The 72,089-nt window shown below is 31.9% G+C and overlaps 5 protein-coding genes across 6 annotated transcripts; 4 read left to right on the forward strand and 1 right to left on the reverse strand.

The window, feature by feature from the left end:
* The first annotated feature begins 9,381 nt into the window (after positions 1 to 9,381).
* LOC133820911 (acyl-acyl carrier protein thioesterase TE3, chloroplastic-like) lies at positions 9,382 to 10,614 on the forward strand. The gene is made up of 2 exons (XM_062253476.1): positions 9,382 to 9,849; positions 9,975 to 10,614. The coding sequence occupies exons 1-2, from the start codon at positions 9,645 to 9,647 to the stop codon at positions 10,121 to 10,123; spliced, it is 354 nt and encodes a 117-aa protein (XP_062109460.1). The 5' UTR covers positions 9,382 to 9,644; the 3' UTR covers positions 10,124 to 10,614.
* Positions 10,615 to 29,494: 18,880 nt separating this feature from the next.
* Positions 29,495 to 32,183, forward strand: LOC133821937 (acyl-acyl carrier protein thioesterase TE3, chloroplastic). Its single transcript, XM_062254119.1, has 5 exons — positions 29,495 to 29,848; positions 30,259 to 30,359; positions 31,293 to 31,402; positions 31,603 to 31,698; positions 31,793 to 32,183. The coding sequence occupies exons 1-5, from the start codon at positions 29,649 to 29,651 to the stop codon at positions 31,907 to 31,909; spliced, it is 624 nt and encodes a 207-aa protein (XP_062110103.1). The 5' UTR covers positions 29,495 to 29,648; the 3' UTR covers positions 31,910 to 32,183.
* A 1,234-nt stretch (positions 32,184 to 33,417) lies between these two features.
* LOC133821938 (universal stress protein A-like protein) lies at positions 33,418 to 35,437 on the forward strand. 2 transcript variants are annotated; one of them, XM_062254121.1, is made up of 5 exons: positions 33,418 to 33,670; positions 33,768 to 33,859; positions 34,584 to 34,702; positions 35,158 to 35,282; positions 35,324 to 35,437. In XM_062254121.1, exons 1-4 carry the CDS (start codon positions 33,484 to 33,486, stop codon positions 35,234 to 35,236), a joined length of 477 nt encoding a protein of 158 aa, XP_062110105.1. In that variant the 5' UTR covers positions 33,418 to 33,483; the 3' UTR covers positions 35,237 to 35,282; positions 35,324 to 35,437. The 2 variants fall into 2 exon arrangements, with proteins under 2 accessions (XP_062110105.1, XP_062110104.1); XM_062254120.1 differs by having other exon boundaries at positions 35,158 to 35,437.
* Positions 35,438 to 39,059: 3,622 nt separating this feature from the next.
* Positions 39,060 to 41,877, forward strand: LOC133821940 (universal stress protein A-like protein). The gene is made up of 4 exons (XM_062254123.1): positions 39,060 to 39,461; positions 39,570 to 39,661; positions 40,245 to 40,363; positions 41,148 to 41,877. Exons 1-4 carry the CDS (start codon positions 39,239 to 39,241, stop codon positions 41,224 to 41,226), a joined length of 513 nt encoding a protein of 170 aa, XP_062110107.1. The 5' UTR covers positions 39,060 to 39,238; the 3' UTR covers positions 41,227 to 41,877.
* Positions 41,878 to 41,945: 68 nt separating this feature from the next.
* On the reverse strand, positions 41,946 to 46,120 carry LOC133821939 (endonuclease 2). Its single transcript, XM_062254122.1, has 9 exons — positions 45,783 to 46,120; positions 45,532 to 45,706; positions 45,347 to 45,442; positions 45,190 to 45,245; positions 44,483 to 44,566; positions 44,298 to 44,390; positions 44,131 to 44,198; positions 43,901 to 43,974; positions 41,946 to 42,230 (listed from the first exon to the last, which is right to left on the reverse strand). The coding sequence occupies exons 1-9, from the start codon at positions 45,891 to 45,893 to the stop codon at positions 42,136 to 42,138; spliced, it is 852 nt and encodes a 283-aa protein (XP_062110106.1). The 5' UTR covers positions 45,894 to 46,120; the 3' UTR covers positions 41,946 to 42,135.
* Positions 46,121 to 72,089: the final 25,969 nt, after the last annotated feature.

Here is a 72,089-nt window from a genome sequence, read left to right on the forward strand (position 1 = left end):
AATGAGGGAAAGAAAGAAGAAAGAAAAAAAAAATAGAGAAATGATAAACTTTGGTTTCATGACTGCTCTAAATTTTTCAGCAAAATTGTTATTAAAAAAAGACTCTAGTTAAGAAATGTTTAAAAATCCGATCTTCCGTAGAACTTGCAATTTGGCATTATTTTGAGAATTTTCTTCAAATAGATCCTTTTAAATTATAAAATATGGGATTTTACATTCTTTCATTCTTAAAAAGAATTTAGTTCATTAAATTCATAACAATACAAGACTTTAGAGGATGAATATAACAAAAATCTGATATATTTTATATGGACCAACACAATCAATTATAAACTCACTCTAATGTCAAATTAGTGTATGTTTCTATAGTTGCATACTTATATATTTGATAATGCATGGTATTGCAATTAAATCATAATTAGATGGATGTAACAAAAGTTCATAAATACCAATTTATTATTAAGTTAATCACATAAGTAATTTAATTACATTCTTACCCAATTTTAAATGTACATTGATAAAACAATGCTCATTTATATTAATTAGGATACAATTTTCTTTCATTTTTTTTATAGGAATAAAATATTTGTCATGCTTAACATATTAATAACATATTTTGATGTTTTTAAAGATTTTATGCTTAAAAATTGGGTACTTGCAACTTAATTTGCACAACATACTAATTTGCCTGGGCCCATTGACAAGCTCTTTAAGTCTTTCACCTATTCCATTAGACAAAGACAAATTAGGTCTCAATTTTGGGGTATCAAGGCGCACTAGGCCCAATTTGGTTCTCGCAAAAGGCTTAAAAAACTCTAGAGTGGTAAGATTTTTGTAAGGGTGTTTCAAGAGAAAATGACGAGAGTAGTGTTCATAAACACCCTAGTAAATTTGTGTTTAATGTGTGTTTTGTAGGTTTAAGCTCAATAGATTTGCTAATGTCAATCTACAAAAAGTAGGAGGTAATTTTTTTTTACCTAATTTATTTTATATACTTCAACAATAAATAGGATAATGTAATGCTCCGAATTCTCCGATGTGGTTTAGCGGCTGGATTAGTAGGCCGGGAGGGCCATAACTGTTTAATTAAGCCATTAAATAAATATATGCTTGTTTATGTGAATTATATTATAATATGATGTTATATGCATGCATGTGGGTCCACGTTTGAATGATATGATGTTTTGATAATTTGGCCCGTTGAGGGTAAATTTGTGTTTTTGGGTGCATAATGTGATTTGTGAATGAGATTCCATTATTATGGAGATATATTCAAGCTATTCGACATGAGACGATCCTATTTAATGGATTAGCGGTTTTGTCATAACGGGGTCAATTATCGGATAGTAAGAATGTTTATTTGATGATAAATTGGAAGTTATTGAGATCAGGGTGAAATTCTGGAAGTTTTGACTATAATGTCCCCGGGGGTGTTTTTGGGACACCAAGCACTAGGTTTTATTTGAGGTTACTTAAGCTTGAAGTAGCTTGTTAGATAGAACGTACGTTAAAAAACCTCTCGTTCTTCCCCGTTAGCTCATTTTCACCGTTCGAAGCGTTTTTGAAGATATCTTGAGATCTAGGAGTCGGAATCAGGCGAGGATCGAGGAATAGCGATCATAGGAAAGATTAGAAGCTTCTTGACCAAAGGATTTGACGAGAAACAACCCAATCGAAGGTAATCTCAGTTTAAAGTTTTGAGTTTTTAGAGTTTCTAAGCTTGGAATTGGCTTTTGTGAATTATTGAGCTTTTGGTTTGATTGAACCTTGGGTTTTGATGGTTTTGGAGCATTGGGAAGCTTGGGAACTTTGGTTTGATGATTTTGTAATGTTTAGGAATGATTTTGGAGGCTTTGGGATGTTGGAGAACGAGTTTGGGCATGTTCTGGGTTGGGCACCGCGACCCTGTTCTTGGAGAGCCGTGGCCCTTGCTTGAAGAAGCAGGTGGGGAAGTTGTGACTGCTGGGTGCCGCGACCCTTGTTTCAGAGGTGGCTGGGGGCCGCGGCCCTTGATGCCAGGGTCGTAGCCCTTGAGCAGGGTTGAGCCCGTTTGAGTGTTTTGGCCTTGGGAACATGGTTTTAGGCCTCGGGATTGTTCCTACTACTTGGATTAATGGGGATTGATGTCTCGGAGGCTAGATATTGGTTTGGGAACCCTTGATTATCATTTTATTGATGGTATCCTATAATGTGTTATGATTAGGTCACCACTAAAGGACTAAAAGCTAGACCGTTCTTAAGGGTTGTTCTTCTATTCATTCTAGCTCGAATCTGAAGTAAGAAAACTGCATCCCGAATGTGACATGCATGATTATTCTTGAGGCATGTTGATTGTGTAAATGTGGACATGGATTGATTATTGAATGTGTAGCGAACCTTGCTCGCTTGTGCATATTCTAACTCATTAGTCAAGTTCGGCAGTGGTACTGGGCATTGGTCACACGGTGCTGACTCATAAGTCAGGACGGCCTTAGCGTGTTCAACGCAAGCCAATAAAGATTAGATCTAATCGATATCTGCAGTGGATGACTCAAAGAGCATTAATGCTGGATCGATGAATACTATAAGCGCTTGTGTGGCTTACCTAGTAGCCACTCTTCTGTTAAAGTTAGAGACTTACCTATCAGTCTCTTGTCTGTTTAAGGCTAGTGACTTACCTAGCAGCCACTCTTCTGTTTAAATTAGTGACTTGCTTGTCAGTCACCCAGTATGGTTTACTAGAACCTCAAGTGATATTCACTCATCTGTTTAAGGGCTATAAGCTCTGTGTGATTATAATGATAATCCTTTGATAATGTTTATATACAATACTGTGTTTTCTTGCTGGGCTTTGGCTCATGGGTGCTATGTGGTGTAGGTAAAGGGAAAGAAAAGCTCACCCAGCCTTGAGTGGAGAGCTTAGGTGGTGATGTGTACATATGTGGCCGCTTGACCACCACGACCAAGGAGTTCTCAGAGGAACTAGGGGGTTTACCCTATTTTTGCCGCTTAGGTCGGCAGGTTTGTAATTTTGAAATAGTAATGTCCTTTTTGGAGTTGTAAATAACTTGTAAATGTTCTTGTGGGCCCATGAACAGTTTTATTTTTTAAATAAAACACATCCTTTCCTTTTTATTGAATTTTTCACCTTAGCCTGTTAATAACACTTAGAACACATTTTTAACCAAAGGACTCGGGTAGCGGGTCAAATTTCCGGTTCACCGTAACGGTTCTGGGGTAACCAGGGCGTTACAGATAATTTTTCTTTAATGTATTTTATTTGAATAATGAGCTTGTACGTGATAAAAATATACTTGGTGGAGCTTTAGAACCTGTCGCTAGCCACCAAAGACTTGTCGCCAACAATCGAGGACCTATCTGTTGAAAGCCTTATTGCTAGCCATCGACGAGACCATTAAAAACCCTATTGCTAGCTATCAATGTAACGCCCTACTTCCTTAGACTCGTTACTAAGTGAGTTTAAAATGTGCTAATCACTCGCTAATCGAGGTTTTAGGTTAAAAGTGTAGCTAAGTTGAGATAAAACCCATTACCAGTCATTAAATATAAAACATTTGGATACTCATGGAAAATTTCATAAAGTTTTACAGTTAGGATCCCCAAAATATTGTTTAGAAAATATTTACAACTCAAAATACATTTAAGGTCGCCTAAGCGACAAAAATTCAGGTTAATACATTACATTTCCCAAAAATACCCATGGCCGTGGCAGCCAAGTAGGCCGAACATGTACACATCGCTTCACGTTCTCCGTACTCATGGTTGGTCGACTTTTCCCTTGCCCTTACCTGCACCATAGAGCACCCGTCAGCCGAAGCCCAGTAAGAAAACTCAATATAAACAATCAACATATGCATATCTATCAATTAGCATATAATTCAAAACAACCAACAAGCTAAACACAAAGCGGCCATGTTGTCCCAGGTGCTTTACTAGACCCTAGGTTCGCGGTCTTCACCGTGAGGATGACCTCAGCATCTTGAAAGGGTCTCACCCTAACGGCTTGCACTCCACGTGCTCAACGCCATTCCCGGCCCCTTGCCGTACTCGGCTTTGCACTCCGCGTGCTTAACGCCGTTCCCGTCCTCTTGCCGTACTCGGCTTCCTGCCATTCTCGACCTTCGCCATTCCCGGCCTTCGCCGTTCCCGGCCTTCATCGTTCATTCACAAATATGCAATGCATATCATATAATCAACAAATACTTAAACAAATACAAAACATCAACAATGGGGCTACGCCCTGCAATTCAATCACATAGGGCCATGCCCTGCAATAAAATCTATAGGGCCACGCCCTGCTCTACGGGTACAACAATTTTCTTACCTGTGTCCTAAGCTTTCAAAGCACCGAATCCCGAGCGCAGTCCTTTATCCCGAGCCTTGTTGAATACCTAGTCACAACGCATCAACAATTGCCATCCATCAAGCTCTAATGTTGGGTTTTATGCCCTTATAAAACCATGTAGCATGATTTCATATTATCAATAAAAGTAGTAAAAATCATTTAGTTTGACAATAGTGTTGCTTGCTTGTTTTATTACATGATTATTGAAATAATACAAACATTTATAAAATCCCGAACATATGGATAGTTACAATTCATCATGCTCTATACAAAATAAACAGGTATACAGGGCATTTAAACACATATTCAGACATACCAACCATTCTTACCAACCAACCCTGAGTTAAGCCTGTCACTGACTGCGTGTGTACATGTTCGGTCAATCTCCAGAACCAATAACCTTGGCTCGCTCTGATACCAAGTTGTAACGCCCTACTTCCTTAGAGCCGTTACTAAGTGCGTTTAAAATCGTGCTTTCAACTCGCTAATCAAGGTTTCAGTTCAAAACATGTAACTAGGTTACAATTAAAAAGAAAACATCAGAGAAAGTAGTTTTTCATAGCTAATCATAAAAGTTTACACTTGGGATCCCAAAACATAATTTAGAAAATATTTACAATACAAACCTGAGCAGAGTCGACTAAACGACAAAATCTAAGTTCATTTACAAACATCTCCCAAAAATCCCCTAGCTGTGTCAGCCAGGCTGGCCGGACATGTACACGCCGCTTCATGCCAGCTATGCTCATGGTTTGTTGATCTTCTCTTTACCCTTACCTGCACCACAGAGCATCTGTGAGCCGAAGCCCAGCAAGAAAACCCATAACAGACAACATATGCAATACATAAATCAAACATGTAAGCAGGCCACCAATAGCTATACACATACGGCCTAGCCGTCCCAGGCGTTTACCAAGCCCTGGGTTCGCGGACCACGCCGTAAGGATATCCCAGGTATCCTGTTAGGGACTCGCCCTGGCAACTCGCACCCCACGTGCTCAACGACGCTCCCGGCCCCTAGCCGTTCTCGGCCTACACCGTTCCCGGCTCTTGCCGATCACACAAATAATATCAAACATGATAAACCAACAAGTACAGAATTCAGGCATAAACAGATAAAGAGCCACGCTCTAAAATTCAATATATTGGGCTCAGCCCTGCACACAAGCTCTATGAAAACAGGGGTTTTCTTACCTGAGTTCCGAGCTTCCTGAGCACCGATGCCCCGAGCACAGTCCACTAACGTGAGCCTCACCGAAATCCTAGTCACAACACATAACAATATCCGTCCATCAAACTCTAACCCAACAAATAATCTCAAACCAAAACCCTAACCTCTGGGACCTTGAATTCTATCAATTCGAATGATAAAATCCATCCCGAGCCTTACCCTTTAAGTTTTCAAGTAAAAAATATCATTAAAATCCTCACTGACACTAAGGGCCGCGGCCCCTCCCACTAGAGTCGCGGATAGCCTCAAAATAGAGGCTAGCTCTCCACTGACCACCACGCGGGCCGCGGCGCGCCTGAATTCCCTCAGCCTCCCACGGTTGCGCGCGCATGCGGGCCGCGGCACTAACAGCGAACCCAGAATTTCTCATCAATTCTTCATCCTTTCTTCAAGCCAATTCCCATCAAAACCAAACTAAGACCCCTAGATATTCAACATAATTACTCCGGCACAGAAACAACATCAAAACCTCATCAAAGTGTGCTCCAAAGCTTAGCTAAAACACCCAAAGATTAAGCAAGTTTAGCTACACGCAATCCTCTAGAACCAGCTGAAAATTAAAGACTAGACTTTAGTGTTTAGAGCTTACCTTGCTGTGCTTAATCCCAGAATTTTGATCCTCAATCCCAAGGCTTTAAGCTCCTACAGCATCCCAGTTGAAATCCCCTTAGTTCTAGCCAATTATTTTGAGTTCCTTCTTGAATTTTGCCTTAGAGAGTGTAAGAGAAAGGAGAGCAAAGCTAACTTCAGTTCTTAGGAGAGTATGGGTCGGTTTCTCAAGGTTTCTAAACAGTTCCACTCATTTATTTGTTTTATATAACTTAAGTCTAATGGTTACCTCAAGGCTCGGGGTACCAAAACGTCCCCGAGGGCAAAAATGGTAAATTCCCAAATATTCCCGCCTAGACACTCTATCCTCAAATATATCTCCAAATATTTATTTCTATGTCCCGATAATCCCGTAATTCAACTAGTACCCGGATTACCCCTCGACTCGTCCCGAGTCCGAATCTCAACCCCGTTGTGACACTGCTCCTCAGGACTGTCTCGGATCGTGCTGTACAGACATATCACACATATACAACATATATTTCATTTACCACATTTATGCCCCCAATTTCCAGACGGGGCCCACATGCACATTTAACTCAAGTAAACATGCATCATAATCATATATACACATAAAATCACATATAAGCATATTAAACCACGTATTGCCCTCCAGGCACACTAATCAAGGCCCTAAGCTTGATTAACAAATTCGGGTCGTTACAACTAGCCTTAGGCTAGACAAGCGCTTTTAGTTTTCATCAAACTTGAGGTCGGTTCGGCATTAATGCTCATTTGAGTTATTCAATGCAGATGTCGATTAGATTTAATCTTTTTCGGCTTGCGTTAAACACGCTAAGACCGTTCTTGACTTATTAGTCAATACCAGGTGACCAATGCTCAATATTACTTGCAAACTTGACAAGTAGGTCACAACTTCACAGTTAATACTGACACCATTGCCAATTCTGACTAGTTAGTCAGTGCCACGCACAAGTAAGCAATGCTACCAGGCATATATCATATGTCAAATATCCAAATGTAGGGCATTCAACATGCTTACTTAATAGTTGCTAGCATAATTATCATTATGCACAAACAAAGATACTCAAACTCTTATCAATCTAATATTCAACATTCATGGCATGTCCTAACCACATGTTTCTCGTGCATCACATACTGGGTGCAGTTTTCTTACATTTGGTCCAAGTACAGGTTACCAATAAACGAGCCACAAGCACGATCCTGATTCCAAGTCCCTAGTGATAACCTATTCACAACCATAATATAAAACCTCATCAAAATGAGTAATAAAGGGTTCCCGGACCAAGACCTAGCCTCTGGGACGTCGAATCCCACTAAACTGGGTAGTAGCAACGATCCCGAGGCCTAAGGTTTGAGTTCCCATAATCAAAACACCATTTTGGCCACAAATTGCCTTAAGTGCTGAGGCCCTACCTCCCAAGCGTCACGGCCCGCCTCCAAACAGAGGTAGAACCCTTCTCTGCCCGAGCTTAGCACCGCAGCGCTCCACCTTGCGCCGTGGCCCTAATAGCCCACCAACAACCTTCATCGAGCCTGGGCCGCAGCACCCAAGAACAGGGTCGTGACCCAACCACGAACCAGTCATTTTCCTCATTTTCTCCATTTAAAAACCTTTCAAAAACATATCCAAACATCTCCAAATCCCAAAATCAAACTTCCCAAACATCCCCATGATCCAAAACCAACAAAACTCAAGCTTCAATTCAATCAAAAACTCATCAAAACACAAAATCCAATCCAAGCTTAAAATATTTAAAAACTTAGAACTTAAAACTTGAATTACCTCCGATTGAGTTGTTTCCCAACTAAATCCTCTAGCTAATAAGCTTCTAATCTTCCCTAGGATCGCTATGCCTCGATCCTCGCTTGAATCCGAGTCCTAGAACTCAAGTTTTCTTCGAAAATGTGATCGGGAGACGAAAATGGAACTTTGAGGGAGAGAGAATGTTCTGAACGTTCTTTTTATTTCTTCACAAGTTACTTCAAGCTTAAGTAGCCTCAAAAAAATCGTAACGCTCGGGGTCCCAAAAACGTCCATGGGGGCAAAATAGTCAAAACCCCCAGAATTTCCCCTTGATCTTATTAACTCCCAATTTATCATTAAATTTTTATTCTCATTACACAATAACCTGGTAATGCTAAATACCCCTTGACTCACTCCAAGTCAAGCATAAATCCCATTGTGACTTTCCCATTAGCTTATCTCCTAGGATCGTCTCGTGCTAAGTAACCCTAGCATAACCAAATAATATTGAAGCACCACACACACATCACATACATGCCAAATATGCCTGAAATTGCCAAAATATGAAAATCACTCAATTAATCAAAAATATGTTCACATGCATATTTAATACACCTAAACATGCATATTATCATTAAATAGCATAATAAATCAATTATGGCCCTCCTGGCCTCCTAATCAAGGTCCTAAACCTTATTAGGAAATTTGGGGCATTACACCAACTAGCGAGAATCCATTGCCACGATCAAGGGCCTAGTTGTTGAGGGTCCAACTAGCAAAATTTTGTCACCACTGAGGACCAAGAAAGAATGTGTTATCGAGCCTTTCGACTTTTGTTGCTGAGAACCTAGCTTCTTCGTGCCTCTTGTCGCTAAGATCTCACCTTCTCAGATGCCAAGAACCAGGACCGACCCTAGGCATAAGCGGGCCAGGCTTGTGCCTGGGGCCCTAAATAAAAAGGCCCAATTTTTAAAAATGCTATTTTTTCCTATACCAAAAGGCCTCATAATTTTACAAAAATACCATTTTATATATAAATATTGTAAAAATACTAAAATTTTCCATGGGCCCCCAATGCTCACCGGTTGGCCCTGCAAAGAACCATGATTCGATGCCCAATTTGTGGATCCCTCCCCCTATCTCTCTCCTTCTGGATCCAATTCTTTTTTTATGTTATGTTTTTTTTTCCTTTGATCAAGGTTTGGTGATGTTTGTTTAAAATTGAATTTATATTTTGTTGTAAATTTAATTTTATTCTTTAATTAGAGTTTTAACATTTTCTTTTGTTTTATTAAACTAATTCATAAAATTAAAAATATTTTGCTCATATTTAAAAATATTATAATAATTCAACTATTTGACAGTTTGGACATTTTTTTAATAGCCGTTTGGGCATTTTTTGTGGTCCTCATAATTTTTTTAATAATTTTAAATTTTAATAAAATTATACAATTTTATTATTTTTTTGGTATATTTATTTTAGAAATTAAGATTTCTTAATTAGGCTAAATGAGTCCTAAAAAAATAATTTTAAAAAATGGAGGATCTATATTGGAATTTAGTTTACCAAGCAAAATGGTATAATTTAATGACTCATTTAATTATGTCCCAATCATTACTAAATACTTAAACCACTATGATCTAACCTGCCAAACAGAACAGTAGAATTGTTTGGCGAAGCTGGAGAATTATAGAGTAAGGGCGACGCTACGTACCTACGCAGTAACACAATGATAAGTCACCCGAGACGACTCAGTTGGGGCAAACAATCAAACATGTTGCAGACCATTTCACCTCACCACAAGCCGCACGCGGCAACTGCGTGTCTCTATCTGCACCACCGTTCATCATCGTCGTCGTCGTCACCATTAGTAGCTTTCCCAGTTACTCGGATCCTCCTGATTCTGCACCATTTCACATCAGAGATGACAAAGGGTACACCTGATTAAATAATCTGCTTCTGTAATTTGGTGTACCCAATTTCGTTTATTTGTTCATTCACTTCAACTATATATATATATATATATATGTATATGGATCTTCTTTAATTGGTGTTGCAGAGAAATTGAGTTTTTTTGAAGTTGAACTCAAAGTTCGTGATTATGAGGTCGATAAGTTTGGTCTCGTAAATAATGCTGTTGTTGGGCCTACAATATTCGGCTCAAAGTTCTTTCCTCATTTGCAGTATATTCAAAACGGATCGTTTTGATATCCAGAAACTTCGAAGGCAGAAGCTACGGGTCAGAAGTGGGCGGTCTACGTCTCTGACCTCCGAATGTATAATTTGAAATCAACTTATTTTTAAGGGAAATTCGGTTATTTTTCCTCCACGAGTGAAGAGTTCGGTTGAACTAACTAACGACTTTATATTTTTGTTCTATAAATATGAGATTCTTATTCTAACAAAGGAATCAAATTTTTTTCTGATTTAGGCATCGGAGTATCTTTCTTACATGTATCCCGACGAATTAAAAATGATCTCCACTACCAGAGCAAGATCGGAGCATCATCTATTATTGGCTCGAACCTCCAATTATAGAAATGCTTACTTGTTGCATCAACAGTTGTTTACGCAAGTTATTGCCATTACGTATGACCTTTTACCATTTGTTCATTAGTGTGTTGTTGAATTTTATTAGTGCTTGTTTTACTCGAGTATTTCTTTTTTTAAATAGTCATATTATCATGTTCGGTACTCTTGTCGTCTTAGTTTTTTTATAATAGCAAATTTTAGTTGAATTAAGAATATTAAAATGAGAGCACGATCTTACTTATTACACCAACTTTCCAAAAATATATACATGTCTAAGATCTAATAACTGGGTAAATTTTCAAAAAATTAAAAGAAGTTATAGAAGTATTTAAAACAGAAAGTTTGTAAGAAAAAAGATTTGTATTCATCCAAAATAAAATAGTTTCAAAAATAAAAACTATAATATTTTTTGTTAAAATTTGTATAAGGAGAGATAGAGAAAGAAATTAAGTTTTTTTTTTTATGTAAATAGAAAGCATTAACACAAAATCAAACCAAGAGTATACTAATAAAACTAGCGGGCAATGCACGGTTTATTAATTTTATTTAGAAAATATATTAATTTATTTTTATTATATTTTTTAATTATTAATTAAATTTTAAATAAGTAAAATATTATATATTATAAAAGAATGACACAAACATAATAAAAAAATTTAAACCAAAACATTATCTATAATTTAAAAAAATAATATGATAATTTTTTTTTATATATTATTTAAAAAACCCATTAAACCAAGAATGCGTTAGATACACGTTTTTACATATAAAATATATGATGCATTATAGTTTTAAAGTAAATTATTTGATGTTAATTTAGTGTTCATAATTTAAATTTTGGTATTTTTTATGTTTTGTTTTATATATATTATATATGGTGATTCTATATTTAAAATTAAATACTGTTTTTCCTAATTTTCTTTTAGAAAAAATATTCAATGTAATAAAATTTTAAGAAATTCTAATTAAAAATTAGCAATTTAAAAAGTTTATTTGATCAAATTTTAATCATTTAATTTTAAAAAATTTTAAGTGAATAAAAAGTTATATATAAATATATATATTATCTAATTGATGGCTAGAACAATTAAAATAAGTAATTTTTCATTAAAAAAAAACTAAAAAATAATAAAAATGAATATATTTATGTCTTATGTCACTATTACATACATGTTTGGATAACAAAATACATTAAGTGACAAAATAAATAATTAATAAAAGAAAGAAAAGAATAAATTTAGACACATAATTTTTTTTTTGTTATAGTTTTGAAAACATAATTGATAGAGTAATTTAAATAATTTAATATGAAATTTTAAAATATGTGATGAAAATTATTATGACTTATTTATTACTTTTTATTTTCAATTTATTCACCTTATTTAGATGGTGTTAACCGAGGTTTTCGGTAACTATATTAATAAATATTATTTAAGGGTAATAGTAATAAGAGTAGAAGATTAACACGGAATATTTACATGGTTGGGGCGTTAATGAGCCTTAATCCACGAGTCTGTAGTATTAGAGCTTGGAAAACCTTTTACAATGGAGTTTATCTCTGTAATTTTACAGAGTAACTGTATCTTAGTTGAAGAGAGGTCCCCTTTACAGTGTTTTGTAGCTTGTATTTATAGGCTTATGGGAACACTGAGTTTGGGTCGGGTATGACCCGGGCCCATCAGAGATACGGGTATCCTTGACCTTTCTAGTGGAAGCCCAATATAAAAGATACAACATACATGAATTCCAGACCAGCTAAGGCCCAATAAGTTGACTCAAGAGCTATATCTCGCCCGAAAAAACGGTGCTTTTGGTCTGGACACTTCGAGTTACGAGGCAGATTCAGGAGACAAGACCAGTTAGAGTACTTGGCAGTGCAGACCTGAAACAACGGCGTGCAATCCCGAGGTGGCCTTTTCCGCAGGTGAAAAGTGGGGACAACGCCCACGTGGAGTGGGGCGGCTTTAGGGTCTTGGACGCCTGGCCCCTCCAACCGGGGACGATGTGATCCGAGTTCGTTTACCTTTGTCTCTCTTCATTCACCACAGGCCCGGACCGTACCAGGGTCCGAGACCAGGACGTGTATGTCGTGGTGGTTCGAACGGTCTGCACGTCTCCCGGATGACTGTCCCGGATGACCATGCCGGACCCCCCCCTAATGGGCCCAGAAAATGCACCCCGGGCCCGCACCCCTCCTCTTGGACACTCTCGTACCAAGAGGCCTTGGGCCGGGCCCGCATGCTTAACAACCCTGACCATGGCCCGGATGAATGTCCCGGGTCCATGCAGGAAATGGGAATAACATATGGCTTTATTATTTTTTATTTTTTAAAATTTATTTACTTTGTTTAGATGACTTTAAAAGTAACGGAATTAGAAAAAAAAAATCAAATGGAAACCAACAATTTCCGTTAAAATCACGTTTATAATATATAAAGATACTACATTTACTTAGTTTTATTTTAAAATTTTATTAAATATATTTATTAAGTTTTTATGATTGTTATATAAATTAAAAAAAAAACAATATTATATATATAAAAGAATGACATAAATATATTAAAAGAAAAATTAAACCTAAACATTGTTTGTGGTTTTTTCATAATGAAAAATATATAATAACATTTTAGATCGTAAACTACACTATTTAATGTATTGTAACGCCCTAATTTCTCATAGATTACCGAGAACACAGCGTTGGGTCATAAATGTACATAAAAATGAGCAACATTTAAATAAAACAAACTTTAAAATAAATAAATAAATAATTTGGCCCGCTTGATCTTATCGACTATATGGTCCCCAACGAATACATCACGAAGCTCTTAGGTCTCACTCGCCACCGGCCTTTCTATCCTTAATTTCCTGAAATATCAACATCATAAGGAGTGAGATTCTAAGCTCAGTAAGGAAAATACAAACAAGGGTTAGTCATATAATCAAACATAACATATATTCACCAAAGTCATACAAACACAACATCTAGATCATATCATATCTTAAGTCATAATTCTAAATCATAATCTAAGCCATAAATCATAAATCATACTCTAAGTCATAGTTCATAGGTCATAAGTCATAGATCATAAATCATAGGTCATAAATCATAGGATGAAAGTCCGTCATACACCGGACATAGGTCCGTCATAAAGTTTTGGCAACCGAGCCTACCGGACATAGTTCGTCATACATCATTGGACACCTTAGGTCCAGACACACTTACCCCTTTATTGTACCTGAAATGTTAGGTCATACAAACATAAACTATATCATACATTACATAAACTAGATCATAATACTAAACTATCTAATTTTCCTTACCAACATCGGGATAATTGAGAACAAATACAGAACTTGGAACACTCCTAAAACCAGCAATAAAAATAGTGAGTATTTCTAAAGGACAGAGATGAAAGGAATAGAACTAAACCACCAAGAGGAAACTTACCGAAAAGACACCTTAAGTTCAAAGAACTTAAAATCCTAACCACAAAACCATAACAAAAGTTAGAACCTGAATGAAAACTAAAGAAACTAAGGAATCAAACAGAATGAAACTTAAGGATAAGAGTACCTCAATTGACCTTATGGATTAGTCTAACTCCAATACCGAAACACTCTAACCTCACTTCCCAAAGTGTTTTATAAAGCTTAAGAATAGAAAAGCTTTTTCCCAATCCAAGTGTTTATCACTCTTATGGTCTCACTAGCACCTTGGAGTCTGATCACAGCTGAATAGTAAGTGAAATGGCTAGGTCCTAAGTCCTATTTATAGAGTTCTAGGAATAAAAATCTTCTTTTTGGCTTGAATAAAAATAATAAATTTTATTGAAGATATTTGAATATTCGTCAGTCAAAGGCTTATGACTTGGTCAAATTGTTCAGAGAGAGGTTTAAGGAGTCAAAGCTTGATTTTTAAAATTAAAAACAAAAATAATAAAAACAAATATAATCTTAACTTCTAACTCCCTAAATCTCGTAACTCTAAATTCACCTGCAGTAAAATCAACATAAGTGGAGCTGTAAGCTCCGATTTAGACCACCTTTATACCGTTAGAAAGATAATTCAATTATCTACAACTCTCTAAAATAATATTTTTCGATAACTGGATCAAAAATAGATCGGAAGTTACAGTACCCTAAAGTTACAGAAAATCTATTTAATTATCTAAATAACAACCTAATCCACAAATAAATAAAATTGTGACAAATGTCATGCTCCTAACAGATTCTGGTGAAGACTAAGTCTTATATTTCCCTTATTTTATCATTAAAATAATAATTCTTTAATAATCATGCATATGTCAAGTGTCATAATCCTATTGGTTCTATGTAAACCTTAGGAATAACCATGCTCATGACAAGTGTCATATTCTTATTGGCTCTATCTAAACCTTAGGTTATAATAATTATCATATTAATAACCAGCAATATTAATCAAACCATATGTTATAATTAAAATTCTTAAACTATATGTTAAACTTATAAAATTCATAATTATTGCTATGAGTTTCCAACTAAGTCCCGGTTTGAACCAAAATCCACGTAATCTAAAATACTACAACTACTACTATCTAGCTAACTAAGTAAAATTCCGGGACGCTACATATATAAAACATTCATGATATTATTCAAATCACACATTTATAATTAGAGAAGAAGCTTATTTATTCTTGATAGAAGATAAATGTTATTATAATTTCTTATGTAATTATACAATCATACTATTTTGTACACACACGATACCTATATATAATGTATTTATAATGCTTGTTGTTATTTAATATGAATACATATTTAGTTAAGTTATAATTAAGTAATAAAAAAATATATTTTCCTTATAAATATAAATAATAATTTTTTTAATAAAAATTAAGATTATGTATTATATATTATTATAATATTTAAATTTATATTAATATAATTATTAAATATCTAGTCTTGTATTAAATATTATTATAATAATAATATTTTATAATATTTGAATTTATATTAATATAATTAATAAATATCAATTTTTATAACTTTTAAAGGTACATTTCGTTAAATATTTGTAATATTCTGTTAAAGTTAACAAAAAAAAAATTAAAATCAAGAATTTCTGTTATGTACACATTTTTTATATAGAAGAGAGATAAATCTTAAAAAAAAAAAAAAAGTGACGTCCATTTGTAGAGGATAATACTTTATTAAATATTGGATTTCATGTTCAGAAATGAGATTAATATATTAACATTATTTCTTTTGACAAAAATGTATTATTACTATGTTAATTGGCTTTAATATTATAAATTTTGTAACTAATCAAAAAAAATATACTAAGACACCTGTTATAAGTTAAATAAACTTGAGGGTGATTCCTGATAACTTCTTAGTGCAATCCTAGACAACTTTACTTTTTAAATCGTTCATAACGAAAAGATAATAATGAGATTTTTTAAATGTGTACCAAACTCTGCAGCCATTCTCACACTGCGGCCGATAAGCGATTTGATCATGCCCTTTTCTTTATAAATTTAAAAAAAAAAATTCTTATTTCAATAATTAAACTTTATTATTCTCGAATGGTTAGATTTATATAATTTTGACTTAAAATCAATTGTGAATAAATAAAATAATTTATAATTCATAAATGTATTAATATTTTACACCTATTCAATGTGGGATATTATCATATTACATACGTATCAATTTTGTTTTCTTAAAATTTAGAACATTGAGATGGATGTGGCACTAAAAATCAGGTGATCTCCATGTAATAACTTTACATTATTCTCTAACCAAATTTATATCTTCAATAAAGTATTTCGCTCCTCTCCTTGTCCAATTTTTTTTAAAAATATGTAAAAATTTATAGGACAATTTTTTTTTACAGCGGCTTCACTTTAAACCTTACCAATAGGATTCTCGACCCGTGAACAGTTTTTGGCGCGATTTTTTTTTTATGATCATGTATATTGTAGCTATTTAGAGCATCCTGCAAATTTTCTTCAAACATGTTGTTGCACGTGTGACTAATTTTTTTTATACGTGTGGAAAACAACATGTTTGAACCACAGTTTGAAGCATTCGGTACTGTAAACTATTCGGAATTTTCTAAAAATTTGCAAGATGCTCTAAATAGATACAATATACATGATCATAAAAAAAATCGCGCCGAAAACTGTTCACAGGTCGAGAAGCACTGAAAGCCCCACCAATAGGGCTTAAAGTGAAGCCCCTGTAAAAAAAATTGTCTTGTGTGTTTCCTTTGTTCTTGAGTAATATGCAGTTAAGGAAGCTTATTAGCTTTTGGAAAGTTTAGGCATAAGTTGTGACAAAATTGCCCACACCGGTGATGCATTAGCAATCTCATAATTATCAATTAAATTCTTTTCACATTTAAGGGTACGTTTTTTTATGTATCTTTATTATGCCATCTATACACATATATACATATTATATAAATATATCAATAGTATGTTAAAAACATCATAAATTTAGATCTCTATTTCTGAAGCAGATTATCAGATCATACAATTATGATGAGACAATACGTATTTATAGAGTTAAGGAGGAAACCTAGCTACAAAACCCTAGTTGGATTGAACTTCTTTATCAAAGACTTCAGTTAACTAGAAAGTCCACACTTCTGCTTCAAATAAACTACTATTGATGCTAAGCCCATTAATCAAAGATCACTTAAAATTACATGGGCTAAATCGACAAAGAATTATTCATCAACACAAGTGCTAAGGATATTCTTTATTGTACTCTTTTTTATACTCTCATTGATTCATGCATTATATGTGGATATTATTCAATTTTTTTATATTTTAATATTTTTTCAAATCATTAGTAGAATCCCCGTATCATTCAATGATTTAAAAAAGTACAAAATAGAGTATAAATATTTAACATTTCTCATATTTTAATAAAATAATTTAAAACATTAATGTAAAGCGAGTACGCATAATAGTTATTAATTAATTTGACCATATTGGTGTGTTGGTGTGTTGTGCTTAGAGCAGAGACAAGTTTGTTGTGAAGGTAAGGATCTGTGGAACTACAACTGCGCGCTCATACATTGAACATTTCATCCTTAAGCTCCCAAAATCAAGAGGTATATAATATTATATATTTATATAAATATAGAGTAATAATATGTGGCCATACAAATTATACTTAAATATTACCCATATTTACGTGACAATTTATTTTAACTAATCATATTTACTTAAGATGAATCTTACTAAGTAAACTGAATTGCTGGATAAGTAGGTGTAACTCCTTCATTTAAAAAGGATTAGCTTTCATCATCGTGTTGTTTAACTCCTTTTATATATAATAATTATAATCAGCCTATTTTGGAAGCAAAGGCCACAGCTGTTATGTTAAATAAAAATTATCGCCCTATCGAATAAAAGAGGAATAAATATATATATAGGAATTAATAAATCAAATAACGTTTTTTTTTATGCAAAATATTGTAAGCTGATATTATTAATAAAAGAAAATAATTATTATTTTTATTAGTTTTTTTTTTTATCGCTTCATACTCTTAATTTGTTTTCTTGAATTAATTGTATGACATTATAGGTTAAATTTATAGTTTTTTATTTTTATAAAACCAAGTTATAAATTATTTGCAATAACTTTTAAAATATGGAATTTTTCGTCAAAATTTAACAAAAGCACGTAATTTTTATAAAAACTACCTATAAAATAATTGTGGCAAAATAAATTATCTTCAAAAGAGTATATATATGTTATACTATATTAGTGAAAAGGTAAATCCTTGATTTCTTAATTAGTTTCATTTATAATTAGGTTGGTCAAGAATTCTTTTAAAAATAATAATAATAACTTGGTGATTTACAAGGCAATTTTTTAATTGCAGTGACATAAAACTTTTGTTCCAATGTGATTACAAAACCGAACTCGGTTGGAAAATAAGATTAATTGTGGCAGCTCAACTGCTCAAGAGTCATGATGACACAATTATAGTGGGGGAAAATGCCATGAGAAATTCATTATATAATTAAATATCTATATATATATATATAAAGGAGTGCTTCAAGGAGATTACGTGGCACTCTAAAATCTCTTCAAAGTACTTTTTCTATTTTCTCCTTTAATCTAATTTTTTTTATTCATTTTCTATTTTCTAAAATATGTTAACAATTAAAAATATCAATATATACACATATTAATTTGATTAAAAATTTATTTAGCTTAAATATCTTAACTACTTAATCATTGAAAAATACTAAAAAAGTTAATTAAAAATTACGTAATAGTTTTTTGGTTCTCTATATATCTATTTTTCTTATTATATTACTAAAAAAGTTAATTAAAAATTACATAATAGTTTTTCGGTTCTCTATATATCTATTTTTCTTATTATATTATAATTATATTTTTTCTTCAAAAGCAAATAGTTTTACAAATATTATAATTATTATCATCATTCATTAATATTAATAATTGTATTTTTGTCTCATTTGATATTTTATTAAGTTTGTGACAATACGATATTTATCTATTTTTATTAAGCTAAAAATTTATTTAACTTAAATATCTTACCTACTTAATCATTGAAAAATACTAAAAAAGTTAATTAAAAATTACGTAATAGTTTTTCGGTTCTCTATACATCTATTTTTCTTATTATATTACTAAAAAATTTAATTAAAAATTATGTAATAGTTTTCCGGTTATTTATATATGTATTTTTCTTATTATATTATAATTATATTTTTTCTTCAAAAATGAATAGTTTTACAAATAGTATAATTATTATCATCAATCATTAATATTAATAATTGTATTTTTTTCTCATTTGATATTTTATTAAGCTTGTGACAATACGATATTTATCTATTTTTATTAAGCTAAAAATTTATTTAGCTTTAATATCTTATCTACTTAATCATTGAAAAATACTAAAAAAATTAATTAAAAATTATGTAATAATTTTTTGGTTCATTATATATCTATTTTTCTTATTATATTACTTAAAAAGTTAATTAAAAATTATGTAATAATTTTTCGGTTTTCTATATATCTATTTTTCTTATTATATTATAATTATATTTTTTCTTCAAAAGTGAATAATTTTACAAATATTATAATTATTATCATCAAACATTAATATTAATAACTGTATTTTTCTTTTATTTGATATTTTATTAAGCTTGTAAAAATACGATATTACTATATATCTATCTATCTATATATATATATATATAAATGAGAGCTTCAAGGAGATTATGTGACACTCTAAAATCCCTTCAAAACACTCTTTCTATTTTCTCTTTTAATCTAATTTTTTTTTATTCATTTTCTATTTCCTAAAAAAATATCTTTACAATTAAAAATATCAATATATATACATATTAATTTGATTAAAAAATTATTTAGCTTAATTATCTTAATAACTTAATCATTGAAAAATACTAAAAAAAGTTAATTAAAAATTACGTAATAGTTTTCGGTTCTCTATATATCTATTTTTCTTATTATATTATAATTATGTTTTTTCTTCAAAAGTGAATAGTTTTACAAATATTATAATTATTATCATCTATCATTAATATTAATAATTGTATTTTTCTCTCATTTGATATTTTATTAAGCTTGTGACAATACGATATTACTAATAGTATTATTTGGATTTGTGATTTGTTTTCACAATAGTAAATAAATGTTTTGTAGATTGTAATTTTAGTGGACATTCTCGAAGCAACAAAAGATACGAAGGTTGATGTGAAACACGAAAAATTCTTTTTAGACTATATATATACATACATAAATATATAAATGAGAGACTTAAGGAGATCATGTGACACTCTAAAATCTCTTCAAAACATTATTTTTATTTTCTCCTTCAATCTAATTTTTTTTTCATTTTCTATTTTCTAAAATATTCTAACAATTAAAAATATCAATATATATATACATATTAATTTGATTAAAAATTCATTTTTCTTATAATATATATCTTAACTACTTAATTATTGAAAAATACTAAAAAAATTAATTAAAAATTACGTAATAATTTTTTGGTTCATTATATATCTATTTTTCTTTTTATATTACTTAAAAAGTTAATTAAAAATTATGTAATAGTTTTTCGGTTCTCTATATATCTATTTTTCTTATTATATTATAATTATATTTTTTCTTCAAAAGTGAATAATTTTACAAATATTATAATTATTATCATCAAACATTAATATTAATAACTGTATTTTTCTTTTATTTGATATTTTATTAAGCTTGTAAAAATACGATATTACTATATATCTATCTATATATATATAAAGGAGAGCTTCAAAGATATTATGTGGCACTCTAAAATCTCTTCAAATCACTCTTTTTATTTCCTCATTTAATCTAATTTTTTTATTCATTTTCTATTTTCTAAAATCTATATATATATATATATATAAAGGAGAGCTTTAAAGATATTATGTGGCACTCTAAAATCTCTTCAAATCACTCTTTCTATTTCCTCATTTAATCTAATTTTTTTATTCATTTTCTATTTTCTAAAATATCTAAACAATCTATATATCTCTATTTCCTCATTTAATCTAATTTTTTTCTATTTTCTAAAATATCTAAATAATCTATATATCTATATATATATATATATAAAAGAGAGCTTCAAGGAGATGATGTGGCACTCTAAAATTACTCCAAACTATTTTTTCTATTTTCTCCTTTAATCTAATTTTTTTATTCATTTTTATTATTAATTATTTAAACTTTATTTTTTTAAATATTTAATTAAGATATTTTTTTAAATAAGATATTTTCTTAATTAAATACCTAATAAATTAAACAAAAAATAAAATAAAACAAAAACTACATTAAACGTTTTTTAGATAATATATAGTTAGTCTGGAAAAAACATAGACACTCTATTATGTTAATCTATATCTATATATTATGAGTAATCTATATATAATAATAAATAAATAAATAATCTATCTATTTTTATTTATAACCTGTTGACAAAATACGATATCCAAATGTCAATTTTTAACAATAAATTATCTAAACGAGTAAACACAAGGTCCACGAGTTAATTTTAAAAAAATAAAGGGTCCAAACGGGTAATCGGCTAAAATACAAGTTCAAAATTGTGTGAACCCTTAAGTAAAACATAAATTATATATATTTATATAATTTACTTTCTATAACGAATTTTTAACACTTTGAATAAATACATAGTCCAAAGGTTAATTTTTAAAAATAAAGAGTTAAAACGAGTAATCGGCCAAAGTATTGCGTTCAGATAACCGATCTATCTATTCCTATTTTTAACATTTTGACAAAACTTGAGGTCCACAAGTTAATTTTTAAAAATAAAAGTCCTAACGGGTAATCGGCTAAAATACAAGGTTCAAAATGATGTTAACCCTTACAAAAAACATAAATTATATATAATTTAATTTTTATAAATAATTTGTAACATTTTGAATAAATATATGGTCCAAATGTTAAATTATAAAATTAAAGGGTCAAAATGGGTAATTGGCCAAAATACAATGTTCAAATAATCGATATATCAAATCATATATTTAACATTTTGACAAAACACGAGTTCTAAAAGTTAATTTTTAAAACTAAAGGGTTCAAACGGGTAATCTTCCAAAATAAGTCTTACACAAAACATAAATTTCCATATACATAATTTAGATTGTTTATAAAAAAAATTACGTAAAGCGTATAATAATGATAATAATAACAAAAAATAAAAGCACATGTACAACAAATTTTTTTAACTTTGTTTTCGGTAATTTAATTATTCAGAATTTTTCAAAAACTTGTAAGAGGTTTGATATACCATGGACACTATTATGAAAAAAAAAATTGTGGTCAATACACCCTCACGTGTCCATATAAAGAACATGTTGTACGAGTAGGGTGAAAAAAAATCCATATCATAGCAATCTCCTAAAAGTATTTTAAAATATGTATATTTTGTAATAATTACAAAAAACTGCGCGAAGCGCGGTTATGTTTTCTAGTCATATTATAATACAATGCAAAACAAAATATCATAGCCTATAAGTGGTGAGTGTTATCGGACGACCTATTTTATTATTTTTTTTAAAATTATCTTACAAATCAATATTTTAAAAATATTTTTCACATACTTAAAAATTATTTGAATTATTTGTTTATTGAGTATTGATAGATAAAATTTAAAATTAATGAATTAGTAGTCTGTTTACAATATAGGTTAGATGGATAGATTTATGATTAATTATGGATGATCTTAATTTGTACTTTCATTAATATATTATTCCAAAGTGGATATAAGCAAAACCTAAGATCACTCCCAATGGATGCTCTCTCTATATTTTAAAATATTTTCCCAAAACACATTTTTTTTTATTTTACCTATAAGTTTTACATTATACCATGCATGAGTTTCTCTATATATTTCTTTACATCATTTAAATATTATATCTTTAAACATATTTTATTAATTAAAGTAAAATAAAATAATTAAAAAAGAAAAAAGAAATAATAAATATATATACTAAATGGAAGAGAGAAAGCTTATAAAGAAAAATAATAATAATAAAATATTATATAAATGATATGAAAACGTAGATATGGATTAATTAAAGTTTGTGCATAACTATTATAAATATATATATGTATAAATGAGCTGATGGAATATGTTTTTGTGAGTTTTAGCTAAATATTATTGAGAAAGTATATTACAAAATACACCACCAAAATATTTTTTTTATATAATTTACCTCAAACTTTTACATTATACCATACATCAACTTCTATATTTTTTCTCTACATCATTCAAATATTATATTTTTTAAAAATATTTTATTCATTTTAAGAAATAAAATAATTAAATATAATAATATCACACTCATATATATATACAAAAGTTTATAAAAAAATAATAAAATATTTATAGCTTGATGAATAATGTTTCAATACATATAGAGAAATACTATTCATTTAGGTAAAATAATATAATTTTACATCATCTATTGAAATATTATTTAACAATTTTTCTCTATATTATAAAGAATTAGACATTTTACCCTTTCTTTTGGGAGTGCTCTAAGAACATACCCACTAAATGCTTTAAAGATGTTAATATGTAAAAAAAAAAAAGCTAAATAACCTAAAATCATTTTTCATTGGACACTCTAAATGCTTAAATAAAATAGATTTGCACAAATACCAATAATTACAAAGCTAAATGTAGCTAAGCTTGAAAGGTGAATGTAAACAAATTTGTAATATTTTTTTGGATAGGTAACTATTTGGTACTCTGTATTTTTGCAAAGTATTATTTTGGTATCCTATGTTTTCAATAATGCTCATATGAGTTGAGAAAGTGAAAATTGAGATGAGAATTTTGGAGAGAATGAAATCTTTTATTGAAGAGAAGAGAATATATATATACTCTGTTATAGTCGGTGCACTTAGAAGTAATTACCAAGATTCTGTTAAACAGAATAACTAATTACAACTCAGCTATAACAGAAAGCTAACTAAGCAATAACAGAAAGCTAACTAATTACAACTCAACTATAACAGAAAGCTAACAAATGCATAACTAACAGTAGTGCCTAACAGCTCCCCTCAAGCTATAGTTGGAGTAGTCCAAGTTTAGCTTGTTACAAAGGAACTCAAAGCGAGGTGAGGAGATTGGTTTGGTGAAGATATCAGCAGGTTGTTCTTCTGATGATATGTACCGAACCTCCAGTTGTTTGTTAGCAAGGAGATGCCTAATGTAATGAACATCAACTTCGATATGCTTGGTTTTGGCATGAAACACAGGATTGAGAGCTAAATCTTGTGCTCCTTGATTGTCACACCAAAGGACTGGCAGCTGAGAAGATAGTTTGATTCCTACTTCAGTAAGAAGCGAATGCAGCCACACCAATTCTGTTGCAGCAGGAGCTAGAGCGCGATACCCAGATTCTGTAGAAGAGCGAGCAACAACTTGTTGTTTTCGTGAGGCCCAACTAATGAGATTTGCACCAAGAAAGAGGCAGTAACCACTGGTAGACTTTCGATCATCCAAATTTGAAGCCCAGTCGGCATCTGAATAGGCTGCTAAGTTAAGAATAGGAGATGACTGAAAGTGTAGACCAAGATGAAGTGTGCCTCTGATATAGCGGAGGATGCGTTTGCAAGCATTCCAATGGTTTATTGAAGGAGCTTTGAGAAATTGACTCAGTTTATTAACTGAGTATGAGAGATCTGGTCGTGTAAGTGTAAGATATTGTAAAGCACCAATGACACTCCTATACACTTCAGGTTTGTCAAATAAAGAACTATCACCAAGAGACAACTTGTTGGCAAGAACCATTGGAGTGGGAACTGGTTTAGAGTCATAAAAGCTTGTCTTGACAAGTAACTCAGAAGCATATTTGGACTGTGTTAGATATAACCCAGTGGCTGTCCTTGGTGTGCAATTGTTGAATAAGATGAGCGATAGACTCTGAACTTGCACCAGTAACCAGAATATCATCAACATAAACAAGGATGAACAAGGGAGATCTTTGCGTTGTTTTGTAGAAAAAGGAGTGATCGGAAGTAAAACTCTTGAAACCCCAGCTTTGTAAGGTGGTTTTGAGCTGATCAAACCATGCTCTAGGAGCTTGTTTAAGGCCATAAAGTGCCTTATGTAGAAGACAAACATGATTTGGATGTTGAGAATCAATAAAACCAAGTGGTTGTTTCATGTAGACCCTTTCTTGTAAAACTCCATTTAAGAAGGCATTGTAACATCTATTTGTTGAATATCCCAGCCATATGTAACAGCAAGGGCAAATACCACTCTTATTGTAGAAGCTTTGATAACTGGACTAAAAGTATCAGTGAAATCAAGACCCGGTGTTTGTTGAAATCCCTTGGCCACCAACCGAGCTTTATACTTATCTAAAGATCCATCAGCTTTGAACTTGGTATGATATATCCATTTGCAATTTACAAAATTCATGTTGGCAGTGGGTGGTACTAAACTCCACGTGTTGTTCTTCATTAAGGCTGCATATTCAACCTCCATAGCATTTTTCCAAGCTGAGATACTTAAGGCATCTTTGACAGAAGTAGGAGCACCCAAAATCTCGTTTGAAGCAGCAGCAACATAAATTTTTGGTTTGTATATGCCAGACTTGGATCTTGTTTGCATGGGATGCCCACTTAGTAAGACCGGCGGCACAGGAGGGAGAACATCAGCAGAGTTTAGTGGTACCTCTAATAATAATGAATCAGTAGAAGAAGCACTTACCTCAATTGTGTTAAGAACATCGTTGGAAGGAGGTACTACTTGAGAGGATGATGATGAAGGATCAGCTTGATTCAGTGAGATATGTTGGCCAGAAATGGAAGGAGTGGACTCAAGGGAAGAAGGATTTTGAAAGCTCGAAGGAGTTGGTGTTATAGGCGAAGGAGAGGGTATTATAAAGGGCGGGGCTGTAGTGTTTTGCCGAGATAAGGAGGCGATATTGGACTGTGAGAACAAGTGAGTATATGGAAATTCAAGTTCATTGAAATTTACACTCCTAGCAATATATATACGGCCAGTGGGATGTAGACAGCGATATCCTTTGTGAAAGGGACTGTAACCAAGGAATACACACTTTGTGGTTTTGAACTCAAATTTGTGATGACGATAAGGACGGAGATATGGAAAACAAGCGCAACCAAAGACTTTTAGAAAGGTATAGTCGGGTGCAATATTATACAAGCATTCAAAAGGAGATTTGCATTGAAGAGTGAGTGTGGGTAGTCTGTTTATTAGGAAGACAGCAGAAACACAAGCATCCCACCAAAAATGTAAGGGTAGATTGGCTTTGGCTAGGAGTGTAAGAGCGACTTCTGTGATGTGTCTATGTTTTCGTTCTACTCGACCTTGTTGTTGATGGGTGTGAGGGCAAGGGTGGCGAAACAAGATACCAAGTTTTTGAAGATGAGTTTGAAATGGGCGAAACTCTCCCCCCCAATCTGTTTGTATGCATTTTATGGGTAGATCAAGTTGTTTTTCTGCCATTGTTTTAAACAGTAAAAAAATACTATATGCTTCAGATTTGAGACGCATAGGATAGATCCAAGAATACTTGGTGAAATCATCAACAAACAGAATGTAATATTTGTATCCTTCAGGTGATAGATTTGGTGAGGGTCCCCATAAATCAGAATGCACTAATTGCAGAGGTTTAGTTGTTTTCAGTGTAGAACTTGGAAAATTCATTAGATGATTTTTACCATATTGACAGGCATCACAGAAATTAGCAAGAGATTTTGAACAAGAAACTTGAATTTTATTAAGAACTTTGGTTAGAACAACATGAGATGGATGTCTAAGTCAGTTGTGCCATAGAGCTACAACTCGAGAGGACCGAGTACAATGAGGAATTTCCAAAACAGCAGAAGAGTTATTGGTATTATTGAAAGCAGAAGAAAAATCGCTAACATATGCAGTAGGTTTGGGATTGAAGGGAGCTGAAGTCTTGGTAGAGGTTGGAAGTAGTAGCTGATATAGTCCTTCATGCAGATGCCCCTGAAGTAGTACCTGGTTCGTAACAATGTCCTTAACAAAACACAAGTTAGGTGTAAATTCTAAAGAAACATTATTATCTAAGGTAAACTTAGATATGCTGATAAGATTTTTCTTGATGGCAGGGACATGTAATACATTTTTAAGATGTAGAGGTCTACTAGAATGTATATAAGCATCACCAATATGATGAATAAGAAGTTGAGAGCCATTACCTACAACCAGTTTTTCCTTGCCTTTGTAGCTGGTGGGAGAGGTGAGCGAATCAGTGTGAGCAGAGACATGATGAGAAGCTCCACTGTCCATATACCACGAATTGTCAGCAACAGTTGCAGGAGTGGCAAGAAGTGCTTGAGGAGTAGGATCCTGAGACAAGCCATTAGAAGGAGTGGTGTTGTTGATTGGTTCTGCATCACCTTGGTAGTTCAGATCAAAGCGGTGATAGCATTTCAGAGCTATATGTCCCATTTTGCCACAAATTTGACAAACCGGTCTGTTGGAGGTATTGTTGTTGCCACGCGGTGAATAACCACGGCCACCACGTCCTCTTGGTGGATAGCCACGACCACGGTAGCCTGGAGTAGAGTTGTATGAATTTTCACTTTTCTTTGTGGAAGTGGTGTAGTTGGCTGATGGATTTTGAAGATCCATAGTAGCTACAACTTGTTGATTCTCAAGTCTCATCTCATGATTTTGGAGATTGAATTGTAGGTCAGATAAGGTGACTGTCTCTCGAACAGTAAGATTAACCACAACGGACTCATATTCCGGACCTAGTCCGCCTAGGATGTACAAAACAAGTTCATCATCTGTGATTGCTTGTCCGGCAGCCATTAAAGCATCAGCCAAGCATCGCATCTTAAGAATATACTCATCAATAGGTGTCGATCCTTTTTTGGCCAGTTGAAGATGAGTACGTAGTTGAAGAATACGAGCCTTAGAGGTGTTGGGAAATAGTTGAGCAAGTTCATACCAGATTTGAGCAGAGGAGACACATCGAGCTACATGTCCGAACATATTTTCAGAGATGGAGTTGAAAAGCCAGCTCATTAGAAACTGATCAAGCCACAACCAGGAAGCAACTTCAGGATTTGAAATGTGATGATCGTGGTCCAGCGGATCTAAAATGGTTGCCGGAGGGCGAGATCGGTCACTGGTGAGAAAACCTTCAAGATCGTTAGCTCGAACGGTCGAAAGAACTTGAGATCTCCAGTACATGTAGTTGGTGCGAGTTAATCGGAGATTCAGAGGAGCCATGTGTACTGGAAGTGGAGGACTAGTCACCGGAAGAGAATTGGCCTGTGATGCAGCAGCTTGTGTGGTAGGACGTTCTTGAGGAAGATTGCTCGATGAAGACGCCATTGATAGAGGAAGGAAGAGCGCTCGAGAGAAAAAAAAAAAAAAAATGAGACCTAGGCACTGATACTAGTTGAGAAAGTGAAAATTGAGATGAGAGTTTTGGAGAGAATGAAATCTTTTACTGAAGAGAAGAGTATATATATATACTCTGTTACAGTCGGTGCACTTAGAACTAATTACCAAGATTCTGTTAAACAGAATAACTAATTACAACTCAGCTATAACAGAAAGCTAACTAAGCAATAACAGAAAGCTAACTAATTACAACTCAGCTATAACAAAAAGCTAACAAATGCATAACTAACAGTAGTGCCTAACAATATAGTACCCTGTATTTTAAAATCGTACATATTTGATACCCTAAACTAAAATTTAATTAATAAAATTTTACTAATTTAATCAAAGTGCTGTCAATTATGTAAGTTTCAAATTTAAATTTAATTACTTAATTATATATAACTGATGACAGCTTTATTATATTGACAAAATTTTATTTATCAAATCTGAGTCTAGGGTATCAAATATATATAATTTTAAAATACAGGGTACCATATGAGCATTATTGAAAACAGAGGGTACCAAAATGATACTTTGCAAAAACATAGGGTATCAAATGAGTAAATTCCCTATTTTTTTTCCTACTCTTTCCTATTAGCTGTTTTTTTATTATTAATTTCTTTTTCAATTTTTCTTTGATTTTAACTACTAAATAAAATTTTAATAATGTAAAAGAAAATACAAAGAAGCTAGTGTAATTTAAAAATGTGAAAAGTATGAGATAAAATATAAAAATTAAGATTTTAATAAGGTATTTTGAGAAATAGAGTTGAGCACGAGCACTCCCCAATCATTGGGAGTGCTGCAAGATTTATGAGTGTTGCTATTTGACATCTTAACGTGTCCAGCATCATATAATCTGACACTATATTATTAGTTAGCAATATCTCACAATATTCATTAAATTCAAATATGTGAGATCTAGTATTATATTTCACCAACAACAATTCGACACATCTTAGCATTTCTCAAGATTCACTACATTATTCTTCCTATAGAGGTGGGTATTCGTTTAAACTCAAAGTCATTGTTGATAATTTAATAGTTTAAATTTAATATTGTTGAGGGACTTAACCACATTGAATTGGGTAACAAAGTCATTGAAGGAAAAAACAGAGTAGGTTGGTCCCGTTAATAACGAAGACAGCTTAGGTTTGGCGGGGCTGGGTACAGTGGAGGAGAGGAGCTCAATTACCAGCACTCCTTCCCTCCCAACGATCCAGTTCCGGCAAACAATCGAACATGTTGCAGACCTTTTCTCCTTCCTACAAGCCCCTCCATCTCCCCATTTCATCTTTATCTTTGTCTTCGTTTTCATCATCGTCAGCATCATCAGTAGCTTTTCCAGTTACTCGGCTCCTGATTCCGCCGCGCCTCCGCGTACTCCCCAATCCGAGGAGGAGATGCAGTGCCTTACCGTTTGATATCAGAGGTGGCAAAGGGTACCTACATTATCTTCTTCTAAAATCTAACTTCTTTCTCCTACCATTCTACATTTTACTTTTAGGCCCTTAATTGGGTTCTTCAATTTCAATTCAGAATTTTGAAATTAGTTAATTTTTGTGGGTTGTCTGATAAAATGAGTTCGATTGGATTTCGTTTTTTTTTTGGCTCAATTTGTTTTAATGCTTACTTTCTATTGGAACCATCTGGCTACAAATTTTGAGTCTTTACTTGCTTTATTTTGGGAATTTTTGTTATGGATCGGTTTCTCATTTCTGGGACGCCATGATTATATATATGTATTCTCCTTATCTATGCCTTTTTTTTGGAATCTCAGTTTAGCTTTTTGATTGATTATGGCCAATTTACATTTGTTGATTCGCGTCAATTATCTTCCCTTGTCTTGCAGAATGAGCGAGTTTTATGAAGTTGAGCTTAAAGTTCGTGATTATGAGCTCGATCAGTATGGTGTCGTGAACAATGCTGTTTACGCAAGTTATTGCCAACATGGTGTGAAGCTTTTCTTGGTTTTTAAAGAACGTACTCCTTGATCATTGTTGAAGTGCATTTTTGCTTTTTTCTGCTTCTTGATTTCATTATCAACCTACGTTATGCTTAAAATGTGTTTTCTATGGTTTCATACTGGTACTCTAGTTAAGTTGATTTTGCATGTTTGCCTAACAAATCCACATGTTTACAGTTTAATAGATTGTTTGGTTGAGCCTTATTCTAAAAGCAGAATTGCTGAGTGTGATGCTGTTTTTTTACATTAAACTTTTGCGCGTCAGGCACAATTTTGTAGGTTTTAGTTGGGAGATCCATGTTTAGGGTTCTCCATTATCAAATCAATTATGAAATGCAAATTATTTGAGTGGTTTTATGTTCGAGGAAAGACTGGTAGACCAAAGAAATTTCTACCTTTGTTCATATGAAGAGATGTTGACCAGTATGAATCAGTCTTCCGGTAAACCTGTTAACTAAATGTCCTGTTAGCTAATGTAGGAGAATTAGAGAATCTAAGAACCAAGATTTGTTTGGACACTGCCTAATGAATTATTCTTTGCAGAACCCTATATAATATGCTTCAGTTATAGTTAACATTTTTCTTAAAAATTAAGCACGAACACTTTATAATAAATTTTATGTTATCAGTTACTTTCTTCTTGAGCTAAATTTTTTTCTTTGTTTTCCTCCTCTCTTCACCCCATTTGCCTTTGTTCTCATCTTGTCTTTCGAACAATGACATTGGGTGGTTTTTATCACTTCCTGTTGCTTATACAAGGTAGACTTTTCAATTAGGCTAATATGCAATGCTTCTGTTGTTTATAGATGACATTTGCGGTATCTGTCTTGTTCTTTTAAGGCATTGAGAATCATGTGCAAAATTTTGTCCGTCAAAATTTAAACACATCGACTATTATTATGCTTCCTTACTTTAAATAGGTCGTCATGAACTTTTGGAAAGTTTTGGTCTAAGCTGTGATGCAGTTGCTCGCAATGGCGATGCATTGGCATTGTCGGAATTGTCACTCAAATTCCTTGCACCTCTAAGAGTATGTCTTCTCAATATTTTTGCTTATGGAAATATATATTTGGGTATTTTCACAAAGCTTTAAAACTATTGAGCTACTTGAATTTCTTCCTTGATGGGTTTAATCTACAGGTCTAATGTTAATTTGTCCTGGCTTTGTGTTTCTGTGAAGGGTTTCTACAAGATAATTCTTACTTATGTCTCTTTGTTGTGTTGTACTAGAGTGGAGACAAGTTTGTTGTAAAGGTAAGGATATCTGGCTCTTCAGCAGCTCGCTTATACTTCGATCATCTCATCTTCAAGCTGCCAAATCAAGAGGTATCTCTTCTGTTACTTTCTCTTCTTTAAATGACATCACTGAAAGGAGTTCTCTTCACTCTGTATGGCCGATTATAACATATCTTATCCACAGCCTATTTTGGATGCAAAGGGCACAGCAGTTTGGTTAGATAAAAACTATCGCCCTGTTCGGATACCACCAGAGGTGAGATCCAAACTTGTTCAATTTCTTCGCCACGAGGAGTCATAACTCAGTTGCTGCAACATGAACTATGGTGGAAAATCTATACTTCGCTACCGTTTGCCTGAGGTGGAACAGATCTCTTTCTCACTAACCCTTAACCAAAGAAAGAAATAATATTGAAATTGTGAACGAAATAATATTAACTTTGTGTGATTTACCACACAGTTAAACAATTCTAGTGACATATTTTTAGTTTCAATGATTACAGAACCATACTTGATTGGAAAAATATATAAATTTAACTGTAACAGCTCAAATGCTCTGCGCATGCAATGTTAAATGCTTTGTTGTTTTGAAAGAATAACATATATATATATATATATATATATTTCAGTAAGAGGCATAATAGTGTCCTATGTTGTTTTGGAATGATTTTTCTTTTCTTTCAATTGTGACTATGTAAAAACTTACAAGGATCGTTCGCGCTTTCTTTTATATTTTTTCTATCTTAATACATAACACGCGTTTCCTAATCTATGTTGTTTGGCATGCCGTTTTATAAATAAGCTTGATTACTTGTCTTTTTTCCTAATTTATGTGGTTTCTCATGTCGTTTTTATAAAGTTCTTTTTCGAGTTTGTCTTTAATCTACTATACTGTTGTTTGTTGCCTTTCACGTCCCTTTTATACATTGATTATGTCGTTTTCGCAATTTAATGTCGTTTCTATCATTTTATGTCGTTTTCTTCAATTACTGTCGTTTATGATTAATGTCGTTTATTGATCTTATTGTAATTTCGACAATTCCTGTCGTTTTATGTAAATTAATGTCGTTTCGTAATTTATTGTCGTTTCCCCAACTTGATGCGTTTTCGGTAATTCTCGTCCTTTTCATGCTTAACGTCGTTTTATGAAAATCTTGTAGTTTCTCTCATTTGATGTCTTTTTTAGCAGTTCTTGTCATTTTTTATAAGTCTCTCCTTCTGACAAAGCATTGTCGTTTTCATATTTTATGTCGTTTTGAATTTAATTGTCGTTTTTTGTTTGTCTGTCTTTTTCTTTTTTTCTTTTTATTTTTAAATTATATGATTTTAATTACGTCCTTTTTTTTTTTAATATACATTGCCTATAATCTATCTATATCCTTCTTTCTCACTTGCAAAATTGAGATTCTTAAAGAGTTGACCATTTGAATTGGAGCAATTGTGGTGGTGATGCCTTAGGCTTAGGCTACACAGTTTGCTTCTCTGGCATCTTCGCTTCCAGGAAAATATTCTTCTACTGCACCATATTCCGATTCATGAGATTGAAGTTGGTTCTCGATTCCTAGTTAAAAATAAAACCGCCACTGAAGTTTGCCACGTGTCATGCGATGGTGAATGGAAACCTGGCCGCCAATAACGTTATACAGTTGTCGAGAGACCACGGTGGTCCATGCTACATATGATTGTGACCCCTTTGTTCCTATCCGGAAAACTGGTTGTTAGGACTGAAATAATTTTTTGGATATAGCCTGAAATTAAAATTATTATTATTATTATTATTAATAAATAAAAAAGTATTTGATATATAAAGCATATCAGACGAACAGAGGAGATTTTTAATTTTCGTTGGAGAGAGAAGATTGGTAGGTTTCAGAAATGGAGGAAGACAAGAAGAAGAAGCAAGTGATGGTAGCAATAGACGAGAGCGAGTGCAGCCACTACGCGCTCCAATGGACCCTCGATAACCTCCACGACACCATCGTCGATTCCCACCTCATCATCTTCACCGTTCAATCCGCCGTCGATGTCGGTTACATTTTCGCTACCTCTTACGGCTCTGCTCGTACGTCCTCTCTCTCTCTCCCTCTCTGTTCATGTTTTATGATACTTGTTTAAATTTGATGAAATGATTTAGTTTGATGAGATCTTGATGTATGCAGCTCCTGAGTTAGTAACCTCTATCCAAGAGAGGAACAAGAAGGTTGCAGTAGCTCTTTTGGAGAGAGCTAAGGACATTTGCTCCAAACATGAGGTATCCTACTCTTTTCACTGATTCTAATACTATTAGCTTTTGATTTGTTTCTACACTCTATAATGCTTCGAAATCATATTTATCCTTTACTAATTAATGGCACAACTTCTTAATTTTCATTGGCTTATACTGATATTAACTGATTTGTAATGGCGTGGGAATAAAGGAAGCTTTTTTTTTCCTCAATCACTCATGTGTTTACTTAGGATTTGGTGAATTCCACAAGATAAAGTAGTACGGATTAGCTAACATGATCAACATAAATGACAAAGAAATATAAGGATTTTAAACGATATTCAAAATAGTTAGTGCCTTAGTTTATGATAGTTTCATATTAATTTTGTTGTTGCAGTGTGCAGCGGCAGCGCTTCCATTTTTATTTCTAATTTTGAAGATTTTTTCCATTTAACTTGTTAACTACAAATTGGAGTGTTCTTTGATTTGGATTATTGAAAAACGCATTTTCTTAAGCATGTTAGAATTATTTTCTTGGTAAGCATTTTCTGTAATAACATGACTGAGATACTGATTTATCAAAGGGGAAATCCTAAATTGTGATGAACAGACATGGTAATCGAGTGTGTTTACTTTTTGTTTGTTATTGCGCCTTGTGCTGATCAGATTGAAATTTCTTAACATTCTTGAAGATTCAAATAGAATCTGTGTTGAAGTGTTCTTAAGTATAAAGAATCCAACTAAGATATTTTGGTTTGATCTCTTACAGATTGAGGCAGAGCCATTAATGGAAATTGGTGATCCTAAAGAGAAAATATGTGAAGCTGTGGACAAGTTCAATATCCAATTACTGGTTTTAGGAAGCCATGGTCGTGGAGCCATAAAGAGGTTTGTCCCAATTTAGGAAAGAAAAAAAAGCGCATACACACACACTGGCACACACACACACACGAAGCTGTGCCTATATATAATCAAAATCGTGTTTTTGGTTTGCTTAGAAATCAGAATTGGCTGGCAATGCTTTGAGATGCCATTCAATGAAAACAGAACAAATGCGCAAGTGCATTGTTCTTTCTAGAAAACATGGGCTGGGATATAATATTAGACAACACAAACAAAGAAAGCAGATAACTTGTAGCTGATAAAATATACTAGTTTAGACCTGAACTTGGCGCATATTGGGGTGGGGAATAAGACCCTCTTAAGGAGTTGAACACAGGTCATTGCTATGCTTCTCATATCTCATTATGTCGAGATTGGTTTTGTACTAGTATTTGTTTTTACTTTCTCATGTGTCTCTGCATTTTTATTCGAGTAATCTAATAAAAATTTTGTTGGATCAGAGCTTTCCTTGGAAGTGTCAGCAGTTACTGTGTTAACCATGCCAAGTGCCCTGTTTTGGTTGTGAAGAAAAACGATTAATCAGTTTGCTTTCATCCTCTGTGTGAAGCTGGATACTCAATACCATCTTGGTGAAGATGTGTGAGATTGTTTTTTTTTTTCTACCAACTTAATATGTAAGATCGAGTATTCTAATGAAAATATATAATTAGGTCAATAAAATACTAGGTTGTAAATACGTATTGACAGATTGTGTAAGTTGCGATTAACTTGGGTTCTTTACTTTGGTTGCCTCACCATTTTATCAGCAGCCTCTTGCTTATTTTTCCCACCAAATTCTTTAGTTTGGTGCTTTTATAGTGGCTTATATTTGCATTTTTTATTGGAAAGAATGTCGAACAGATCAACTTTATGTATGGATTTCATATGTTTTTTTTGTTTTTTGAAAAAGGTTCCTCTAAGAGAGTTTATTATCAAATAATCTCAGAAGAGATAACATTGGAAATACAATTTGGAAGAGATAACCCAACTCAAGGTTTGCTAGAGCATGGGAAGCCATATTCATAAGTCTTGGAACATGACTACATACATATACCACCTCCAACTAATGGGATCAATTAAATAATATACTCAACAAGAACTCTATCACTACCTGAGATTATATATGGATTTCATATGTTTTCTAGGATAGAATACTATTTTATTATCTTATTATACAATTATTTCTTTTGTTATCTTATTACAAAATCATTTCATTTATTAATTTGCACAATAATTTTTTTAATAATTATTTATAAAATAATCTTTAAAACACATTCAACTACCTATCAAACATTCTCTGGATAGGGGCGATCCAATCCACACTTGTGCTGATTAGATGTACTTTCTCTTGTAAAAGTAACTGATTCAATCTAATCTGCATATATTTATATATTAAATATTTTAAATATTAATATTGATATTTTAAATAATTTGCTTGTTTTATATATTTATATATTTATTTTGTTGTTGGAGATTTAAGTAAGTTTGATATTGAAACTTGTTTATTTGTTATTGGATATTTAAATTTAAAAAGAATATTTTATTATAATATTGACCTGATTTATAGGTTATGAGAAAAAAAATATTAGTAAAATTTATTAAATTACTTAATATTAAAAAAAATATGTACTAAAATAACTGATCCAATCCGTAATACTGCGGATTAGATTTGTACTTAAGTTGTTATGCAGATTGAATTTGTTCTAAAATATGAAATACGCATTTAGTGCGGATCGGATAAATTATGAGCAAAATAGTGCGGATTGGATTGGATGAACACCTTTAATTCTCGATACCTTGTCCGGAGACTATTTTACAAAACAAAATATAAAAAAATGTAATTTTTACAAAATAATATATTTTTTTTAAAAAAACAAAATAATATTAAATTGCGACAAGTTATCAATTGTTCCAATATATGGCATCATGATTTCTAATTGGAACTCATATCATAATCATTTGAAGGAAAAATTAAGGCTGAAGAGATTAAATTTTAAGCTTTCAATCATAATCATTGCAATATTTAGTTACTGTGTACACGCATCAAGCTTTCTTGATTTTTCATTATAGCTATAACCTATAAGCAAACCTTTCAATGGGTTGCCACACCGATTGACCAACTTATATTCATACGCTAATGTATTCAATAAAAAATAACTCTTCAACCCCTCAATAATAACTAATAATTCATTGTTGTTTATTATATATGTCGTTTTCAATCTTTCGGTTACTGTTCAGTGTTTGATTTTAATGTCTAGAATTATACTAGGCAAGGACTTCTATACCCTAAAAATAAATTAAAATTTGGATAAGTTTGTTAATCAGAATCAACTTGTTTGATCATTTTGGAAACATATACAGCTTATTATATCATGAAAATTAATTTGTCAGGAAATTTTGCTTAGCATAATTTAAAACATAAAATTAAATAACAAATCAAAATTAAACCAGCATATTCAGTTTGAAACTATTTTTTTTTTAAAAAAACATAAATTAATAATAAATGTAATAGAAAATTAAAATTTTAGCAAATCATGTAATTTAAAAGGAACTATAATAGAATATGTTTATATATAATATTTAAATGTATGGCATGTCACTCCTTTATTATATCATTCTTGAGCTTTATAGTGATAAAAAAATTTAATGGTCTCATGTTAAACATACATTATATGTCTTAATAATATTAATGTAAAAAGAAAAGAAAATTAAAGTAAATATTGCAAAACTGATTATTTTTTTCTTTGGCAATATAGAAACCATGTTAGAATTAAAATATTCATTTGTCATTATTCAAGATACCCCACTTTTGACTTTATTTTATTCTGCGTCATTTAATTATATTAACTTATTTCAAACTACCATTGCCTTTTATGTTTCTCTACTTTTAGATAGAGAAAAAAGAAAACAAATATCAAAATGGAAAAGAAAAAAAAACAAATAAAATTATTGTGTTGTCGTTTGTAATGACCAGGCTTGGTGTTTTAAGGGTTTGTTTGTTTCGTGTTGGGAAAGAATATGTGAGAAAAGCAATTACATTATTATTATTATTATTATTATTATTAATATTATAGTAAGTATAGTGGGGTTGCTTTTGTGTTAGTTGAAATGTGCAAGTAATTTTACAATAGTCCTAAACACAATTACGCAATCATAATGTATGGAAGATATTGTGTAGTTAATTATAATAATTATAATACTTCATATAAACATATTGATCTTATTTTTAACGGTGGAGATCATTGATTAAACTGTGTACCTAATTACACAATATAATAGATTAATGATAATTAATGAGTACTAAATCACCTAACGGTCTCTCTAATTGAAAACTAATTCATGTTGGCAAATCAATTATACTGTATTCAACACCTCCGGCCATTTCCTAAATGCTAGATAATAGAATTCCACATGAAAAGATCATCATACCATTTATAAGATCATGAGCTACTCCACTCATCACTAATTAGTTTTGAGATGAAATTCCATACTTTTTACTAGTGTATCAAGAGCCAAAGAAAAACTCTTTAAGATTGGTGAACAAAAGTAGTGGTGCACACGGGTCGGTTGCATCGGGTTTTGTGGGTTTCGGGTGGAGGAGAGTGGTACAGAATTCAGTCCAAAATTTTCGGGTTTCGGGTGGGACTGGTCCAAAAATGGGCTTTGGGGCAAAAATGAGTCTTGGTAAAAAAAATTCAAAAATACCATTTTTTTTGACATTTTTAAATTTTTTTTTACTTTTCTCATGTTTTTTAAACTTTGTTGTTAGTTTGGTAATGTTGATTTTTTACAAATTGGGCTTGGTAATTTTATTTTGAAAAAAAACATTAATTTTTTCGAAAATTAAATTTTTTTTTAATTATGTTTGGGTTCGGGTTACACCCAAACCTGTGTGCCCTTAATTTCAAAATTCGAACCCGACCCGAACCATGTCGGGGTCAGATCAGATTTCACCCGAATTTGACAGGTTTTGCAAAAATTTAAGTTTTCGAGCTGCGAGTCGGGTGGGTTTTCGGGGTTTTCGGGTCAAATGTTCACCCCTAAACAAAAATATCCACTATCTTAGGGAGTCACTCCACTCATCACTAATTAATTTTGATCCATATCCTAACACTATATATCCTTACACACACAAACCTAACGTCCAATTAGGTAACCCTCTCCCTCACCATTTAAGTACCTGGTTGGCACCGATTCTACTTAGGTTTTTTACTCGTAGAAAAAGTACTTTTGGGAAAAGTCACTATTAGCAACTTTATTTTGAATAGCTTATTGTCTTAATAAGCTCTTTAACTTAAATATCCAAACATAATGTTAGAAGAGCTTTTAATATTTGATTCGTTTTTGTAAGCTCAGCCAATCAACACCTAATTCAATTACAGTGGTCTTGTCTTGTCTAATTTTAATATGAGTAGGTAAAGCTTCAAGTCAGAGCACCTAAGCTAAAAGAATTTTGTGGCTCAACCAGGACTTATATTAAAGCAAGTTTCTTCACTCGTCCTTATATATAATTTATGTTTTTGGTACATTTGGTCAACGAAAATGGAGAAGCAAAGAAAAGGGTGGAGCAGGAAGGTGATGGTGGGCATAGATGAGTCTGAATTCAGCTACGAAGCACTGATTTGGGTGCTTGACAATCTCAAAGAATCGTTCAAAGACAACCCTCTTGTGATATTTGCAACTCAGTCCCTCACCAACTATAGCTGTCCTGCAGGAGTGTCATCCTCACTCGGCTTGGCTCACTTATACTGCTATCTTTCTCCCAGTTAATTACTCTATTACCATTCTTTCCATCTCTTAATTGTTTTGGTATATATATATATATGTGTGTGTATATGTATATATAGTTTTGATATTATTGTTTTTTCAACAGCTATAGATTTGATCAACCAGAATCAACAGCAAAACATGAAGGTTTCATTGGGACTTTTAGAGAAATCCAAGAAGATCTGTGCCAGACGTGGGGTATTATACATATATATATATATATATGAGTTGTTTATTATGTATTTTCATTCTTTTTTTCTTTTTGTTCTCTGAATTTTGGATCTGAGAAACATATTTTCCAACTTTTCATGTTGTTTGTTTCTTTTCAAACTACTGCATTAATTTCTCGATCTGTTTTTTTAATTAAATATTTCTAAAGCATTACTGGTACTTTTTTTTTTTTCCTTTTTTAAAAAAAAATCCAAATATGCCTTTTGTGTTATCTAGTAGTCAAAGTATAGTGTTTATAGCTCAAGAGTAAAATATTAGAGTTGAGACTAAAAGGAATAAATAAACCAATATTTAACTTAATAACACTACAAATAAATGGATAATGTTCTAGTTATAATACATATTTTGTGTGACTAAATTAATCATAAATTGTCATTAATATAGTTTTAGTCACAACTTATTACTATATTTAGTGATAACAAATTGTGATTTTTGTCGCTAATACTTTTAGTCATAGATTTTTTAATGATGTCATAAGTAAAACGATTACAAATTTTATTTTATTAAGTGTAAAAAGGAATATTGAGTTGGTAATATAATGTGTTGACAGGTGAAAGTGAAAACATTTACAGAGGGTGGGGATCCTAAAGAGGTCATATGTAATGCAGTTGAAGAACACAACATTGATCTACTTGTTCTTGGTGACAAGTCTAGAGGAATCTTTGAGAGGTTAGCTACTCCAATTCATATATTATTAACCACCAAATTATATCACCTTTTTAATTTATATATAATACAAATAAAGTTGAGATCTTGTAAAAAAAATAAAATTACTCAACATAGATGCTCTTTCATTAGGAAGAAAAAAAATATATAATTCACAGAGATATCAGTTTCTTTTATATATTTTCAAACACAACAAAAATGATGATATATGCATATTTCAAAATTTTGGCATTATAAAACAAAGTATTCACTTTTTTTTTTTACAGTACATTATAATTATTTATAATATCATACAAATTTTCAAAAAATTCTAAATAATTTATAGTGCTGAAAGACAGAGTTCAAACTATTTGTCGCACAAACATAAAATTTGACTGTTAAAATTTGTTTTTGAATTTCTTAAAAATTGTAAGATGTTTTAAATAATTACAATGTATGATATCATAATAAAAAATTATAATCAAAATCATTAGTGTTGTGAATAAAGAGGATTCGCTCCGGTTAATATAATATAGTTTTATAAATTATAAAATTTATGAATATATTAAAATATATATATTTTTTAAACTATTATAAAGTTTGAGAAAAATATTTTCTCTTACAAAGGAGTTTCAAGAGCACTTGTGATCAAAATTTAGAAAGTTGTCTAATTAAAAATCTCGGCTCCCTCAAATAACAAACCCACTTTGTTTGGAACATTATCTTAGTTATTACTAATAATTATTATGCTTTGAAATTTAAAGTTAAACTCAACCGAAACCCTTTTAATATTTAAATCGTTGTACAGGGCTCTGCTGGGAAGTTCATTAAGTGACTATTGCTTAAGCAAAGCCAAATGTCCTGTTCTGGTGGTCAAGAAGGCATAATAAGAGTTGTCCTGTATGAAAGTATTTATTTATATATATATAGAGAGAATAGAATTCTCTTCACTTTAAGTCAGTGAGGATTAAAGTGTTCACGATCTGCTTGAACAATTTTTGGCGTGATTTTTTTTTATGATCGTGTATATTGTAGTTATTTAGAGATTTCTGTAAATTTTTAGAAAATTCCGAATAGTTTACAGTACCGAAAACTAGGTTCAACCATGTTGTTGCACACGTGACTAATTTTTTTTTATACGAGTGGAAAATAATATGTTTGAACCTAGTTTTTGGTACTGTAAATTATTTCGAATTTTCAAAAAATTTGCAGGATGCTCTAAATAGCTACAATATATACGGTCATAAAAAAAATTGCGCCGAAAATTGTTCACGGGTCGATAAACACTAAAAACCCTACCAAAAAGGCTTAAAGTGAAGCTCTTGTAGAAGAATTATCATATATATATATATAAATAATATGAAGATATATTCCAAACCTAAATGAGATAGTATGAGATTCCATTTCAATATTTTATTAAACTCTTGATGATGATCATACCCAAGAAAATGATTAATATTAACTAGCTCATCTAGTGGACTTATCTTTGAGAAAAAAAGTATATAATATGGCTCTTATATTCTTCTCTCTTGACAAAACTCGTATAAATATAAAATCAAATCAAATAATATTATGTAGAATTAATCACTCACTATGCACTCAAAAATAGGCACTAGCAAAACACATTGTTTAGATAAGAATGAATATCCATATAAGTCTGAAATAACAAGCAATAATATTTTGATGAGATGTAAAATTCTCCAAATATCTATTTTACATCTTATCACAATAATTTAAAAATTACACTCAAACATGTCTACTTATATTATATCATAGTAATACTAACTAATCACCTGTCAACCGAAAATTCGGTTGAGAGTAGCAGCCAATCGAACTCCGCCTTGTGCTAGCCTTAAGTTGACTATTGGTAAACGAGAGAGAAAATAGTCATCTGCCAAAAAAAAAAAAAATTATATTCAATGTCATATAAAGAATTATTATTAGGGTCTAGACTTCATTTTTCTTTAGAAATAGGATTTTTTTTATCATATATTTTGTTCTATTATTTGTTTGAACTATGTATTTTGACAAATTACTTAGTTAATCATATGTTTTGTAAAATAGTTCAAATAGAACTCTAAACCCGAATTTGGTCAAAGTTTTCTCAACTAAAATCATAAATAATTTACCAAACTAACAATTCAAAACAAAAATAAAATCATTTTGCTTAAAAACTGTATTGTTATATTCAATTTTTTCTTCATCAAAATTGAATTTAGAGATCTATTTGAACTATTTTACAAAATATAGAGTTCAAAAATAAATTTCTTAAAACACAAAGTCTAAACATGTAATCGGAAAAAACACAAAGTCCAAAAATATATAAACCCTTATAAATATATAGCATCTACTTCATCCTATAATTATTGAATTAATGATTGGATTGAGGTTAATTATTAAAAGCCCAAGCATATAAAATGAAATTCAAAGTACATTAAAACTAAATCTAAGTACGGAAAATCAAAACTTAAAGTACAAAATGGGATGTCATATCCTTTAAGAGACGAATTATTATATACTTGTTATTTTTCAATCATTTTCTTATTTTTTTTTACTCTGTTTTTATGTCTTATAAAATGTATAATATATAGGTTGCCTTGACAAAATGACTTATTTTTTAAAGTTATTTTACATTCTAGTCTAATTTTGATAATTTTTTGAAAAATAACCTCTCCGACAGATGCTATTTTGCAAAAAATTATCAAAATTAGGTCAGAGTACAAAATAACTTAAAAAATAAGTCATTTACACCATTTACTCATGTATATATATATACTAGATACAAACAACTTGCAATATGCATGTTTGCTTAGTTTTATTTATAAGATTTATTAATTATTTTTTTAATTTATATTAAATTCATATAAATTTCAAATAAATATCTTATTTTAATTAAATAATTTATTTATTTTTGTTTAAGTTTATGTTTGTTCTAGTTTTTCAACTTGAGAGTGACAACAAGAGATTATATATTATATGTTTAATGTAATATTAAATATTATACGTGGATTTTAAATTTAAGTTTCTTGCTAGTTTTTTTAAAAAATAATTTGTTGCTAATTGATAATAAATTATATTATATGTTTAATATGATATTATTCTAATAAGTGAGCTTAAGTTTAATTAAATTTTATTTAAGTTACAGAAAATATGATTTTATTATTTTTAAATAATTATTATTGTAAAATATCTCAAAAATATCATATTTTAATTTGTTTAATTATTTATTATTTTTAAATAATTATCATGGTAAAATATCTCAAAAATATTCTATTTTAATTTATTTAATTATTTATTATTTTGAAATAATTATTATTGTAAAATATTTCAAAAATATCTTTTTTTATTTTTTTTTTAATTATTTATTTAAGTTTAAGTGTTTAGAAACTACCGTTAAATATAATAATATTTTATTAAATATAAGAATATTCTGTTGAAGTTAACATTAAAAAAATAAAAAACCGTTAAAACAGTAAATTTCCGTTATCCACACACTGATATAATGACAAAATAGGGGAGTGTCCTCTTCTCTTTTTAATGAAGGATTTGACAAGAAATTACCTCCTAATACAGAACCCTCATTTACATCTTTGTATGCCCATTGACAGGCTGCCTTGATACCTTCAGACGCATATCTGAAAATAAAATAAAAACCAACCTAAGTTACAAAGATAAATATTGGGAGAAAATTTTTAGATTAACTGCCAAATGTTAAAATATATATACAAAAAGAAAAAAATATTGTCAATTTTGTCCTAAAAATGTTGGAAAATGGTCATATTGAAACATACATATCCGGACATGTTGTCTGATTCAAACTGCAAGTTTCCCAGCTCTTAACCTCATCACCCCACTCAGTCTTGCATCCACAAAATCAATATTAATTCAATAAACAAAGTTAGATATATAATTATGTGATTGTCTCAGAAAAATGGGTAAAAATTCCTTATTTATTTACCGTAATATTTTGTTCAATGGCCTTAACTAGGCTTTCTACATTGGAGTCATAGTACTTCTCTTCTGCTGTCTCAATTATGTTGGCATCCCAAATCTATAACCATTGCATAAGATATTATATCATCATAAACCCTAATCCAGTAGAATTAAATTTACAGTTTTCTGAAGAAGTTAAATTAGTCTTACATGGTGAAGATTTTGTTTCCTAGTGTACCAGTGAACTTCAATGGTGTTTCCTCCTCTGTCTGAGGTAAAACCCACATGAAGAGGCTGCATCAGAAATAACAAGATAAATAATAAAATAAATATTGGAGTCGGAAAATTTTATTTTACAGGGGCTATTTTGTTTTTAACTAATTTAATATAAAAAATAGAAAGAAAAAAATTAGGAGAGACTTGAGCCCCAAATTCATAGTGTAGCTTTAGTACTCGATTAGATTATCGATCGGTAGGGTAAGATTTTGACCATTCATATAAAATAAACGATTATGATAAAAGGCTAGGAATATAAGGTACAATTTAAAGAATGGTGAAGATTGTACCGAAATAAAAAACATATCCAACTCTATAATTTCTGGCCTATTATATTGCATTCTAGCCTAGTTTTAATAGTTCTTTGTAAAATGATTTTTTATAATTTAGACAACTAATAGAAAATTTAGACAAGTAATCGTAAAATTCAAATAATCAGTCGAAAATTTTAGATAATTAATCGAAAAATATAGACAATGGTTCGAATTTTAGAAATATGTCATTTTACAAAAAATTACCAAAAATAGGTCAGATTGGAAACACTTAAAAAAAATAGTTCATTTTAACCGATTTATCTATATATATATATATATATATATAAATACATATATATCATTTGAGATTTTATTTTTGAGTCATACCTGATGAATGTCACCCATAAAATGAGAAAGGAATAGAAGAGCTTCTGTGAGGTTATCTATTGGGGATGACAATATTTGGTTAGCCAAAAATAAAACTGTAAAACCCAGTAGAGATAACATACTATATAATGTAATACATGGTGATAATAGAATGTACATTGAGGGTGATTATTGTAGGTGAGAAGCTGAGAAGTGTAGTTGTTAATGGCTCCTGCAACACACCTTCCCTTACCATCTTCATCCTTACAGTCCCCTAACAACACACACACACACACACACACATATATATATATCATTACAATTAACAAGAAAAAAAAAGAGAGAAAAGTGAGAAGAATTTACTGTTGTACTGGTACGAGCAAAGAGAGTCAGGAGTGTCAATGTAGTGCAGAGCTGAAGACCAGTGATAACGAAACTTGACTTGATCAGCCCATATACACAAGGATCCCAACTCCGTCTCTCCAGTATCTGAAAGCAAGTCCTTCACAGCATTTTCTGCTGCTTTGCTCAACCTAGACTGTTTATTTTTGTTTTTTTGTTAATCAATTGGCTTCAAATGAAACATATTTTTGAGCCAAGAAATGATGACTTACCTGAGCAATCCGGCAGACTGTGAAATGACCATCATATCCCCAGCCAAGAATGATGACTGGAAACATAAGCAGGGTCAGCACAGTCAAATGAATCTTGTTCAAACTCTCCATATTTTCTCAGCACAGGATTATCAGAGGTGGGTGCTTTGGGTGCTTCTCTTCTCTGCTTTTCGCAGTTGAAAATAAAGAATGGGACCAAAGTGGTAACAAAATATATGGTACTTAATGAGCCTTATTTCTTAGGCTGGCATGGTGTGAATAGCATGAATGTAATATCCAATCATGGATTCTGTGTTCATTGCTCTTTTTTGACTTGTGTGAGATGGTGGGTTTGATTGGGTAAGTCTCTGCATTCAGACCAATTTACTTTTTATTTGACTTAAATGGCCTTGGAGGAGTGGTGCATGAACACTAAGTTTTGAGGGTTGTTTTGGTCAAATGAAGAAGAAAAAAACATAATAAGATTTGTAGGTAAAGGTACGTGCTTGGAAAGGTAAGGTAAAGCAACATCAAATTGTGTGTTGTATGAGCTTTAAATTTGAAATTTGGTGATAACGCCAACTTCAATAATGAAATAAATGCTGTGTTATATTATACCATCTTAGGAGATTGCGGCCAATATTTCTTTAACAGATAGATACAGATTTATCTTTTCTCACCTCATTTTATCGGTTCACATTACTAGTTAGTGCAATTATTAGGTAATAATTACATATATATATATATATATAAATAATTATATTATATTTTAAAATACAAAATGTGTTTAGATGTCAAGTGATAATTACTTATGAATTTTTATTGTCGTGTTTATTAAAATAGTTAGAAATTATACAAAAATAATATTATTATATAATAAATACTATTTAAAATTGATATTAATTAATAATTATATAGTGTAATACACTCAATTTTTATGAAGTTATGAGAATTGGAGAGTGTAATTAGGACCCTTTAATTACCTCTAATTGCATAGTCATTGTGTAATTACATAGATAGACAAACATGTTAAATTGAATAATTACTCAAAATTACACCAAATTCTAACTTATAAACGTACATTTTCATGAATTTTATAATAATTATTTTTCGTTTCAAGTATTGAAAAGTTAATTAAGGATTAGACTATAATATAATGATTCGTCCGTTAAGTGTGCTTTGAACGTTGCATCTTTTGTTTTGTGACTAAAAGCAATAAAGTTTGTAACTATAAACCGTTTATATTATAATTTTTTGAGACTAAAAGTATATTAGTGATAATTTAGTCACAATAAAAAAAGTTATATTCATTCATAAAAAATTGTCAATAACATTTTTGTAGTGCAACTAACTACAACTTATTTGTAATAGTTTGCCATTTCATTTTATGTTAAAATTAATAAATTATAAGGTGGACTGGCAATTGCTTGGAATTTTTTTATTTTAATTATCAAGTTGGAATTTCATGTGCTGTAATACTATAATATTGTGTGTGTACGTGTGCTTTTTTAAAAAAAAATGAAAGATATTAATCCATGTTTATATATTTCATTTTTTTTCAATACCTGAGGGTATATTTGTTCTTTCCCATGATACTTAAAATTCCTCAAATAATGTTGGGAAATCTACAAAAATACACTAAAAGTTAAAAAAAATCTGAAAAATACGGTACATTACAAAAATACGGAATTTTTGGATAAAAACACGGAATGGCAAAATTGTAAATACGGAGTGGCAAAATCATAAATAAAAACTGTAAAATACAATTTTTTGTGATCAACGTTTACAAACTAGTAAATATATGTTACGAACTTGTAAATATCTGTTATGTGTTTGTAAATAATATTTATAAAATCAGTTATAGAATTGTAGACTTTTTGTTTTTGTTTTTTTGTAGATAAAACTTACAAACAAATTCGTAACTAATTTTTTTTTTTGTAACAATAGTTTACAAATCTAATTTTTCAACTAAGAGAGATATTTACCAAAATATTTTATAATTAAGAAATCATAACCAAAATATAAATAAAAATATTATACTTTTTCATATTGTTACAATATTGTACCAAAAAATTATAGGAACCATCATATTTATACTATATATAACTTAAAAATATAAATTTAGGATATTCATTATTTATAAAATACTTTATTAAATATATATTTATATGAAAAATGTTGTTACAGAGTGGTGAAATACAATATTTTTTAAAACAAGTTTTACATTTTTGTAACAATAATTTACAAAATTAATTTTACAACCACAAAGTTTATTTTTGTAACTAACATTTACATAAATATTTATAAATTTATTTAACATGATTGTTACAAATATTTACAAAACAAATTTTTTTACCTTTAAAATATATTTTTCTAACAAAGCTTGAAACTTGTACTAGATTATGATTTTGGTTTAATATTGAGGGTTGAGATTTAACTAGCTATGATTTTCAAAAAAATATAATAATTTTTATTACTATTTTTTTTCTACTATTAATATATGTTACAAAAGTTCATGGCGTCATCAAATAAGCACAAAACCATTTCATTTTTACAATTCAAGGCATATTTTAAAATTTTGTCTTTATTCATATAAGTAATGTGTCTAATTAATGATGTCAATGTATATCGAAAATAGATAAATTAAATAAAGTAGGTAATAATTTTGAAATTTTTAGATTAATTATATTTTTCTCAATAAAAAATAAAAGTTTGACAAAAAATATTAAAAAAATATTTAATATAGAATCTCAAGTGATTTGACAATAAATATATTTATATATCTATAAAAGGTTAATTTGACTAAAGTAAAATGCTGACTCAAAGTTATAAATACACTACACAAAATGATATCAATTAAGGAGAACAAAAAGTTTCCTACACGGTGAACACCGTAATTTTGTAATTTATTTAATCTGCCGTATAAAACGAATTTTTTTTTAAATTACCGTGTTTCTATTACAGTTTGGGCTGAAATCATGAAACTCTGACATTTTGAAGAGTTCTATGGGCCCACTATGGCCCCTTTTAGGATGAACTACATTTTGGGCTAATGAATTGTTTTCTTCCAGGCCCATAGGAACCAGAAATTAGATTTCTACCCATTTTTTGGGGTTCTAGTTGAAGAGCTTTACGTCAAAGTAGGATGCAAATTTTTCCCTGGACCCGCCTTTAATGGAGTGGAAAATTCCATGTAAATGGGAAACGAGGTAGGGACGAGAATAATTTTCAATTTTCGAATATTAAATGGAGCAAGGACAGGGATAATACTCTCTGTACTAATTGAGCCCCGTTTTAATCTTTTATCAATCTCCCTAATGTTTTTTCCTTATTTTATGTATTATTATAGTATATTAATAACTTTTTTAATACTTAAATTTTATTTGGTATAATATTTAGTATTTTAAATTATAAATATTGTGTGATATTTTAATTTATATATAATTCATTATTTTTATTATAAAAATTTGATTTAAAATTTATTTTTTAAATAAATAATTTCCCTTGTGGATTTTCTGCTAAATAAATGGGATGGGGAACACCCGCCGCTAATTCCCCCCTCGAGGTGAATCCCTAGCTCAAACTCTTTTAACGTTCCCACATGAATTATTATTATTATTATTAATATTATTATTGTTATGAGCTGGTTTAGATAGTAACACCTTGTCATGAAAAGATGGTAGTTGGGGTCCCAATATTAGACAGTAAACTGGAAATCTAATTTGATTAAGCCATTTATTACGATTAGTCAACGGATTTTTGGTGTCATAATATTTATTTTCTAATTTGATGTTCTATTTCCATACACGTAACCCAAAACCAAAGTGTTAAGTAACAGAGTTTAGAAACTTTAGACCTTGACCATTCTATATCAAGTAGTGTGTGCTTCTAGTAAATTTCTCTTGGGATACTAGGGTAGGGTCAAGCACTTATACATAAGTATAATTAATTAATGAAAAAAGAGAAATAAAAAAAAAGATAATTAACTTTCCAGAATATACCTGTGTTAATAGTTTTTGTTAATTTTTAGTCAATTGAAATGGAGTTTTATTTTATACTTTTTCTATTCTAGAAACCCCATTAATTGATTTTATTTTGGTTAGAAAAATATTGCATTTTTTTATTATTATTACGTATTACGTGTGGATTTTCTGGAAATATTGCATAAACTTGGTGATGTGGTTTATCCTTAACCTTATATTACCAAGAAGGTTAATTGGACTATCTTATTAAATATATATCTATAAATATATACATGTTGTTTAGGGAAGGTCTATTTATATATATATATATATATATAAAAAAAACAAATAAAACTATAAATTACATTATGGAGAGTATGATAATAAGCTGAGTTGATTGAGACTTTATATATCCAGAAACGCCAAACCAAAAAGAGTGACCATTTTCTATTGTTTGGTTTGGAATTAACCATAAATAACAAGAACGTAATTATCTATATAAAGATGATTTGTACAAGTTGTACAAGTAATTCCTTTAATTTTTTTTCTTGACTAATATCAAAGACACACTTATTTTGAATACATGATGTGACATGAACATGCCGGCCTTGAGGGCTTGTTATAAGTGCTCAGTCAGATGCGCACGTGAGGGTGCAGGCTGATGAGCATGCTAATGCATAGTTTGTACGGCAGTGGCATTTTCGTAAATATCTTAAATATTGTCCGAAAATGGACAGAACTTGGTAGGTTCCATATTGAAAGGTCAATGAATGCAATGGTACGATCGAATTTGGGAGATTCGGAGAATTGGCGAGCTAAGAGCCAAATATGTCTCTCAAACAAAAATCATATATGTTCCTAGTAGAAGGCTAAAAGCTCAGAAGACTCTTTGTACGGGGAGCATCTGGTGTCAGCTCTCCACCACCCCCTGGCGCAGGTGCGTCAAGTGAGCTACTACTAGTTGGGAGGACTAGTAGGGCAGGCATATGAGGTCCACGAGGGGACTCATATGTCTCCATGAGTAGTACTCATGGACATTACCGGGCCGCCCCAGTAGTGCGTCGAAGTGTTCGGCCAGAGGTTTATGGGTACGGTTCCCTTGGCTTGCTGGGATGACGCTTGCATGGAACGTGGCCCAAACCTCCGAGAGATGTCATGGTGCGCCATGGCCATGAGTCTTGACACGAGATGGCACGAGAAGTCATTTGTGGGACTTGGTAGCATGCAAGCGATGGAGGGTGCACTATGCTTGAGTAGGACAGAGGTCCTGCCAACATGCGTGAAGGCATGGTGCCTTGAGGATTGGACCATGGACGTATGGGAGTCGTTGGTCTGTGAAGTAAGCTAATCGGATAGTATCGAATGGGGCATGATGAGAAGTGTTGGCACATCAGCTTGGTGTTGGCTCTTGGCCACACATGCTACATTGGCTTGCGAATGTTTGGGTGAGCATCAGTATTGGGATTTGCCTTGCCATAGTAAGAACCTATGGACAATGTGAGTGTCTTGGCTAGATAACCTTGATGCATGATTGCACTCATAAATGTTTGAAAGCATGACTCAGCTAGAGTTATTCGAAAGAAGGAAGTGTGCAGAGGCACACGGTTGTGTGAAAAATGTGTCTATTATTATTCGAATGGTTGGAAGGCTGACTTTGGCTCAAAGGAGTCAAGGTGCCACACCGGCATTTCCGCTGTCAAAATGTCAGCCCGTGACAACATGCATCTTAAACTACACATATAAACTACTTATTTTGAATACTTAAAACGCATACAATGATGTGACATGCATCTTAAACTACACATAAAAATAAATGAATGATTTAAAATGCACGAAACATCGTTGTGTGCATTTTAAGTAATTCAAAGTTATTTATTTACAAGGACCTACAAATTCCATCCCTACTACTCATCTCTTCAAGGTCTATGTATGCATTTCGAATCCTTTTTCATGTAGTAAATCTCATTGTTAATTTTTGGGAACAAATTGGTGACCAATTTTAAATCATGCAATCGCTTTCTTAAAATAATTAATATATATAGTTTGTATAATAATTAAAATTAATCAATGTAACTCTTAATCATTCACTTAAGTCTACTATTAATTATTAAAATTTGCTTTATGTTCCATTTGGGGTCCTTCTATTTTGTTTTAATATCAATTTGAATTTTAAGATTCAACAGCTTAATTAAACTATTATTTTCTATAAATTCAGTCCGCCATAAAAAATAAAAAAAACTAATAACGAATAATTCATATCATTTTTAGTTTATTATTGATTAAATTTAAACTGAGGATACTATTAATATTATTTACTATTTTATAAAATATATGTTTGTTTGTAATTATTTAGAACTTAGACTCTAAACTGATAGTAGAAGAAAATTAGGAGACCAAAACATGATATAAACTCTTGAAAATTCAAATTTATGTACTTTCTTCTCTAGTTTTGACTAGAATAATTGGAATTAAGCTATTTTGTGCCTAAATTTTTTTACTTTATATTATTTTTAAGAATTGTGACCTTTAAATAATGATATAAGTGGTGGGACTTTCAGTGATCAGTATTTTTGCCTATTGAAATCTGGAAGAGCCAACCAAAAATGGTCCAAAAATGATACTTACTTGCATATCCACTTTTTCTAAGAAGACAAAACTATAAACCATAAAATGTTTTCACACTCAATGTGACTTAATAGTTATTACCCATAATTTTTCACATGTTTTTATATTCATTAATAAAAGTTCAAAACATGAAACATTTTCTTTTTTTTCACTCCATGCAAAGTTTTCTTTGACTGGTAACTGTTGACGCTCTCAAAATAAAATATAAGTCATATAAATCTAATTCCAAAAATAAATAGTCAAAAAGAAAAAAAATCAAATTTAATTTTTATTATTATAAATGTGAGATTTAACATTCCACGTTCATAATCATATTCACCAGAAAAAAAAAATTATATAGCTAGGCGTAGAGCTGTAATTACGGGTCATATTTTTTGGCACAACATGAAACTGACACTAGTCTAGATGGCACGAGCACAACACGACACGATACAAAAAAATATGGGCTTGGATCAAGTACAATACGATGGTGAAATTAGCACGATATAGGCCTAAGCACGACACGACAAGTCCGAAGGCACGGCACGAACAGACTAACCCGAAAACACAACACATTAAAAACACGATATTTTAACATTAACAATACTAATAAATTTGTATTTGTCTATTATATGTAAATTAAATAATCATAAATTTTTCATATAATTCTATAATTAGAACTTTATTTATATGTTTTATGACTTGTATGCTAAAAATTTAGTTATTTATTAGTAGGTATTCAAATTTTAATAATTAATTAATATCTTTAATATAATTATGTGTAAAGTATGGTTGAAAAATATATAAATATAACTAAAATTATACTTTAAACTAAGAAAGGCATTTAGCTTAGTGTTTAGGTCATTAATTATTAAAGAGATGGTAGAGGGTTCAAATCCCCACCTTCACATTTATTTATCAATAATAAAATGGACTCAAATTTGTGCTCGAATAAAATAAATGAGCCAACACGACACGAATGGATCGTGCTGGACCTTTACTTTCAAAAATGGGTCAGCACGACACAACCCACATTTATATACGGGTTCGTCCCATCCCAACACGACACGAAATTTCAAGAGACACAAAAAAATGAGACAAATTAATTTATACTCTTTTATCCTCTCTCTTAACCTCTTGCTCTTATTTTTTTCACTTTTGGTCTCATATTAAAGCCTTTAAAAGGATCCGTTTAATGTACTAGGATTAGAAAAAGGATTATTAATTTTTATTACATGTTTGTTGCCAACTTGGAACTAAAATAAATGATACAAAGCCTCCAAATAGTCTAAAATCTACTCTAGATTATTTATATCAACTAAAAATATGGGATAATTTATCCCTTACTCAAAAAGTGGTAAATTCTATTTTTTACTAGTTTCAACTTGTTCACTTTAATTACACATCCCAATAATAATAGACCCAAATAAATTTATAATTTAAAATTATATAATATTAATAAAATTTAATTCTATACCAAACTTAATTTATTATCAAGTATATTTCAATCCTAATCCAATATAATACTATTAGATGCAATAATTCTTTCTACAAGGTTTAGTCCCCTTTGGTATAAAAGATGGAGACATATCATATCTATCACAATCTTAGTCATTCATTTTTTATGTTAAAGTTGTTAGAAATTTAAGCCAATTAATATGCATGAACATGGATTTGACAATAATAATAATAATAATAATAATAATAATAATATATTTTTGTCAAACTTATAGCTAATTAATATTTTGAAATAAATAACAAAAAAAGATTTATATATCCTACGAACTCCTTAAAAAGATATAGACTAAAGGTATTGCCAAGCACACATACCTATCAATATTTCTTTATTAAAAAAAACCAACAAAAACATTATTTTCTTTTTCAAATATATAAATGGTTCTTGCATATAATAGATTATTATTTATTATTTTAAGTCATATTAGAAAGTGGAGATTCTTTATAGAATTATAAAAATAGAAGGTTTAAAATAACATTTAGTCATAACAGAGAAAAAATAGACGATGTAGAGCTCTTGGTATTATTAATTATTATCTGATATTTAAATATACTAAAATTTTGTCTTGTATATATGTACACGAACAACCAAAGGGCATTATCTATCGAAAAGTAGTAGACTATACTAGGGTTAAGCACTTTGAAATAATTATGATTTATATGAAGCTGAGAGTGACTTAATACTTAAAATCAGATATAATTTATTATCTACCCAATAATAGATGGATGTTTTGAACAAACCTCCGACCATTTTCTTAAATTAAATGGTTTTATTTATATGTCAAAATAATTATATTATAGACATTATCTTGAATGGACGGTTATATAGACATTCTCTGGACGGTTATATAGTGATTTGTTTCTCCGGCCACCGTCCCACTAGCTAGCCCTAATTACAGCACAAGAATTTTATTTTATTTAGTTTTCTTTTAAAAGAAAAAAAATCACTTGGTATGGTGGGAGTTTTATTTGCATGTAGGAGTGTTAATTTGGACGAGTCGTGTCAACTCAATTATAATTATGTCGTTTTTGAGTTCTCTATTTATGACTCGTTTAATGAATATTATTGATGTATCAATAATTACTTAATCAATATGATAATTCATTTAGTTAATTTTTATTGAGTAATTCTCATAAATAAGTTAAATTAGCTCAAAGTTATGTTTTTTTATCTTATTTATAAAAAATTAATTGAAAAAGTTGCAAAAATTATTTTATATATTTTATTAAATTTTGTAATTAATAGTACCAATTCCAATCAAGCATACGAATTATGTTATCGTGTCTGGCCTGAATTTTTATGGTATTTATATATATATATAAATTAATTTTTTTAACTTTTTTAATTTTTGGTGTTTCATAAACTAAATATTTGGAAGCTCGTGATTCTCTGATAGGGTTTTTTTGTACTTACTTTGCTTGAATTTTAAATTTAGTTAATTTTTGTATGATTAATGATATACGTGCATTTTTTAATTTATACACTTAAATTACACACTATATTGTGTAAATAATCTTATTCGTATATATTTTTAAGTGAGAACTACATAATATTTAATTATATAATTAAAATTAATATCAGATCATAATGTATAATTTAAGTATTTGATGTTTTATCTTTTGAGGTATCTCTATCTCTTATCAATTACATCTTTTTTTTTAGCCACCCATTTAACATGCCCTCACCTAACCAATAAAGTTGTTGGATGGATAACATTTCTATATAACTCTATAATCTTCTTTCAATCTCCATGTGATTTATTCACTAAAAGAATACTGTTTTAATATTTTCCCTCACACTCCTGAATCACTATAATTAAAATGTGACACATCATAGTATTTCACTGTATAGTACATTTTACATTTATTAACGTTTTCAAAATCCCCATTATTATATGATGAAGTGTCAGTTTTTCAACCGAGGACTCATGTGATGGTAATACAAAAATGGCCATCATAAAGAGAAAATTTCATAATTGGGAAACACCTTTTCCCACTAGTAGTGACCTAACTTTAGCATGGAAATAAATTATAATTTAATTTTTTTTATATGATGGTGTATATTTAGTTATAGTAGACATTCTATTAGATTTTAGGAAATGTCGAATAATTTATGATATCGAAAACAGACTTCAAAACCATTTGTATTTTCAGCACATGAATAAGTTGTTAGGTTTTATGTCATTATAAAACTATGTTGGACATGTTACACGATTTTATATTGTCATTAAAAGAATATAAATCATTTAGTATGACAACCGTATTTATAAAATCCTGAACAAATAAATAGTTACAATTATAGTGACTAGGTCACAGTGGATTATAATTGTAATTATATGTTCAAAAGAACTAGTCCTAAGATTCACTACTACAAAAACACCTTTTTAGGACACTTTTTTAGGGCACTCACCTAGATGCGAGTCCTAAAAACAAACTCCTGGACTTTTTAGGACTCGCGTTGCGAGTCCTTAAAAACTATGTGTGTACTAAAAGTTTGAGTTTTTTTTTTAAAGAAACACCTCCTAGACATTTTAGGACTCGCAATGCGAGTCCTAAAAGAATATTTTTAGGACTCGCATTGCAAGTCCGAAAATCTTATGTGTGTCTTAAAAGTTTGAATTTTAAAAAATTTCAAATTCCTTCCAATTTTTTTAAGTAAAATTACGATAATGTATTTATGCGAGTCCTAAAAACTTATGTGTGTTTTAAAATTAGAATTTTAAAAAATTTCAAATTCCCTCCAATTTTTTTAACTAAAATTACGATAATGTTTTTAGGACTCACATTGCGAGTCCTGAAAGAATGCTTTTAGGACTCGCATTGCGAGTCCTAAAAACATAGTGTGTTCTAAAATTTTGAATTTTAAAAAATTTCAAATTCCTTCCAATTTTTTTAACTAAAATTACGAGAATGTTTTTAGGACTCGCAATGATTTTAGGACTCACATTGCGAGTCCTAAAAACTTAATTTGTTCTAAAAATTTGAATTTTAAAAAATTTCAAATTCCCTCCAATTTTTTAACTAAAATTACGAGAATGTTTTTAGGACTCGCATTGCGCGTCCTAAAAGAATGATTTTAGGACTCACATTGCAAGTCCTAAAAACTTAGTGTGTTCTAAAAATTTAAATTTTAAAAAATTTCAAATTCCCTCTAATTATTTTAACTAAAATTACGATAATGTTTTTAGGACTCGTGTTGTGAGTCCTAAAAGAATGATTTTAGGACTCACATTGCGAGTCCTAAAAACTTATGTGTCTTCTAAAAATTTGAATTTTAAAAAATTTTAAATTCCCCCCAATTTTTTTAACTAAAATTACGATAATGTTTTTAGGACTCGCATTGCGAGTCCTAAAAACTTATGTGTGTCCTAAAAGTTTGAATTTTAAAAAATTTCAAATTCCCTCCTATTTTTTTCACTAAAATTTTACTATTTATTACTTCACAAAGAAAAATAAAGCACAACAGCCCATTCTATCTCTCTCTCTCCTTGCTCTTTTCCCCCATTTCTCTCTCTATCTCTCTCTCAAGAACTCCACAACCAAGCAACGGACGGCGGTGCTCCGGCCACCCCTCTCCTACACGCGCCAGTGCAATGGACGCAGAAGGTCGGCAACCTTTGACCCCCGCGAGCCCAGCCCCTCACGCGCCACCCTCCGCCGCCTAAAGTCGTTCGAAGTTGCGGTGGTGCTATTTTTCCCAAAGTCTTCCGAGTATTTTCCGACCGCCTCGAGCCACCCCGACCCAAACGAACACCACCAATACATTCCTTGTGCTTTGGGAATCAAAACCCACTAAATGATTGATCATTTTCCCGAACCACCACCGTGGGGTGGTGGCACCGCCGTTAATGTCGGAGCTCCGGCGGGAGCTTTGGCTATCAATTAATTTTTTTAAAATTAAAAATAAGACTTTTTAGGACTCGTAAAAATTTAAAATAAGACTTTTTAGGACTTGCATTGCGAGTCCTAAAAACATTCTTTTAGGACTCGCGTTGCGAGTCCTAAAATCTTACTTAAAGACACTCAATGAGATTTTTTAGGACTCGCGTTGCGAGTCCTAAAAAACCTTAGTTTTTAAGGCTCTCAAATAGAGGACTCACGCCCCGCAAGTCCTAAAATATTTTTTAGGACTCGCAATGCTAGTCATAAAAAGCCTTTTTTGTAGTAGTGATTATGTCTGTGACAGTCAGAATCCCGTGATCCGTAAGGGGAAAGACCAAGTAAAAGTTGTGCAATCCCACACCGCCTGGGGAAGATCAAGTGTGATGATTCTAAGACTGTGTAGGTATGGGACTACACAGTTGAAGAATGCTTAAATGGATTGATGGGTACTACTTATGCCAACAAGATGCATCTTCTCTTCGGTAGCCCATCACTTGAGAACTCCAAAGTTTAGCATGCTTGACCTGGAGTAATCTCCAGATGGGTAACCTCTTGGGAAGTTTTCCCAAGAAGCGTGCGAGTGATGACAAAGCACGCTAGAAAGACTCGTGTTGGTTTGTAGGGCCAGTCGTCATTCCAAAGTTGAGCATGCTTGACCTGGAGTAATCTCAAGATGGGTGACCTCCTGGGAAGTGATTAGAGGTGAAAAATGCGCTTTTATTTGTTGACGCGGTTCTTCGGCAACAGGTAATTAAGAGAAGAAGAGAAAGAGATTAGTACTAAAAGTAGAACCGTCACAGATATGAAATCTTTGGGGAAAGAACTAGGTGAATCGAGACACGTTTTTAAGTGGTTCGAAGGTTAAAATCCTTCTACTCCACTAGTCAATATTATTGATATTCTCTGGGTAATTGGTTTACAAAGTATATAGTTCTTAAAAGACTATTTTTCCAACCCCTATCAACTCCCAGGGTCTCCATATTTATAGGAGAAGGCACCTGGAAGTTGGTAGGGAGGTCATCCCGTGACCTTACCATTTGTCATATCAAGTCTGTGATATTCATGATTAATTCCTAAACCTGACACACAAGTGTGGTCTAATCAGTATGGAAGGAGATAATGGGCCGCACGGCCCAACTCGTCCGTGGGTGTCTGAATACGCACGTTCCTGCTGCGTGTTCGAGAAGTCAGGGGGATATCAGACACGTGATGGCAGAAATATGCACGTTTATCTTGCGTGTTGACTTCCCATAGGGTCAGAGCTTCCTGAGAAGCTCGCTACCGGAGCAATCCATAACCCGAGCTTATCCGTCCGTGGTCGCCGGATGTTATTCCCAGCTCCTGGTGCAACAAGTGCGAGCTGGAAACAGGACCCCCTCGAGCTAGAAAGGGCCCGTCCTGGAAATAGAGCCTCTGGCCTGTGGGAGCCTCGGACTAAATCATGTTTAGTCCGAGGCTCGTCCTGCTAAACAGCCCGCGTGAAAACCAGGGCGTACATTATTGATCTTAAATGACAAAATAAATTAAGTTTTGATTATTATTTTCATTTAATTAATATGATATATTTTATGGATGAAAATATTTGATCATGATTTAATTTATTGTTATTTTGTAGGAATTAATTGGTATTTTGGCATAAAGAAAAAGAAAGAATAAAGAAAGAGTTAAATCTGATAAAAAAAACAAAAAGGGAATGTGGCATTTTGAAGTGAATGAGCCCATTTTTTTCGGCCCAAACCCAGCACAAGCTCTCTCTTCTCTTTGCCCAGCCGCCACGTGTCACCGCCACCGCCTGCCACGCGTCCCAGGCAGCTCCTTCAACTCAGCCATTTTTTCTGCATGTGCCAATTCCCTTCAGCAGCCTCCATCAATCCTCTAACGTGACCAGCCGAAGCATCCCAGCAAGTCCCCAACGTGTCTCCCCATCATCCCAGCTGGCCCAACACTCCAAAAGCCCAACAAGCAGCCAACTCCCATCAGCTCTCCCACGGCCCAGTCAACTTCTCACACCCGAAGGCCCAACACGCCCAAGCAACCCAGCCTTCTCTTCTTCAGCCCAGGCTGCCTACGTGGCACTCTCTCATTGGTTGAAAATGGGTCAAAACCCTCTTGTGTCACCAGCCATGTTTTGTGGGTATTGGGCTTTGTAAATTGATATTTTGAGCTTTAGATCATGTTTTTGTGGTATTTTAGAAAAAGAGCATTTTGACTATACACAAAAATAGCTAGGGTAATATTAATAATAAGTTTTGATTTTTCAAAATCATATTTTATTATTAATATTTCAGATTTATTTTGTAAACCTCATTTTGTTGTTTAATTTCTTTTTAGTCATTTTCTCCATCTATAAATAGGGACACTTTCTTCACATTTTGTATGTAATTTTTAGAGTAGAGAAACTATAGCAAAATTTCCACTCACTTTCTTCTCATATTTTCTTCTTAGAATTTTGTGAGAATCATGAGCATAATGGCATAATCTTCCTAGGAAGGTTAGGGATGATTCCATATGCAAGTGATGTTATTTTGCTACTTTGATTTACTATGTTCTTAATGTAATATATTTGAGTTATTTATGTTCTTTCATCTCTATCTTTATTTTGTTATCTTTATTTACTTATGCTAATAGTATATAGGATTAGTCATGCTCTTTCTATGTGCTTCTAATTAGTAAAAGTAATATTGATACATAATTTTATGTCTAATCTTCTATTGCATTATTGCCCTTGGGTATTTTTTCATTTTTAGATTTTTCATAAGATTAACATTGTGCTTTTAAAGTAAAGAACTTTATAACTCAAATGAACTTTTGTTAGAAAAACTATGGACTTTAATGTTAGATTTTCCAAGTAAATGTTGGGATGTGAACTATTTACTTGTGTATTTTTGTAAATCAAGTAACCAAGTAACTAAACAAGCATATGGATGATTCTTGAAACCTTTCATTTTCTCAAACTCTTGATTACATCTTACCTTTATTTCATTTATCTCATTTCATCACTTTATCAAACCTCTTTTCATTTACAATTTTATATACTTCTTGTTACTAACTTTTTGTGTTATTTTCTACTAACCTTTTGATTTTAGGTTACCTCCTTGTGGATCGACCGCCCGATCTTACTACAACTACTGCCTACTGTAGTCATATTTTGGGCGTTAAACAGGAAGTTTTCCCAAGAAGCGTGCGAGTGATGACAAAGCACGCTGGAAAGACTTGTGTTGGTTTGTAGGGTCAGTCGTCATTCCAGAAAGCAGCCATAGTGACGTGGGGCGTTACAATGTTAGTGCATATTTTCAATGATCTAGTAATCTACGATATGAACTACTTACACATTCGGGGTGTGATGTCTTGTCCAAGGCATTGACCAAGTAGATAAAATCGGATGTATTTTGTTACATCGAACTAGGACTGATATTGAGTATAGATTGATAAATAAGTATCATTGTTATCGAATCTAATCAATGTCACAACGTTGACCATATGTTAAGTCAATCTTAATTCCGAGTGATAATATTCTGCTAATTATATTATTTAAATCTTTTGACTTGTTCATTATCAACTTACCCTACGGTCTAGCCCATACTTACATCTTTGAGATTTGACAGTGTAATTGAGTGGGAGTATTATTCATATATATGAAATCTATAACTTTTGTATGAAAAGTAAAAAGATGATTTCCTTAATTGCTTTGTTCAAAAGGCTAAATGATTGAGATCTCATTTCTGTTATTAGTGGGAGTTAAGGATAAAATATTGATGAGGGGTAAAATGGTAATTTGCACCCAGCTCGTTAGTAAGTCATCGATAGAGGATTGACTAATTATAATGGTTATAACAATGGATAGCATATTTATGGATTGGAAAATACAATCTATGAATTCAAGAGTTCAATTCTTAGTCTATAGTGGAGTCACGAGGAATTAATAAAGTAGTAAAATTATTCGAAAATAAATTCACGGTAACTTATTGGAGCTTGACTTATCCATGGCTCTCGCATCATCTTTGAGTAAATCATCTAGAATGTCTCAATTAATTGATTTAATTATCAATTAGTATTTTTAAAGTTGACTAGGTCAATTTTGAAATTTTTTATAGATATATTAGATTTAGAGAATACAAGAAAATCTTTAGACAAATTTATTGATATTGATAAATTTGGGTCAATATAAATAAATAATATCAAATCAAGTTTCAAATTATAATTAGTTAATGTGAATAAGGATTTAATTAATTAATTAATTAAGAGATAAATAAATAAAGAAGTTTTGTATTTAGGCCCAATTGAGATTTAAATTCAAAACAAAAAGATTGGGCCCAAATCCATTTGTGGGAGCCCAAATATTTTTGTAACCACCCAAATTCACTGATAAGGCTTAAGGGCCTTGATTAGTGTGTCTGGAGGGCATAATGGGAATTATGTGTGGTTTATGTTATATGATTATTTGAATATTTGAGATGCATGACTATGTGTATTAGTATGCATATAGGCCCTGATTAGGTTAGAATGACATAATCGTAATTTTTGCCATTATGGGAATAACTGCTTTGATATATGTGATAATTGTCGAGACCACATTATTATGTGGATATATCTGTGATCTGTGACTCAAGACGATCCTAGTGAGCAAAGTAGCGAAAAAGCCATGGCGGGGATTTATACCCGGCTAGGTGTGAGCTTAGGGGTATAAATGGGAATTTAGTGAATATACTGGAGTTTATCTTGACATTGAGGAATGTTATTGGTGATTAATTAGGTATCGGGAGTTAAGCGGGAAATATTAGAGACACTCGAAGAGGTAGCGGGAATTGGGGTAAAATGACTAAAATGCCCCTAAGTGGATTAAAGGGTTTAGACTTAATAAGGAGGGCATAATAGTCATTTGGCTTACAGAAGTTAAGAATTACAAAGGCTTTATGTTAGTGAGAATTGTAGAGAAAGGTAGAAGTCTGAAAAAGAAGGAAAAGGAAGGGAAAAGAAACAGAGAAAAACAGAGAAAGTTCTCTAGGTCGGTTTATATTTCCTTCATCTGTTTCTTGAGGATTTCTGGAGTAAAGTTCAGAGGAGAGCTGGGAAAAACTAAGCATCAAGGATCCTAACCTAGGATTGAGAAATTGGCAGAGGTTTAGCAAGGATTCATCAGCACTTGAGGTAAGACTTTAGAGTTCTTCAGTTTCTGTTTCTGGTTTTTGAGCTATGGTGTTTAAGTTGAATTGGATGGAACTTTAGGGAATTTAGGCCTAAGGCTGAGGAGGAGCAAGCCAAGGAAGTCTAGAGGCACCTTGGGGTCGAAATTCCACCAGAGGTATAAATTCTAAACTCCAACTTTTCTGTTCAGCTGGTTTCTGCTGAGTTTTAATGTTTAGGAGTGGCTATGGTGAATTTTGAGTTTGGGGATGCATGTGCTTGAGTTCTAGGTATTTGGGGTGCTTGGGATGAGTGGAGTATGGTTATAAGGTTGTTTTTGAGGTTGGGGAAGATTTGGAAGAGTTTTGGTTGAGGTTGGTTCGAGGAAATCGCAGAAGGGAAAAACTGGTGTTGGCCAGTCTGTGACTAGCGCTACAGCGCTAGCCTTTGGGCGTTGTAGCGCTAGGCCAAGTTTGCTGATGGGGTTTTGCTTCTGTTTGTAGCGCTGTAGCCCCCTCCCATGAGCGTTGTAGCTCTACCCTGCCTTCTGAATGGGATTTTAGGGTTATTTGCAAGAGCTTTTGACCTAGGGTTTGGGGTTTGATTCCACCACCTTGTTTGGTGGAACTAGGACTTCCCGGGGGCTCGGGATTGGCCCTGAGGCTAGGTTTTGAACTTGAGGAATGATAATGACTTTGGCCCACGATTGTGTTTAGGTGAGCGCTAGGGCTCGAGGGGGATCGTGCTCAAGGAGTCGAGGGATCAAAGCTAGTGAATTTAAAGGTAAGAAAACTACACCCGATTATATGTTTGTGATGGGACTAAGTGCTTCCGAGAATTGTATCGTGTCAATGATGGTATTACGCCATGGGACATGTAAAAGCGGCCTAAGAGTGCCGTACATAGTACTTGCGCATAGGGCGAGTGTAACGCCCTGGATAGCCAAGACCGTTACACTCTGTGTTTATAAACTGCCAGACTTGCTAATCAAGTCATTTAGATAAAATCGTTTTATTGAAACTACAAAGGAACTAGGGTTAAAAGAGTTTTGGTCTCAAAAGCTACATTTTCATTAAAAATGCATCATCTGTTACATGAGATCCAAAAAATATTAAGTTCAAAGACCATTTACAAAAGACACAAAGTTTATGTACAACAACCGGCCATACTAAGGCAAAACAAGCAGTTAGGTGATCCCTGTCCTGGTCCACTCCTCGACCGCGGCGGTCGAACCGCTGGCTATGTACATTCCACCTTGGAGCTCTCCACCTCAGGCTTGGTCCAGCTTGCCCTTGCCTTTACCTGCACCACGTAGCACCCGTGAGCCAAGGCCCAGCAAGAAAACACAACAACAGCAGAGCATAAGCAATTAGCAGACAAGACAACATCTCACATTGCATCACATAAACTCAGCCATATCAACAATCAGTTTAAACAAGTAATCCACATACTAAGCATATCAATTCATAACATAAACAGTTCACAAATGATAACTAGGGCTAGCACCCTCAGGCTGCTCCCTCCGTTATCCCGTTGTCCTTGGCTACCAGTGGCCAATCCGCGCTCTGCGCGCTAAATCCATGTACGGCACTCTTAGACCGCTTTTACATGTCCCATGGCGTGATACCAACATTGACACGATACAACTCTCAGGAGCACTTAGTCCCATCACAAACATTTAACTGGGTGCAGTTTTCTTACCTTTCAATTCACTAGTTTCCGATGCCTCAAAGCCGCGAGCACGGTCCTCTACCCCGAGCCTCTCCAAAGACCTAGTCACAACACAAATGAAACATCCTTTGTCACTAACCAATCCAAAACAACTTCCCGGAACTAACTCCCACACTCTCGAAACCCCCAAATCCCTAAAACAATGCACCGAAGACATCCCCCGAACCCCCGGAGCAAAGGCTCAAAATTGTAAAATCCTATGTTCTAAAATTGGCCTAGCGCCGCGGCGCCCAGCAAGTCAGAGAGCTTGCTCTGCCCAGAAACAGCCTCGCGCCACGGCGCCCAAGAACAAGGTCGCGGCGCTCCTTCGCGAACCCAGATTTCTGGGTTTTCCCTTACGTTTTTCCCGAACCCAAACCATTCCAAACTCATACCTAAGCCCCAAAACCAACTCAAAACCCCTAATAGACCACACAACAACCTAAAAACGTCATACCCTAGCTCAATTACACAATCATTCCCAAAATTCACTCTTGAGTTCCATGCCTTAGTAACTCAAACCAAAAAGTTAAAAGCTTAAACCTAAACCCAAACCACACTTCAAATTTCCTAATTCATAACAGAAATAAGCTTTGCAATTACACAGAGTCCTTACCTTAGATGAAGAATTCAACCTCTACCTTCCTTGCTTCCAGCTCCAAGTCAAGCTTTATAACCCCACAAGCTGAATTTCCACAAACAGCCATAACTGTCCTTGAATTCCCACATTCAATCTCTGAAAATCCAAACTTAAATTCAACAAAGCAAAGTTCTAATCCTTACCTCTTAATAACCTTGGCCTAAGCTTGATTTTGATTACTTCAAACCCCTTGATTCTCCTTCCAAAACTCAAATTCAGCTTCCTTCTTCTACTTTTCTTTTGCTCTATTTCTAAGTCTCAAAATTCAGCATAAATCAATTTTCCAAAGTGTTATACGTGATTACATTTTCCTTCAGCTGAACCTTATCTAAACCACTGCCAAAAGACCACCTTATCCCTCCACTAATACCATTTCCTAACTAAACCTCAAGGGCACACTTGTCCTTTTACTAACATTACAATTCTACCACTTCTCCAACAAAACATATTACTCTCTATGGTTACTAACAGTTACACAAGTTACCAAATCACCAGTTACAATTATCTAGCATTCTAGGACTGTCTCGGCACATGCATCACATTGATATCACCACACCCACGTGGTACAAATCACATAACATAATACACATAGTCATATAACATGCTTTAAATCATAGTCATGCATCTTAATCATTAAAATCACGCATAATTCCCATTATGCCCTCCAGGCACACTAGTCAAGGCCCTTAAGCCTAATTAGTGAATTTGGGTCGTTACAGCGCGGCTTGGCCACTGGTAGCCGAGGACAGCTTAACATTCACTGAGCTTGGCTGAAGCGGGCCGGAGTCAGTGGGATAACGGAGGGAGCAGCCTGAGAGCGCTAGCCCTAGTTATCATTTGTGCAGTGATATGTGATATGAGTTGATATGTTTAGCATGTTGAATACTTTATTATATTGAATGACTACATGGTTGAGATTATGTGATGCAATGTGAGATATTGACTTGTCTGTTGATTGCTTATGCTCTATTGTTGTGTTTTCTTGCTGGGCCTTTGCTCACGGGTGCTACGTGGTGCAGGTAAAGGCAAGGGCAAGCTGGACCAATCCTGAGATGGAGGGCCGCGGGGTGGAATGTACATAGCCAGTTGTTCGATCACCATGGTCGAGGAGTGGATCAGGACAGGGATTACCTAATTGTCTGTTTCGCCTTAATATGGCCTGATATTATGTATAAACCTTGTGTCTTTTGTAAACAGTCTTTAAACTTAATATTTTTGGGATCCCGTGTAAACAGATGATGCTTCTTAATGAAAATGTGGCTTTTGAGACCAAAAAATTTTTAACCCTAGTTCCTTTATAGTTTCAGTAACACAATTTTAATTAAATGACTTGATTAGAAAGTCTGGCAATTTATAAACACACAGTGTAACGGTCTTGGCTATCCAGGGCGTTACAATTTTAATTTTTGTTTATTAATTTTAATTAAATTAAATTTAAATTTAAGTTTAAATAAAGCTCATTAAGTTGCCTTATAAGGAGTATGTGACATCTAGGGTTTTCAAAAGTTTGTCTCAGTTGATTCATTTGGTAAGTGAAAACCTAGACGATCTAATCATTTCTTGGCCACTCACTCTCTTCTTCTTTTCTAGATCTCTATCTCATGTGTTGCGAACCAGCACACACTAGTTCTAGATTGATCAATGGCTTGGTGAGGAAGATTGTGTTGTTGATCTAGTTCAATCTTTTGATAAGACTCTACTACATAAAGGAATCAATGGTTAGAGAGATTAAATAAAGAAATTGTTCCAGTTCTGCTGCATATTTGTAAGTTTCTTCATCTTTGTATTTATGTTAATTTACGAATTTGATGTTCATATGTATGTTATGTTATTTTATATTTCTATTATGTTTTTTGACAAATAATAGGAAACATGAGTCTAGATTTAAATAAACAAAGATCATGTGATATGTATTTCTTACATAGGTTACAATCTAATTATTTTTTATATGACGGTGTACAATATAGTTATTTAGAATCTCCCATAAATTTTTGTGAAATTTCGAATAATTTACGATACTAAAAATATAAAACAAGTTGTTTTGAAGCATGTGTTTACACACGAGTGAAATAATTTGAATTATTCTATTTTTTAAAAAAACTAGTGGGAGGTTCTAAATAACTACATTATAAACCGTCATATAAAAAAATGAATTATAATTTTTTTCACGTGCAAAAAATAAAAATGTCCCTACCGATAAGGACAAAAGGCATGTCCCCACCCTAAAAACTTCCCATATATATTTCAATTCATATATAAATATTACACATAGTATCAAATCTATTGATTAAGGGTAAATACTAATTTGGACCCTGTGTTTTGCAAAAGTTACCGATTGGACCCTCTGTTTTGTTAAATGACAACTTGGACCCTGCGTTTTGCAAAATGGAGCAAAATAATACCGTAAGCTCAATTTTGGTCAAATAATTTTTCAATATGACCAAAATACCCCCAAGTTTTATTAATTAATGAATTTATTAAATAATAACATTTTAAAATAAAAAATAAATTAAATTATTGTTAAATAAAAATAATTAATGCTATTTTAAACTTGTTCTAACCAAAATTAATCTTCAATCTTTATAAAAAAAAAAAAAAATCCTAAACCAAAAATAAATACAAGTTTTAAATGTCTTTTACTTCCCTCCATGTTCATCCCCAAAATTTTCCAAAACTTGTTCATCTGTAATCATAAAACAAAAAAAATCTCAAATTAGAAATAACAAAGCCAAAGTTCATGAACATAGAACCTAGAAACTCATAACATCAACAAAAATCAAAATCACAATATGAATATATCTATGAAATCAAAACCAACAAATCCAGTAACCGGTAACCCATAACAAACAAATCAATAAATCAAAACTTATAGGGTAGAAGAACGTAACCTGCAACCCATAACAAACTCAGAAGATTACAACCCAGATATTTTAATTTAAACTCAAGAACAAACTCAATAACACAAGAACGCGAAGCCAAACCCAAATACACCGAGAACCCAAACCCATAGCCTATCTTTGTTGCCTTCATCGCTAGCCTTGCATTTCCTCAAAGCTAATCTGTTGTGAAAGCTTCGTTTGCCAATACCTTCGTCTACGACCCCAGATCTAAGGCCAAGCGCTTCCATCTGCAACATGGAGTTGTCGTCGAGCACCCCCATCCGCAACCCAGAGCTAAGTCGCTAGATCGCCCACCCCCAAGTCGCCCCAACCTCTGCCCCAGCCGCGTCAAATCCAACACCCCAGTCGCCCAGCCTTCGTCCCAGCCCCATTAAATCTGGCACCTTTGATCACCCCATTCTCTGTCCCAACTCCGTCAAACACCCAAGCAACCCAGTTCAAAAAAAAGAAGAAGAAGAAGAAGAAGAGAATAGTGTTTCGAAAAAATTCACTCTATGTTTGTGTTTGTGTTTTTGGTTTTTAATTTTAATTCATTTTAGTTTTAATTAAGTTTTATTGATGATTTTTGTTTAAGATTTATTTAAGATTTCAATTATGTTTTGTTTAAATTTTTTATTTTTTTCAAATTAAAATATTATATTTTTGTACTATTATTTCAATTATGTATTTTTAAAATTAAGTAAATATAATTAATATTAAATCTTTAATAAAAGTGGAGGTATTTTGGTCATATTTAAAAAAAAAAGATTAAAATATGGTCTAGGGTACTATTTTCTTTAATTTTTCAAAATGCAAGATTTAAATTATTATTTAATAAAATACAGAGTCCGATCGCTAAAGTTTACAAAATACATGGATTAAAATAGTATTTACCCAATTAATTAATATGTAATTTATTTATTTAGAAGATTAAAAAGTCCACTTGGTGTTATCTCCAGAATTCTCTCCAAAAAGAAAGAGATGTGGGTTAGTCAGTATCAATGTGTCATTGACTCGTTGATAATGCCTCAAAATTAAATATTTAATATACAAACCAGTATCAATGTGTTTTTTTATAATTAAACTTGTCGTTATATACCATACAAACATATATATATATATATTTTGAGGGCAAACTATGGTGTAATATATGTATATAGTTTCTTATGGTGTATTGATAAGTGGATGTTATCAATCATTAGACGTTTTCCCGGCTGATAACGGCGAAGTTACGCTTTTATGACCACAAAAACAACCAATCTTTAGGCCTATGAATAATGTATGATTAAAGATAGGACCTTAAATTTCATTACAACAAGAAAACATATATTTCCCAATAAGAGTTTTGGCCAAACGTTATCTTCACTACTTGTTCATAAACCAACCACACCACATCATGTTAATAGAGATTGATTCTCAAAAGAGCCTCACTTTTACGCCAAATCTGATTTGACTCCTAAAAATGCTATATTCGTTCATTATTATTACTTTTTGAGAAAACCTTAATATTATAAGGTAAAATAGGACATCTGTTTTTTCAGAATATGTCATGGGCTAAATGATAATTTGAATTTTGTGTTATACAGGATTATGTCTTTTAAGATCCTGTGTTTTTGTTCATTATTTGTTTAGATTCTATGTTTTAATAAATTATTTTTTTGATTTTATATTTTCAAAAATAATTCAAATAGAACTATAAATCCGATTTTGATCAAAGTTTTTTGAACTAAAATCACAAATAATTTGTCAAACTAACAACTCAGAACAAAAATACAGTCATTCTGCCTAAGAACTGTGTTGTTATATTCAATTTTTTGTTCATCGAAATCAAGTTTAGGGGCTTATTTGAATTATTTTACAAAACACAGGGTTCAAAAAATAATTTTTCAAAATACAGTGTCCAAATAGGTAATGATGTAAAATACAGGGTCTAAAAATGTATAAACTATTTACAAAATAATATTTCATTCTCAATTCCTCAACTAATTTTTCAACTTCTCTAAACTCATTGTATTACTAACGATTCGATAATTGAAAATATTTTGACTAAAATTAGATTTATGATACAATTTTAATCAATTTTATAAAATATATGGGACGATCAGATATTCGAAAAATATAACAGTACCAAAATAATATTTTCTCGAATAATAATAATAATAATATTCAACAACGTTATTAAATTAATTTAAAATTTTCAATTTATTTGTATAGTCTAAGGTGGTGGACCACCAATTCTAGTGACTTGTGGGAGCTGAGCTGTGGCGGTGGCCGGTGAAAGAGTCACGACAGCAGCCAAAACAAAAAGAGGATGAGAATTCTGAGAAGTTGAGGGTCGAGGAAAATGGAGTTATGGTGTGGAGCCCACACCAGCCAGATTTTGCACAAAATATAGGGAAAAAATTAAAAAAGAGATTTAATTTGTGTGTGGTGGTCCCACTCACCCAACCCCAGAAGCCGAAAAGCCAAAACTAAAGATTGTTAAGGGAAACAAATGAAAGAGGTGTCGCTACGTGGCATGATCTGTATGGTAGACACAGTCTGAGGAATGATCACCACAAATTTGTTAGACCCACACACACTTGATCAAGCCAGCACATGATCACCACCCCACCCCAGTACATGTTTACTTATTTGTATTTGGAATTATCAAATTTTGGTGAGTGTAGGTTAGAGCAAAATGATCATTATAATTTGTATTTGATTGTTTATTTAAAATTAATTATAAAAGAAAATATAATCTCTTGATGTAATTTACATATTTAATAAGAAAAAAAAATCAATGGGGATAATGTGTCATTCTTTTCAGTGATTGGAGGGAAGTTTTTTTTTCACTTATTTTATGTAGGTCTTATCCAATTTTTTTTTATTTTCTATTTTAGTATAAATAATTTTTATTCACTCTTATAAGGTAATTAATGTAATTTAATCTCAAATCTTATGGCTAACATGTTCTGTGCATTTTTGTAATTAACACCATTATATAAAAATAAAAGTAATGATATGTGCATCCAAAATATGCACTCAAACATTACACACAATGACATGTCGTTACTTTTTAAAATAGTGAGTCACAGTTTTAATAAATGTGATTGACTAGACTAATTGTCACATCATTGTGTGTAATGTTTGAGTATATATTTTGAATGCACATATCATTTTCTATAATAGTAGAAAAATAAAAATAATGATATGTGCACCCAAATTTACCAAAATTTTTAAGAAAATTTGAATAATTTAGAGTGTCAAAACTAAAATCTAAATTAATATTTACACACGTAACAATACTGAAAATCTCAATATTTGTTTTTGACATCTTAAATTATTTAATTTTTCTTAAAAATTTACAAAAAAAAATCGTTGTGACTATAAATAATATCGTAATATAAATAAACTTTGATCATATCTTATAGGGCTGTGCATAAATTTTTACAACCCGCCCAACCCGAATAATCCGCCCAAACCAACCCGAAAAAACTGCCAAAAAATACAACCCGAATAAACCGACCAAAATTTAAAGCGCTCAATTGTTACATTGGGCGGGTTGAAAATAATTATCAACCCGCCCAATTAAGAATTTATTATTTTTAATATATTCAAATAAATGTATAAATTAATTAAGTTTTGTTTTAATTTTTTTACTATAAGTTTAAAATATTGTTTTAAGCTTAAAAAGATAAACTTCACATTATTAGTACTAGTATTTAAATGAAAAAAATTACAAAAATGTAAACAAAAAAAATACCACTTTTGTTTGGGCGGGTTAACCCGACCAACCCGCCCAAATTATTGGACGGGTTAAAAAAAAATTCTTAATTGGACAAGTTACGGGTCACTTTTGCTAACCCGATTATGACATTGGACGAGTAAAAATGTCTTGTAACCCGATCAACCCGCCCAATGCTCGGCCCTAATATCTTATACATAAAATAGTGTTGCACTTATAATAAATGATACTCCATATTAAATTACCATATACGATCAAGTGATTAAACATAGTACGTGCCCTTAT

This window comes from Humulus lupulus, chromosome 3, assembly GCF_963169125.1.
Source record: "Humulus lupulus chromosome 3, drHumLupu1.1, whole genome shotgun sequence".
Taxonomy (NCBI): Eukaryota; Viridiplantae; Streptophyta; class Magnoliopsida; order Rosales; family Cannabaceae; genus Humulus; species Humulus lupulus.

Excerpts from the sequence above, each read along its gene's own strand:
- LOC133821940 (XM_062254123.1), top strand. The coding sequence starts at position 39,239 with ATGGAGAAGCAAAGAAAAGGGTGGAGCAGGAAGGTGATGGTGGGCATA. Across the intron at positions 39,662-40,244 it reads AGATCTGTGCCAGACGTGGG|GTGAAAGTGAAAACATTTAC; the intron begins GTATTATACATA and ends ATGTGTTGACAG. Across the intron at positions 40,364-41,147 it reads TCTAGAGGAATCTTTGAGAG|GGCTCTGCTGGGAAGTTCAT; the intron begins GTTAGCTACTCC and ends ATCGTTGTACAG.
- LOC133821938 (XM_062254120.1), top strand. The coding sequence starts at position 33,484 with ATGGAGGAAGACAAGAAGAAGAAGCAAGTGATGGTAGCAATAGACGAG. Across the intron at positions 33,671-33,767 it reads TACCTCTTACGGCTCTGCTC|CTCCTGAGTTAGTAACCTCT; the intron begins GTACGTCCTCTC and ends TGATGTATGCAG. Across the intron at positions 33,860-34,583 it reads ACATTTGCTCCAAACATGAG|ATTGAGGCAGAGCCATTAAT; the intron begins GTATCCTACTCT and ends GATCTCTTACAG.
- LOC133821939 (XM_062254122.1), bottom strand. The coding sequence starts at position 45,893 with ATGGAGAGTTTGAACAAGATTCATTTGACTGTGCTGACCCTGCTTATG. Across the intron at positions 45,707-45,782 it reads CAGTCTGCCGGATTGCTCAG|TCTAGGTTGAGCAAAGCAGC; the intron begins GTAAGTCATCAT and ends AAAAATAAACAG. Across the intron at positions 44,391-44,482 it reads GGAAACAAAATCTTCACCAT|ATTTGGGATGCCAACATAAT; the intron begins GTAAGACTAATT and ends CAATGGTTATAG.
- LOC133821937 (XM_062254119.1), top strand. The coding sequence starts at position 29,649 with ATGTTGCAGACCTTTTCTCCTTCCTACAAGCCCCTCCATCTCCCCATT. Across the intron at positions 29,849-30,258 it reads GATATCAGAGGTGGCAAAGG|AATGAGCGAGTTTTATGAAG; the intron begins GTACCTACATTA and ends CTTGTCTTGCAG. Across the intron at positions 31,699-31,792 it reads TCAAGCTGCCAAATCAAGAG|CCTATTTTGGATGCAAAGGG; the intron begins GTATCTCTTCTG and ends TCTTATCCACAG.
- LOC133820911 (XM_062253476.1), top strand. The coding sequence starts at position 9,645 with ATGATAAGTCACCCGAGACGACTCAGTTGGGGCAAACAATCAAACATG. Across the intron at positions 9,850-9,974 it reads CACATCAGAGATGACAAAGG|AGAAATTGAGTTTTTTTGAA; the intron begins GTACACCTGATT and ends TTGGTGTTGCAG.